This window comes from Chlorocebus sabaeus, chromosome 17 (assembly GCF_047675955.1).
Source record: "Chlorocebus sabaeus isolate Y175 chromosome 17, mChlSab1.0.hap1, whole genome shotgun sequence".
Lineage (NCBI taxonomy): Eukaryota > Metazoa > Chordata > Mammalia > Primates > Cercopithecidae > Chlorocebus > Chlorocebus sabaeus.
Genome location: NC_132920.1, coordinates 1,165,866 through 1,237,954, shown reverse-complemented (window position 1 = coordinate 1,237,954; position 72,089 = coordinate 1,165,866). Strand labels below are relative to the sequence as shown.

The following is a 72,089-nucleotide window of genomic DNA, read 5'->3' as shown; positions in this document are numbered from 1 at the left end:
GTTTATCAGGGGTTTCTGCTTTTGCTTCTTCCTCATTTTCTCTTGCTGCTGCCATGTAAGGAGTGCCTTTCACCTCCCACCATGATTCCGAGGCCTCCCAAGCCATGTGGAACTGTAAGTCTAATTAAACCTCTTTTTCTTTCCAGTCCCGGGCATGTCTTCATCAGCAGTGTGAAAACGGACTAATACAGTAATATATAAAAAGTTTGCTGCTATATTGCTCTATTCACTCTCCTCTCCTTTGTCCTGTTATTGTTATACAAATGACATCTTTGTATGTTGTATGCCCATCAGCAGAGATTTATGGCTCTTGCTTTATGGAGTGCATTTTAAATTAGGCAGGCAAAAAAAGAGACTTACAAACAAAACATGCAATTATACTCTCTTTTATAATTTTCTATGTTTTGAGCTTTACTAGTACTTTTATTTTTTCATGTGGATTTGAGTTACTATCTAGTATCCTTTAATTTTAGCCCAAATGGCTCCTTGCAATTTTTATTGTAGGGCAAGGTCTGCTAGCTATAGATTCTTTCAGTTTTTGTTTATCTTAATGCCTCCTTCATTTTTGAATAATAGTTTTGCTGGATGTAGAATTCTTGGTTGACAGTCTTTTCCATTCAGCATTTTGAATGTGTCATTCCATTGCCTTATGGCCTCCATTATTTTTGATGAGAAATCAGCTGTTAATGTTATTGAGGAGTTCATGTAAATGATGAGTTGCTCCTTTCTTGTTGTTTTTAAGATGCTCTCTTGGTCTTTGTCTTTTGACAGTTTGTTGGTAATATATCTTGGTCTCACTTTCTTTGTGTTTATCCTCCTTGGAGTTTGCTGAGTTTTCTTGGATGTGTACATGAATGTTTTGCATCAAATTTGTAGCTATTTTGGTCATTATTTCATCAAATATGCTTTTTATCTCTTTCTCTCCTCTCCATTTTGTACTCCCATTATGCACGTGTTTATATGCCTCATTACGTCCTAGAGGTTTCTGAGAATCTGTTCATTTTTTTTTTTTTTTTGTCATTCTTTCTCTTTTCTGTTCCTCATACTGGATCTCCACTATTAACATGTATTTCACAATCTTGATTTCTAATTTGGCTGAAATCTGCTGTTGAGCTCCTCCAGTGAATCTTCATTTCAGTTTTCATAATTTTTGTATTCCAGAACTGTTATTTGCTGTTTTTTAAAAAAATAATTTATATCTTTTATTGATATTCTATATTTGGTAAGATATCATTTTCAGACTTTCCTTTTTAAGATACGGCTGCCTTTAGTTTTTTGGAGATATTTAAAATCGCTGATTTAAGTCTTTCTGTGGTAAGTATAAAGTCTAGGCTTCCTCAAGTATAGTTTCTTTTGATTGCTTTTTTCCCTGTGTTTAGGCCATAACTTATTGTTTCTTTATATGTATCATAGTTTTCTTCTTAAGAACTGGACATTTTAAATAACGTAATGTGGCAGCTCTATAAATCAACTTTTCTCCCCCACTTCACTCAGGGCTTGTGGTTGTTTGTTTGTTTGTTTAGTGGCTTTTCAGAACTAACTGTGTCAAGGCCAGATTCTTTGTCACATGTGGCTGCTGAAATCTCTGCTCAGTTAGTTTGGAGATCAGCTAATGATTGGATAGCAAATCCCTTAACTATCTGGAACCAATAAGTTTTCTAGTCTCTGCCAAGGGGCTTGTGTGTATTGGGGCATGCCTTTATTAGTCAGTGGTATGGTTTTCGTGTCCACTTTTGCCACCACTTGCTGCTTGCACAGAGCCTCAAGATCAGCCAGGGACAGGAATTTGAGAACTTCTCAGGTCTTTTCTGAGAATGCTCACAGCCCTGGACATGCACATAGCCGTACGCATGCATGTGGCCTTCTAGAGTCCCAGGAATATGTCAGCCTTCTGTGGATATTTCATTACTCAGCTTTTACTTTTTGTTTTTTTTTAAATTAGCCTGTTTTTTGTTCCACCTGTTATCACTGCTTCAGGCAGTCATGATGTGAAACAATTGCTACTGATCTGCTTTCTTTTCTTTTCTCTTTTTTTTTTTTTTTTTTTTGAGAAGGTGTCTGGCTCTGTCACCCAGGCTGGAGTGCAGTGGGGCGATCTCGGCTCACTGCAAGCTCTGCCTCCCGGGTTCACGCCATTCTCCTGCCTTAGCCTCCCGAGTGCTGGGACTACAGGTGCCCGCCACCACGCCCGGCTAATTTTTCTATTTTTAGTAGAGACAGGGTTTCACCATGTTGGCCAGAATGATCTCGATCTCCTGACCTTGTGATCCACCTGCCTCGGCCTCCCAAAGTGCTGGGATTACAGGCGTGAGTCACCGCGCATGGCCTACTGATCTGTTTTCTACAAGTGCCTCCCGCTTCATCATAGAAAAGGCCATTTACATTGTTTGTATTTTATTTGAATCAGGTCAAATAAAGACAAGCCTTGGGAGTGGGATATTTCAAAGACCCACTTGACAAGTTGCATAATGACAGTTCTCTGGGAACAGGACTTTCAAGGAAGTTCAAACCCTTTCTTCCTTCTTCAGTGGTTTCAGACTTCTGGTTTTCACCGTGATTGCTGGCTATTGGTTTTTAAGGCTGCCAAGGAGCAAGGGCAGAGGAGATAGGAATAAGGCAATTAAAAATGTCATGAAACTCTCTGTTCTTGCCTAGATTCAGCTGTTTTACATGAGCAATGGATCCTTGGATTAATGCAAGGCTTGGTGAATTTCCAGAGGTCGGGAAAAGTTGATTATGACAGTTTTACCAATGTACTCGTTGCTTATATGAAGGGGAGAATTTTTGGAGGTCATTACTGCCATTCACAGTGCTATCTGCATTGTTTTCAACAGTGAAAACCTGATAACAAGAAGAACATTTATACCGTGGAATATGGTGAAACTACTCAGAAGAATGAGTTTTAGTTATGTCTCTTGACCTGGAGGAGTGTGGCAATGTTTTAAATGAGAAAATTTATAGAGAAAGAGAGAGAGTGAGCACATATATGTGGGTACCTATGTCTCTATCTGTCCATCTATCTTCAATTTTTCTAAAATTATGACAACTGAAAGCTCCTCTGTGTCTGTATTTTCCTTTGAGGATGGAGACAGGTGTATAAGGCGAATCCTGGGTGTCAAGTTGGTTGTGGTGAGATTTGGGGAATAAATGGGGAGAGGATGTGTGGAAAAGCATACAGCTTTCTCTTTATTATCTTTGCATAGTTTCAGAGATTGTGGTGAGCGTGTGTTACATTTGTTATTTTTGAAGGTGACGTCTTAAGAAATATTTATGGGGGACAAAACCATCCATTATTCTACAATCCTCAAGAATTTTACATTTAAAGTTTTCTCTTTTTTCTTTGCTTTCTACAGCCATATAAATATACTTTCATAGTCACAGCAGAGATACATTAGTATTGTTTTTCATGTGAACCAAACGACTTCATAGTTTAAAAAAGTAAATGTTGCACTGGCTCTCCATGTTTCCTAGGACTATTTTTTAGACTCAAGAGAGATGAGTTGTTCAGTGGATGCCAAAACACGCAGCTGTGCTTATGATAAAGCGGTGATGGCTGAAACAATTGGCAGGGCCTCCTACAGCCATTGCTTCCTGCCAAGCACAAGCCTTCAGGATGTGATGAAAGGGCAGGGAGAGCTTTGCAGGCAGGCTCACTGCTGTGTTGTGGAAGTCCTTTCAGATTCTTAAGAGACATTCTATTGTCCTGTGTATTCAGCCTCAAGTGGCCACTCTAAAATCTTTAGTCACCCAAGACTTTGAAGAGCTCTTTACTCTTGAGTGGAGACATAAGGAGAAGCCCAAAGCCCTGTACTATCTGACTCATGCTTTGCTGTTGCTATGTCGGTGTCCTTCCTGTGCCAAATGACCTGCAAATTCAGGGAGAGATCCTGGAGGGCCCTACAGGAGTTTTAGCACGGACACAGGGGGTTTCTGCTGCACCTGACTGGTGGTCTTTGGTCAACTTCTTGGAGACTCTCTGCATCCCCCGATTCCCTAGACAGTTAAATATGAGTGGTAACGCTTCCCAACCACATGGCTGTCTCTAGACCTTCATCCTTAGTGAGTGTGTGGGAGCGTGATACACACAGGGGTATCTGCTGTCTCCCAAGCTCCAGGGCAGATGTGTGGCCTGGCACTTTTGTTTAGGGGGTTCCGAGCTATTACTCTTGCATGTTGCTTTTCTTGTCACTCTTTCTTATCTCTTTTTCATGCAAGCTCACCTACCCTCTTCCTTTTGATTACAGCAAATGGTGCTATATTCAGGACAATGATGTTTTTATCATGTTGCCTGGAGCTCGTCCCTCATCTCTGATACTATCGTGATGTTGTGAGAAGGCACAGAGGCATTGTGGGCTGTGGGGCATGGTGGGCACAGTACTCTCACTGACAAGAAATGAGTGAAGACCACTCGTGTCCACGGGCCCACATGAGTGAAGATCCAGCCCTGCTGGGAGAATGTACGGGCAGCATCACCTATGTGTAGGCTGCAGGATAGGTGCAAATATACCTGGATGTGGTCTTAGGCCTGTGGTCACCCAGAGGACTGTGAGCAGGTCACTGCCGCTGACTGTCCTTTGGAAGAATTTGGTGGGTCCCTAAAGGCGTGGCCGGATTGGAAGCCCTTTGAGGGTGGAGTCTGTGATGTCTTCCCCATGCAGTCCTAGCAGAGGGGAGAGGGAAGCACCTTTATTGGTGGTTCCAGGTGCTGTCTCTCTCATGACAGCAATTACATTTATAAAGTGGGGAAAGGCAACTTCGTGACTCACACCTTACGAACTGGGCTGCCTCAGGTTTTTGGGGAACCTGTGGATGGGACAGTCACATGCTGCGACTTTTCTACAGCCATACCAATTTTAAATATCTTCCAGAAACACTTGTAACATTTAAACATTTATAATTAGGTGAGAAAACAATACATTTTCAAATCAGTTATTCTTAAGAGGAGTCATGTATTGAAAAATAACAACCGTTTTAGACCTTCGTGTGAACGAGTCAGTCTTAAAATCTCCCAGTTTCATTGGGAGAGCAGGTTTTGGTGTGACCAAAGGAAGGCCCCATTCTGGTGCTCAGACTTTAGGTGGGCAGAGATGCAAGAGTGAGACAAAGGAGTTAATTTGGAGGAGTGACGAGGGCAAGAAAGGGGGCATGGGGTTCAGAAGCACAGCTTTGCCCAGCTTATTTGTAAAGACGTGAAGCTTCACACATTCAAGTCAAGCTAAAGTTGGCAGATGCCCACCCAAAGCTCAGAGTGCGGAGAGCTCCCGCGGTGATAATGGTGGTGGTGATGATTTTGAAAGTTCACCACAAAGCCCTTCTGTCTTAGTGACTTCAGCATTTTACAATTCTTATTGTTTAAGTCCATGTTCTTCCTGCAGCTGAACGTGGTTTTGAATTTTCTTCAGTGTGTTTTAATTCTCTCTGTTGTTCAAAATCATCATCCATTTTGATGGATTTTGAAGCCATTCCTCTCAGGCAGTGGTTCTCAGAGTGTGAGATCTGGACCAGCCTCATTTGCATCACCCAGGAGCTTGTTTGAAATTCTTCACTCTAGACCTACTGAGTCAGAATTTCTGGGTGCGGCCCAGCAGTGTGTGTTTTTACAATCCCTCCTGGTGATGCGAATGGAGGCCAGATTTTGAGAACCACTGGTCTAGAGGCCAAAAGTAATAAGATGCAGGTAACAGACAAATGATGTATTTGTTATTCAGGATTTATGATCTCTGTCTCTCTCTATATATATCACTATCTGGATATGTCTATCTGTATCTATTTCTAGACATATACGTGTGTGTGTGTGTGTGTGTGTAGAACTGATAAAAGATAAGGATGTCTTGCATTAGGCAGTGGAAGTATAGCAGCGCTGGTCTTTCATAAGTTAATGGGCATGATGAGTTAACCTATATTCCTAGAAAAATCAGAACAGAACTCCATGAACATGAGTGAATACATGTGTTTAGAGAAGTGGGTTTCAGTACTGCTCCATCAGAGAAAAGACCTAAGTGAAACCAGATAATTATGCAGAGTAATCTGCCATCAGTAATAATATTTTGTGGTTTTTTTTGAGGTGAAGTCTTGCTCTGTCACCCAGGCTGAAGTGCAGTGGCACAATCTCGGCTCACTGCAACTTCTGCCTCCTGGGTTCCAGCGATTCTCCTGCCTCAGCCTCCTGAGTAGCTAGTATGACAGGTGCATGCCACCACGCCTGGCCAATTTTTGTATTTTTTAATAGAGACGGGGTTTCACCATATTGGCCAGGCTGGTCTCAAACTCCTGACCTGACGGTCCACCCACCTTGGCCTCCCAAATTGCTGGGATTACAGGCATGAGCCACCATGCCTGGCCAGTAATAATACTTTTTAAGAACACCTTGATTATAAGCTGCAGCTTTAGCAAATACTTGGCACCACACGGTGCTGATGATGTGTCTGGCATGTTTAACTTCCTGCTTCGAGCATTTTATGTGAAGAGTCCTTGAAGACATTTGGGGACTGGTTGAGTGGAAGGACAGAAGCGGGAAGTGGTTAGATGAGAAGCTGTGTGTGCGTACAACTGTGTGTGTTCATCCTTGCCTCGGAACACTAGGTAGATGTGCTGTGTTATTTACAAGCTATGGGTGGGGAGCATTGATTGCAGCCTTTATATTCCAGAGAGGCTTCCACTTTGGACCCTTCTGTGGGTCAAGGGAAGAAGGCAGTGATAAGTGTGTCCTTCTACTTTTGTCAAACATGCTAAGTTGACAGCATTTGCTAAAATACTTAGCTACTCCTTTAAGGGGCATCTTGGCTTCATGTGATGATTGCCGATTAGTAATGACTCATCACTGGTGAGAAGTGAAGAGCACACCCTACAAAGACACAGTTGGATTACGTAAGTCTTGCCCTAGTTAGAATGTCCTGCTAGTGAGTGCAGGGAGCTGGGGTGAAAGACTGGCAGATGTGCCATGGATGGTTTCCAGCAGTCCTTTCTTAGTTACTCAGAACATCAGAGGGGTTTGTACACTCAGTTCCTCCAGAGCCATCCACTTACTTGCACTCTTAGGTAAATAGCTCTTGGTTATGGCAAGCCTGGCTAATTCACTAAGTCTTTCAGGTACTTAGTGACAGATGCTGTGTGATTTGTGGGACACCACAGGGAGGAAGCTGGAAGGCTTGTGGTCCAGCGGTCCCTACAGGTTTCACAGCAATGGGCTTCATGCCATCCCTGCCCTGAAAAGCTGCTGGAGGCAGCACAGTGTGATGGTTTACACATAGGCATTGGGTTCATAGCAGAGTGGCTGCAAAATTGTATCTGAATGTGCAAGGCCTCAGCGAAGTTATTTACCTTCTTATGTACCAGTTTCCTTATGTGTAAAAGGCCACAGTAGCACCAGGACTACCAGGTCCAGGTTATCCAATTATTACTGGAGATTATCTATCTATCTATCTATCTATCTATCTGGAGATATATTAAAGGAGATATGTGAAAAAACTGAACACTGAGCTTAACAAATAGCGAGCCCTCAATAAACATCAGTTGTTTTTATTGGACACAAGCCTGGTGGACAGGGCGGAGATGAATTTGCAAAACTCTATCAGTACTGTTAAAAACAACAGGAACAATACCTTGGATAGACAGTTTTATTCTTTTCATGTGCCAAAGACCGAGCATTTGGGTTCCTAAGAATAAGTGGCTTTCCTAAATTTTGAGAAAATTTCACTTACAGTGATGTAAATAAGAGAATTAAGCCCTAAATACAGGATCTCCATTTAAAGATTGACACATGTGTATGAAAAAAAAAGCACTATCTGGCTCTTAACTACCCTTTCTGTTTGAAAGGGATGTGGGGGTCGTTGGCAAGCCCCTTACACTCTTTTAAACTGAGAAGTTGAGAAATGCAGATGATTTAAAAATGCTGAGTTAAAAATGTGTGAAAAAGCTCTCTGGTTCTGGCCCTCAGTCCTTCTCCCCAGAGGTAACTATATTGTCAGTTTTTGTCAAATATCTACTTATCCTCTTACTAATTTTTGAAATTTTATTTGTGGTAAGATACACATCACATAAAAGTGGCCATATTAACTTTTAATTTTTTTTTTCTATTTTTAAGAGACAGAGTCTTATTCTGTCACCCAGGCCGGAGTGGAATGGAGTGATCATGGTTCACTGCAGTCTCGACCTCCTGGGCTTCAGTGATCCTTCTACCTTACCCTTCCTTGTAGCTGGAACTACAGGCATGTGCCACCACGCCCAGCTATTTTTATTTTTATTTTTTGGTAGAGATGGGGTCTTACTATGTTGTTCAGGCTGGTCTTGAACTCCTGGATTCCAGCAATCCTCCCCTTTCAGCCTCCCAAAGTGCTGAGATTACAGGCATATGCCATGACTCCCAGCTCCACATTAATCATTTTTTTAAATGGTACAGTTCACTAGTGGGTACATTCACAGTGTTTTGCAACCGTCATGACCATCTATCTTCAGAGCCTTTTCATCTTTGCAAAAGCGAAACTCTGTACCCGTTAAACAGTTCCTAACTTCCTCCGCTCCCAGTCCCTGACAGTACTCATTCTACTTTCTGTTGCTATCAATTTGCCTATTCTAGGTGCCTCATATAAGTGGAATTATACAGTATTGGTGCTTTTGTGACTGGCTAATTTCAGTTAACATAATGTTTTCAAGGTTTATCCATGTTGGAGCATATGCTAGAATTTCCTTCCTTTTTCAGGCTGAATAATATTCCATTGTGTGTGTAGACCAGATTTTGTTTGTCTATCCATCTTTCAGTGGAAGTTACACAAGTGTCCACTGAAAGATGAATAGACAAATTTGTGCGAATGGGTCAGTCTTAAAATTTTAGAATCGATTTGTCTATATCCACAAAAAACTTGCAATGATACTGTCTGGGATTGCATTGAACCTATAGCTCAAGTTTGGAAGAACTAACACCTTCACAATATTGAGTCTACCTATCCATGTACGTGGAATCTCTCTCCACTTATTTAGATCCATTTTGATTTCTTTTATCAGAGTTTTATAGCTTTCCACATATGGATCCTGTACATATTTTGTTGGATTTATACCTGAGTGTTTCATTTTTGGGGATGCTAATGTAAATGGCATATGGTGTTTTCAGTGTCAAATTCCAATAGTTTCTTATTGGTATGTAGGAAAGCAATTGATTTTTGTGTATTAATCTTGCATCCTGAAACCTTGCTATAATTGTTTATTAATTGCAGGAGTATTTTGTCAGTTTTTTGGGACTTTCTGCATAGACAATTATGCCATCTGTGAACAAAGACAGTTTTATTTCCTCTCACTCAATCTGCATACTTTTTATTTCCTTTTCTTGTCTTATTGCATTGGCTAGGACTTCCAGTATGATGCTGAATAAGGATGGTAAGAGTGGAAATTCTTGCCTTTTTCCTGATATTAGTGGGAAAACAACTAGTTTTCACGATTAAGCATGACTATAGCTATAGATTTTTCTGTGTGTGTGAATTTTTTGATCAAGTTGAGGAATTTTTCCTCTATTTTTAGTTTGCTAAGAGTTTAAATCATGAATGGTTGTTGGATTTTGTCAAATGCTTTTTCTTCAGTTATTGATTTAATCATATGATTTTGGGCTTTCATTTGTCTTTCTGTTACTGATTTCTAGTTTAATTCCATTGTGGTCCGAGAGCAGATTTTGTATGATTTCTATTCTTTTTAATTTGTTATGGTGTGTTTTACAGCCAAGGATGTGGTCCATCTTGGTGAACTCTCTATGTGAAATTGAGAGAATATGTTCTCTGTTGTTGCTGGATGAAGTATTCTATAAATGTCAATTCTATCTAGTTGATTGATGGTGCTATTCAGTTCAACTATATCCTTGCTGATTCTCTGCCTGCTGGATCTTCCAACTCCTGATAGAGGGGTGTTGACATCTGCAACTATGATAATGGATTTACCTATTTATTCTTGCAGATCTATCACTTTTGGTCTCATGTATTTTGACACTATGTAGTTAGTGCATACACATTAAGGATTGTTATGTCTTCTTAGAGAACTGACCCATTTATCATTCTGAAATGGCCCACTTTATCCCTGATAATTTTCCTTGTCTGGAAGTCTGCTTTTACTGAAATTAACATAGCTATGCCAGTTTTCTTTTGATTAGTGTTAGTGTGGTATGTCTTTCTCCATCCCTTCACTTTTAATCCATCTGTGTCTTTTTATTTAAAGTGGGTTTCTTATAGATGATATGTAGTTGGGTCCTGACAGCCTCTCTCTTTTAATTGGCTCATTTAGACCATTCACATTTAAAATGATTACTGACATAGCTGGATTAATACCCACCATATTTGTTACTGTTTTATATCTGTTGCCCTTGTTTATTCTTTCTTCTTTTTTCTTTTTCTTTTTTGGCTTTCACTCTTTTTATGTCTTCTCTGATTTTAACTGATCATTTTATATAGTTCTATTCTTTCCTATCCTCTTAGCATGTCACTTATACTTTTAAAAAACAACTTTTTTTAGTGGTTGCCCTGAGTTTATGAAATATAGGTATAATTATTCCAAGGCATTCTTGAGTAACACTATACCACTTCATGGGTAGTGCAAGTACCTTAGAGTATTCTCAATTCTCCTCTCCCCTTTCGTATAAAATTGCTGTCATTCATTTCACTTTTCCATAAACTGTAATCACAGAATGCCTTTTTGCTATTATTTTTTGAGCAAACTGTTATCTTTTAAATCAGTTAAGAATAATAAAAATTAACCCAGGTGCAGTGACTCACGCCTGTAATCCCAGCACTTTGAGAGGCTGAGGCAGGAGAATCACTTGAGCTCAGGAGTTTGAGATCAGACTGGGCAACACAGTAAGACCCCATGTTTACAAAAAGTAAACAAAATTAGACACTCATGGTGGTATGTACCTGTAGTTCCAACTACCAAGGAGTCCGAGGTGGGAGGATTGCTTGAGCCTGCACCTGTAGTCCCTGTATGCACCTGTAGTCTCAGCTACCAAAAAGTCTGAGGTGGGAGGATTGCTTGAGCCTGGGAGTTTGCAGTGAGCCTTGAGATCATGTCACTGTCTGTGCTTCAGCATGGGTAACAAAGTGAGACCTAAGAAAAGTTCAAAAAACTAGCCTTCACTTAATTGTTCTCTAATGTGCTTCCTTTCTTTCTTCCTTTTTTTTTTTTCTTTTTTTTTTTTTTTTTTGAGATGGAGTCTTACTCTGTCACCCAGGCTGAAGTGCAGTGGCACGATCTTGGCTCACTGCAAGCTCTGCCACCCAGTTTCAAGCAATTCTCCTGCCTCAGCCTCCCGAGTAGCTGGGATTACAGGTGCCTGCCACTGAGCCCAGCTAATTTTTGTATTTTTAGTAGGGATGGGGTTTCACCATCTTGGCCAGGCCAGTTTTGAACTCCTGACCTTGTGATCCACCTGCCTCGGCCTCCCAAAGTGCTGGCATTACAGGCATGAGCCACTGCGCCCAGCTCTTCTTCCTTTCTTAATGACTTTCTGCCCTGTATCATTTTCCTTTTCTCTGAAGAACTTCTTTTTAACATTTCTCATAAGGCAAGCTTAGTGGAGATAAATTAATCTTTATTTTTCTGAGAAAGTAAGTCTTTATGTTCTTTTACTTTCGAAGAACAATTTTGCAGGGTAAAGAATTCTAGTGTGTTGTTATTGTTATTTTTCTGTCAACACTAAATATTTCACTTCACCCTCCTTGCTTGCACAGTTTCTGAAGAGAAGTCCTACATAATTCTTATCCTTGCTCCTCTGTTGAAAAAGTGTTTCTGTCTTTCTCCTTTCAATATTTTTCTCTTTGTTTATGATTTTCTTCTGCTTAAACAGGATATAACTAATTGTAGAGTTTTTGGTATTTACTTTGCATGGTGTTCTCTGAGCTTCTTGGCTGTATAGTTTTGTGTCTGTCATTAAATTTGAAGCATTACCAGTCATTCTTGTTTCAAATGTTTCTTCTGTTGCTTTCTCTCTTTTGTCTCTTTCTCGTATTCCCATTATGTGTATGTTACAGCTTTTGTAGTTGTCCTACAGCTCTTGGGTATTCTGTTCTATCTTTTAATTTTCTTTTTGATCTTTGCATTTCAGTTTTAGAAGTTTCTACTGACATATCTTCAAGTTCGCTGATTTTTTTCCTTGACCATGTAGTTTATTGATGAGCTCATCAAAGGCATTCATTTCAGTTGTAGTATCTTTGATTTCCAGCATTTTCTTTGGAATCTTAGAGTTTCCATCTCTATGCTTACATTGAATATTGCCTACTTTTTTCATTAGCACCCTTAGCATATTAATTATAGTTATTTTAAATTCCTTGTCTGATAATTCCAGTATCTTTGCAATATCCAAGTCTGGTTCTGTTATTCACTCTGTTTCTTCTGTGTTTTTAGAGTTTTAATATACCTCATAATCTCTTGTTAACAGCCAGGCATGATGTGCCGGGTTAAGGGCCTTGGTACTGGTTCCTGAAGCTGTTTTCTTTCTTGGGCCTCTGCTCTAGTACAATGTGAATCTCTGTATTTGCCTATCTGTCTCTCTATTTTGGGGGGCAGCAGTTTTCCCTGGGACTGCAGTTCTCTGATGGATCTAAGAAGAGTTGTTGATTTTCAGTTTGTTCAACTCTTTTCTTGTTGTGAGGATGGAAGTGATCGCTTCCAAACTGCCTACATAGTGGGGTGGAAACTGGAAATCACCTACCTGTTTCTGTTATTGAAGTCGTAAAAACATGAATAAACCAAATTTGTGGCCAGCGTATGCCTTTACTATCTGAATTTATACTTGGAACATTCTCTTGAATTTGTGTGTCATTTGCTGGTACGGGGATCTTATAAGAATAGAGGATGTGGCATTGTGAAGCAATGCACAGAAATGAATGGCTTACAAAGAATGACTTGAAGACATGCTAACAGATTGCAAAGAAACAATTTAAACCTAGAGATGAGATCTCCCTTGGCTTGCTTCTTGTTTTGAGGAAGAAGGAAAGACAAGAAAGGACCTTTATTATATAAATATCAAATATACTTTTTTGGAAGTACGATGCTCAAATTTGAACATTCTACACACGAGAAAGTCTTGACTACTACGTGGTAAAAAATAGGGCAGTCACTTCTTTAGTACTGGCACTACATATTGGTTAAATAAAGTATAACATTATATTTGTTAAGCTAGGAAACCAGTTTTAAATTTATTCATAATTCAGATTTAATTTTTTGACTAGGTAATAGTTGCACATGGTGCCAGATTCAAAAGGGACAGAGGCAGTGATGGCATGTCCCCTTGGCACTGCTGTCCCCATCACCACACCCCTGGAGTCAGCCAGGCCACCTGCTTGTGTGTGCTCAGGGCTGCTCTCTGCATATAACACACACCTGAGTGCCTGTAATATAGTGGGTGCTTCCCCCTGAGCAACGGTACTATGCTGAAATGCCATTCTGCATCTCACTTTTTAAATTTTTTTACTTAAAAATACATCCTGAAGTACTAAGGGAGGCAAAGTGATGCTAAAGAGCACACACTGTGTGTGGCTTCAGCAAGTGTGGATAGAAGGGGGACTTTTCAATCGCTCATCTGCAGACCATGTAGAGTGGTGCCAAAGTAGTGTGACCTCTAAGACCCCCAGCAACCTCATGCAAAATGTGAACCCCATCCTTCTGTCCAGTGACTACAAAACATGAACAAAATACCACCCAAAGTCCATACCACACCATCCAAGGGAAAGATCTTACCCGTGTCACACTGTGATGCAACAACAGTGACCTTGAATTTGGAAAGAATTCCTGGGCTGGTTTTGATATCACCCTTGGCCTTGGAGGAAAATGCGCAGCTGAGGTGGGGATTGTGCCAGCTGGGCCGAATACTTAGGTGGTAGCTACTAAAAATTACCCTCAGAGAGAAGGGACGGCCTGCATCCTGACCTAAGCAGGGTGACCAAAGAAGAGTGAGTGACTCACAGCTGCGGAAATCCCTTCAGTCAGCAGAGTTTGTTGGGGCAAAATCAGCTGACATTGGTATCAGCTCAGCCACGGACTCTTCTGAATGAATCACAGAGGAGGATCCTGCAAAATCCAGTATTCCCTGAGATCCCGGAGAGCCTTTTGGGCATGGACTCAGAACTGTTGGGACTGTTACAAGTTCCCTGGCCTCCAGAACATGAGGGAGGGCTACAAGAAGTGAGGTTGGAGTGAAGGGTATGGACGGCATGAGGCAGGCTGGGTTAAATTCATTCCCCACAGCAGCATTTCAGTATTAGGGTGTATAGCATGATGATCTGACGTACATATATGCTGTAAAATGATTACCATGATCCAATTAGTTAACCCACCCATCACCTCATATAGTTAGCATTTTTGTTTCTTTTGTGGTGAGAACTGTGAAGATGGACTCTCTTATCAGCTTTCAAGTGCACAGTTCACTATTGTTAACTGTAGTCACCACACTGTACAATAGATCTGCAGAACTTGTAACTGCAAGTTTGTCCCCTCTGGCTACCATCTCCCCAGTCTCTCCACCTCACTGTCCCTGGTAGCCAACATTCTGCTCTCTGCTTCTATGCGTTAGACCTTCAATATCAGTGAGATCATACGGTATTTGTCCTTCTCTGTCCAGATGATTTCCCTAAGTATAATGTCTTCCAGGTTCATCCTCATTGTCGCAAATGACAGGATTTTCTTCTTCTTAAAGGCTGAATAGTGTTACATGGTGTATGTGTATGTAACACATTTTCTCTATCCATTGATCGTTGATGGACGCTTAGGTTGATTCCATATCTTGGCTATTGTGAATAGTGCTGCAATAAGCATGGGAGTGCAGCTGTCTCTTCAACATACTGATTTCAGTTCTTTTGGTTAGGGGGATTGCTGGATCATGTGATACTTCTATTTTTAATTTTTGGAGAAACCTCTATATTCTTTTTCATAATGGTCATGCCAGTTTTATTTGTTACTACACTCACCTCTATGAAGATGGAAAAAAAAAGACAAATAGATCACGTCGGCCAACTCACTAGGCTGTAAGCTTCATATCTTTCTACTTAGCACTGTAGCCCTCTATGTCCAGAATGATATCTGGATTAGCACAAACACTCAGTGGGTATACATTAAATGAATGAATGAATGAATCAACAGATGAGAGATGTGCCTTTAAGAACAAATACGTTTTAAAAGTGTTGCAAATTTGTTCGTCCAAGTAGTTCAAAACCACCAATAAAATTTGTATAAGTTCTGGAGACGGATGGTGTGGTGATAGCCGTGCTCCATTGTCCATGGATTTCATGCCACTGAATTCATGCTTAAAAATAGTTAAAGTGGCAAATTTTATGTAATGTATTACTTGTTAAATGTTAACGTGCATAGGCATCATTTAGGAATCTTATTAACATGCAAATTCTGTTTCAGTAGGTCTGAGATGGGTCCTGCCACTCCGCACTTCTAACAAACCTTCAGCCAGTCCACACTAATGGCCAAGGATCACCCTGAGTAGCAAGGTTACAAATGAAATCTAAATAAAGCTGGATATTTGTTTTCTTTTTTGTTAAATCTCTGTCTCCCCTACCTATTTACCTCAGGGACTGCTCTGAACCAATGCACTAAGAATTTCCTCCTTCTTCTTCTTATTTTTTTGAGATGGGGTTTTACTCTGTTGCTCAGCCTGGAGTGCAGTAGTGCAATCACAGCTCACTGCAGCGGCGACCTCCCTGGGCTCGAGTGATCCTACCACTTCAGCTTCTTGAGTAGCTGGGACTACAGGCATGCATCATCATGCAAATATTTTGTGTTTCATATTTTTTGTAGAGATGGGGTTTCACCATGTTGCCCAGGCTGGTCTTGAACTCCTGGGCTCAAGAGATCCTCCCACCTCGGCCTCCCACAGTGTTGAGATTACAGGCCTGAGTCACCACGCCTGGCTCCTCCTTCTTATTTGAAGGCTATATTCGCTCCTCATTTATTTCACCAGTCCCCTATTTATTGATGGACAGTTAGGTGCACTCTCATCTTTGCTCTTACAAACCAGGCTGGAGTGAATAAACTTGATCACATGCATTTGCATGTATCTATGAAAAGATGTGAGCTCAAGTGCAGAATGCATACGAGCACACTTTTGTACTGGAAACTATGATTATTTTAATTAGTGATGACAGCAAAGATCACACTTTTTTGACAGGCGGGTTTTATTTTTGACACAGACTGAGCTGGCAGTCATCCGAGACCCTGTCATTTCTGCATGTGCTATTATTTAGCCACATTATCTTTCCCATCTTGTTCTTGTGCAATTGTTTTTCTGAAATCTAAGTGTGGGATTGATTTACATAGCCTGTTAAATTCCATCTTGCTGGCTTCGGACTATCGTTCTCACCTGTCAAGATAATTTTGATTGTTGACTTTGCCATCTAATATTTTCCCCCACCCGCCTGGGTTTATGCTATCTTCACATTCAGCAGTCATGTTATTGCCATCCATTGATTCATTTGGTTACGATTTATTGAGTGCACTTTGACGTGCCAGGCATCTTTTTTTTTTTCTGAGATGGAGCCTTGCTCTGTCGCCCAGGCCGGAGTGCAGTGGTGCTATCTTGGCTCACTGCAATCTCTGTCTCCCGGGTTCAAGCGATTCTCCTGCCTCAGCCTCTCAGGTAGCTGGGATTACAGGCACGTGCCACCAGGCCCGGCTAATGTTTGTATTTTTAGTAGAGATGAGGTTTCACCATGTTGGCCAGGCTGGTCTCGAACTCCTGACCTCTGGTGATCCACCCGCCTCGGCCTCCCAAAGTGCTGGGATTATAGATGTGAGCCACGGCGCCCGGCCGCCAGGCACCATTCTAAGATCTGGGCATACATTGGTGAACAAAACAGGAAGAAATGCCTCTTTTCCTGGAGCTTTCATTCAAGTGTGACAGACAGACATGAAACAAAGATAGGTATGTATGGTAAATTCAGTAATGCCAAGTGCCGAGGAGAAAAATAAAGCAGGGGAGAGAGATAAAAGGGGAGAGGACTTTTTTTTTTTTTTTTTTTTCCAATTTTAGATAGGGTGACTAGAGAAAACCTCAAAGGAAATGGTAACATTTGAGCTGAGATCTGAAGATGTTTCTGTCCAGTTCATTGGAAAATATGGTGGAAAAGAATTCTGTGGTGTCAGTAAAGATGTCCCTATAGGTTGATGTTAATCCATTAACTGGCACCTTTGGGTTACAACTGATTAATCCACAGAATTTCTCTGTAACTTAATTATCTAGCCTACATGTCTCTATACAGTTCTTGAAGATATTCTCAGATGTATTAGAACTAGATAGTCAGAGTCTGTGGTGTTTCCCTGATGTAGTCTAGTGAAACTCTCACACAGGGAAATGAGATTCATGTGAAAAGACTGTTTTTCTCTTGTCAACTTGGAGTGGCTACTAGTGGTTACTGAGTGCCACACCTTGAGCAGAGCCGGCTGCTGTGGGCAGAGTCGGGAAAGATGACCGTGGGCCATTTTCCATCTTTCTTGACCTCTTCTATAAAGTCCAGGCATAAAGACCCAATCCTCTTACTAATGCTGTGGGAAATTAAGTCTTTTCCCTAGTACACTTTGGCAAATGTAATTCTGAATAACAAACCACTCCTTTAGTTCACTCATTTCAGCCCAAACTGAAGGTGTGACTCTTCACTGACATCCCTCCGCTCTTGGGTGCAGCTGTCTCTTAGGGGTTGAGACTGTGTGCGCCCAGTGCTGGCAGGTAGCACTCTCCAGATGTCTTGCTGTTATCTTCACACTTACCTGCAGGCTGCAGTGTTGCCATGATTATCACCCAGCCCATGCACCAGGTTGGGTTTTCCAAGTGTACAAACAGGTTGGGTGGAGGTTTCAGATAGACACTGAATTCACAGGGCAGACAAAGGAAGCATGGGAGGTTAGCTCTGAGTTCCAAGAATAAAGTAAAGCCAAGTGCCTTCATGAGGCCCCCACAATGTTTGTAATAACGTTCACCGCTGGGCTTTCTGGCCTCAGTTTCTTCATCTACAGAATCCATGGGCTAGCCACGTTTATACTGAAGGCTAATTCTTTACCCTGAAGATTCAGGTTCTAGGTATATGCTTCATTAAAAGTATCTAGGGCTTCAGAAGTTTAGAACTCTGATTTCACAAATTTATGATAAAAAATAAAATGTGTGAACATGAGGGCAGCAATCTTGGTAACAAGGAGAAGCCTGGGCTAGGGCTGGAAACCTGGTAGGCACAGAGGCCCTCCAGGAGGTCCCTTCTCATTGCTCAGCCCGGGCTGGGGCAGTCAGAGCGTGCTGGCCTGGTAGAGTTTATACAGCAACAAAAACAACAAGAAACGCAGCAGCAGGGACAGAAAATCGCCAGAAGTCTGCCTTCTGCAACTGACTCTCGGTCCACCTCTCTCCACATCTTGGTCTTCCCTTCCCAACCCCATTCACATCCTTCCAGGGGAGAATGTGCAAGAAATTTCTACTTTCCTGCAAGCAAGGAATACAGTAGTGCCACCTTGGTCAGAATGGCCCTTTGTTCTGCTGTTTAATGACTAATTATGATGCTATGAGAGGCGTATGCAACTCTGGCAGAGCCGGGCCCTCCTGCCCCAGCCGAGCCGAGCGGCTGGAAGTGTGTAATCTTCAGAAAGCTGTGACTGCGACCTGGGGTTGCGTAAGAAATAATTACAGATCCAGCCAGGGCTTGCTTCTTGCCACAGGCTCCAGGCTTTTACCCCCAGTAGCTTTACATGCTTGTTAATTTTTAAACTGTCGAGTAGTAGCAGAATATTTTGTAAGCTTCAGTAATGGTTGCAGAGTTCAGTGCGGGGCAAGGAGAGAGGAAAGGGAGGGCAGGGGAAGGAGGTGAAGGAGGGGATCCCATTTGCTTCCAGAACAGTTTTGTGTTTCTGCAAGCCTTGGCCCTGTGGTAGGTCTAAACCTTCCTCCTTTACCATAGAAAAGGAGTTTAAAAACATACAAGCCCTGCTAAAGTCTCTCAATTTTTAAAAACCAGTTCTTTTTTTAAAAAAAAAAAAAATCCTTTGCAATACTCATTAGCTTATAAAAGAGACCTCATGTATGATTTTCATCTTAAAAGTAAATAAAAAAAAATTCATGGAGCTTCTGGTCAGCTACCAGAATCTTAAGGGGAAGAAAGAAAGATTTTTATCTGTGAAAACTCCTGTGTGCACCAGTGACAAAGCCTGATGCTCCAATCCACTCAGACGGCCGAAGCTTCCAGTCTGAATCCGTGGCCTTTAGAAACGCAGCCTCTTGACCTCCAAGCTTATGTCTCCTCTGCAAAATCAGGGCGAGTCCTCCACTTGTCTGTGTACTTTTGTGGCGCCTATCGCTGTGGGATCTGGGCTCAGAGACAAAAACATCAGGCAAAATACAAATTTGTGTATTATGGAAGGAAATGCCGTCTGGCTCCCTGGAGTCACCCTTGGCTTACATGCAGTGAGGACTTTATCCCAGGGTGGTTTGCATAGCCTAAGAAAAAGTGTGGACGAAGCCAACCCTAGAGTACTTCCTTGTTTTCATTTATAAAAGAAGCAACAAGTTAGTGTTTGTGAAGTTGGGTAAAATTGCTTAAGTTTTAAAGTGTGCTGCTAGCTGTCTCCATTGAAACAGGTGACGGCCTTCTACTCAAAAGAATGAAGAGGTTTTCTTTCTCTTCCTTTCCTTTCTTCTTCCCTCCTCTCTCCTTTACGCCTTTATGCTTTCCTTCCCTCCCTTGTTTTCTCCCCCTTTTTCCCTTTTGTGTTCTTCCCCTTTTAGTAAACTATGTTTGTTTTAATAGTAAAGTAGTGCGTGTTAATGATAAAAATGACTTCTGCCAAGTAGGATAATATTGTGTAAGGTAAAAGATAAAATGCTTTTCCAAAGATAAAAGACCTCTCCAGCTTTACTGGATGCACAGAGGTAACTGCAATTTAAGTCTTTCTTAAAATCTTTCTGAAAATTTCCTCTGCATGTGCAAACGTTCACACAGACGGATATATGTATCTATTTAACCTTCACTGTAAACAGGGCCACACTGGATGTATTGTCCGTGGCACACTTCTCCTCACTCAGCAGTGTATCTCAGAACCTTTCCACAAGAGCATAAGGATCCACCCGTGCTTAATAGTCCATTGTGTGGTTTGTATCATAATGAATTTAACCAGTTTCCTAAATTGATATTAGCAAGTTTTTTTCCCCCCCATTTGGGGAGATTACAAACAATACAGCAGCATGTGCCCTGGTACACTTGCCCTTTTTGCACAGACGAGAGAACACACCCTTAGGCTGAATTCCTAGCAATGAAATTGCTGGGTCAAAGGGTATGTAAATTTTACATTTTAATAGATATTGCCAAATTGCCCTGCAAAAAAGTTATACCAATTTACAACCCTATCAACATTATATGAACTGCCTATTTCCTTAAAACCTCACCAACTCCATGTGCTATGAAACTGTTAAATCTCTGCCAATAGGCAATAAACGGCAAATAATTATTGTTGTAATTCATGTTTCAAGTATGGAAGACAACATTTTTTCACATGTTTGTGGACTATTTGCATTGTTTTCTGGAATGTGACCTTGACTACTGTTTATTTTTATTGTTTTTTTTTTTTTTTTTAGTTTTAAAACTTGACTTTAAAAACTCTATCATTACTTTTATTTGTCATTTAGGCCACAGATATGTTTCTCATTTGTCTTTTGCTTAAACAAATAGAAGTTTACATTATTTAAAGACTCAAACGTACCCACCTTTTCTTACAAAGCATTTGGGGTTTGTGCCATGCACAGATGAGCCCTGCTTATACAAAAAAGACTTATGACTCTTCCGTGCTTTCTCCCAGAGTTCTTACGGGCTCACTTTACACACAGAAATCTTCGCTGTTTTAGACGTGTGTTCTGGTAAATGGTGTGAGGTGGGGACTGGGTTTGAGAAGATTTTGTTCACTCCACATGGTTTTGCAAATCAACCTGCTGCTCCAGTGACAAGCTGTGGAGGGAAGGTTTGGTGGCTCCTTGGAATTTAAGAGGATCTGGGCAGGCTTTTTTGCAAGATCCAGCAGAAGTTTACTGTCTTCTTGGATAGAATATTCTGCTATTGGGCCAGGTGTGGTGGTTCACGCCTGTAATCCCAGCACTTTGGGAGGCTTAGGCAGGAAGATCACGAGGTCAGGAGTTCAAGACCAGCCTGGTCAACATGGTGAAACTCCGTCTCTACTAAAAATACAAAAATTAGCTGGGCGCAGTGGCATGCACCTGTAGTCCCAGCTACTCAGGAGGTTGAGACAGGAAAATCACTTGAACCCAGGAGGCAGAGGTTGTAGTGAGCCAAGATTGCACCACTGTACTCCAGCCTGGGCGACAGAGCAAGACTGTGTCTCAAAAAAAAAAAAAAAAAAAAAAAAAAAAAAAAAAAAAAAAAAAAAAAAAAAAATTCTGCTCTTATTCTGGCTGACCTTTGAAGGAGGTCTCCAGAGTACAGGGAAAGATAGCAAGAAGATGGTGAGAGAAAAATGGAAAATTGTGGGTTTATGAAGGAAAGGGAGAAACACAAACTTAAAATGGGATTAATCACTTATGTGCATAAACCTTAGAGCTAATAGGTCCTATTTCTATTTTGACAATATAAACGTGGAAGACAGAGAATCACTGAGCTGAAAAAAAAAAAAATTGAGCAGATGAATTATCTTTATCTTTTTCCATCTAGTTATGCTTGAAAAGAAAATAAGGAGATTAAAAACTTTTTTGTTAGTCTCATTTAAATAACAATTTTGCAGTGTATTTTTTTGGTTTAACAGATGACTTTTTTTTTTTTTTTGAGATGGAGTTTTGCTCTTGTTGCCCAGGCTGGAGTGCAGTGGCGCGATCTCAGCTCACTGAAACCTCTGCTTCCCAGATTCAAGCGATTCTCCTGTCTCAGCCTCCTGAGTAGCTGGGACTGCAGGCACATGCCACCATGCCTGGCTAATTTTTGTATTTTTAGTAGAGACGGTGTTTCATCATATTGGTCAGCCTGGTTTTGAACTCCTGGCCTCAGGCAATCCGCCCGCCTTGGCATCCCAAAGTGCTCGAATTACAGGTGTGAGCCACCATACCTGGCCAACAGATGAAAATTCTTATGGGAGATTCAAGACATCTCATTCAGTAAACAGCCTAGGTTTTTAGTGTTCCTCCTATAGTTTCTAAATGTGGAGGGTGTTTTCCCTTTAAAGACCAAGTAAGTTAATTGCACTAATCAGTAATATCAGAGGTTTATATTTCTTGGCATGAATGATAGAATATGCATGTTGGCAAAGACCTATATGACTTCGATTTGCAACATAAATAGTATAATCCTGTAGATCAAATTCCAGGTAATTTAGATAAAAGTTGCTGAAGGTATCTTTCCTCCAAGTGTCTGCCTCATGGTAAACTGTGTAATTTGTGTAACAATTATAGGTTGATTGATGAGGATTTGACTTCCTCATTAAAGGTTAAGGTGCACATTTACTATTATTAATGCTGATTACCATTTGTTGAGTATCCACTCTGTACCATATACTAAATATTTCCCATACTCAACAAATAGGTTTGGGTGTGCAGTATATATACATATATATAGATAGATAGATATAGATATATAGACATAGATATATATAAATTAGAATTTCATCCTAATGTCCTATAAGGCCTGCAAGCCCAAGTCCACTGAATTTATTCTACAGATGAAGAAACAGAGGCTCAAATAGACGAATTACCTAGTGTGGGATTATACAACTATTGAGTGCACAGTTGAGGCCTAATTTAAGACCGTTTGACCTCAAACTCTGTCCTTTCCATGATTTCATACTGTCTGTCCCTTGCCCCAAAGATAGGCCCAGACGCGATGAGTAGCTGGACAATTTCCAGTGGAAGTTTAATTTCACATCAGCTTAAGGAATCCAAATCAACCACATGTTCTCCTCCGGCCACCCCCTCCATCAGCTCTGCAGTCTACTTGTTGCTCTGGAAGCCACCTGTCTGAGGGTCCCAGGAGCCTCCATCCCTGCCCCTTACTGGTCTTCCAACTTGTATTCCAACTCTCCCAGGGCAGTCCCTAGAGAGCCCTGGGCAGGGTGGGCAGCCTCTCCCGACCTGGGCACCTTCAGCTCAGGCTGAAACGAAGGGACCGGGGGACCAGGGGACAGGGAACAAGAGGCCTGGCCAAGGCTCTCAGACCCCCACCCTCCTGCCGAGTGTGACTGACGGGCCCATCCTCCTGGTCGGGCCCTGCCTTCTGGATTGTGACCACCCCCTGCTCTAGCCCCGCAGCCCCTGCTCTCTCCTGACTCTTCCCAGCAACATTTAAGAAGGTTCAAGCATTTTTTCTTATAAAGGCAGGGTAAGCTTCTCTATGCCTTCTGTTTGTTTCCAGCTCTCCCCAGTCTATCTTCTCCCTTCGTAGTCAATGTTCTGAGGGGAATGTTTATCTTTGTCACAGTCCCTGCTCCCGTCCCCCAGTCACACCCCGTTTCCTCAGCCCATCCCTGCCTATCCCAGCCCCTCACTTCTCTGCAGTGATGCACCCCAGGGTTACTGTTGGTCCGGCTGCTGCATCAGACCTTATTATCCCCGACTTCCCTGCTGCAATGGACATATAATACACCTCCTCTCTTCTTAACACACGTATTTTGCCTTCGTGATTCCACCTTCCCCAATTCTCTTCTTCACCAATTCTTTTACTCATATTTCAACACACCTGTCACCTCCTCGGCTCTCTTGCCCTCTCCCTCTCCTCAGGAGCACTTTTCGCAACACCCCAGGAACTGCACCATTCCCCTGTCTCACTCCTCCACATAAACAGAGTTTCACATATGCTTAATTTTTGCACACTTCTTTCACCTGAATTCCAAAGAGGACCCTTATGCCCCTAAATTAAGAACACACTCCCCTGGATGCTATTGTCTATTCCCAGGGCTGTAAAAATTATCTCCATGCTGACATTTCCTATCTACATCTCCAGCCCAAATGATTCCTGAACTCCAGACAAGTGTATGCACCTGCTTCCCTGTCAGCCACCCTTAGATGTCTTATCAGTGACTCAAACTGAGCGTGTCCAAAACCCAACTCTGCACTGTGGTCTAGGCCAAGGATAGAGCCTATGGTGTGTTTTTTGGGTAAGTTAGAAAAATGCACACTTTCCTCAAAATACCTTCTTTTCATTGGTGAAAAATTATTATCATTGATATACAAAGTTTTTATGACTGTGACATGAATGGCATCCCCTTTATGTGTGCATTGCATGAAGAGCCTGAATGGCTGCATGCATGCACACACGCACACAGTGCAAAGCCAGCTCCTCCTTAGTTCCCTGGCTACCCAGATGGCTTCACTGCCCATCCAGGGTCCTCCTCCTGACCTCCGGCTCCTGCGGTCTCCCAGCCTGCAGGGATCCTGCCCACTCTCCATCCCCACCATGGCACACTGATTCAGTGCTTTTGCCTCACTTGGATGGTGGCAACAGCCTCTAGCATTGCTGCTGGTTGTGTCCCCTCCATTCTGTTCTTCCCAGAGCAACCATAATCATCTTTGTAGAGGATGATGTCAGTCTCTTGCTAAAGGCATTTTGGCTACTCCCCGCTATGCAGAGTGAGGTCCTCGTGGTCTGGCTCATGTCTACCTCACTCCCTGACATCCTTTGCTACATGCCATTGGTCCTCCAGTGCGTGTATGTGGACGATTTGCCCTTCCCTGAGTAGGCTTGTTTCCCCTGGCTCCATGCTGGTGCACATGCTGCTCCTTCCATCCGAAGGCTTCTTTCCACTCCCTGGCACTTTACCTGCAGCTTATTCATCATTCAGGTTTCAGTGTGAGACCACTGCTTCCAGGAAGCTTCTCTCAATCCTGGCAGCCTGAGAGCAATACACCTCATAAGTGCCCACATGGTATCTGGGACTCACCTCCGTGTTTACAGGGAGAGTCGAAGTGCAGGGACCACATTGTGCCTTTGCTTTTTCTCTAGTGCTGTGGTGCCTGGCAGGTACTGAGGTGCCCACAAAACTTTGCAACTGCACTAAGGTCCATGGAAGAATTTCATCTTACCCTTGGATTGCCTACTCATATAATTCATCCAGAATCTCTTTATTGTATTGAAAGCATACGAGAAACCAAAAGCCATAGATAGAAAAGTTTAACACCCATTATTGAAATACATAAGGAATTCAACAACTCAATAACAAGAAAACAACCCAATTTAAAAATGGGCAAAAGACCCCCTCTTTTCCTTTCTCCGCCATCGTGGTGTGTTCTTGCTTCCACTTCTCGCCATGTCTTCTCACAAGACTTTCAGGATTAAGCGATTCCTGGCCAAGAAACAAAAGCAAAATCGTCCCATTCCCCAGTGGATTTGGATGAAAACTGGAAATAAAATAAGGTACAACTCCAAAAGGAGACATTGGAGAAGAACCAAGATGGGTCTATAAGGAATTGCACATGAGATGGCACATATATTTGTGCTGTCTGAAGGTCACAATCACATTACCATATCAAACTGAAAATGTCACCACTCTCTGGAGAGTTCGACGTATTTTCCTCTCTGAATCTATTATGAATGCGTTGGTTGGCTGGGTTCAGTAATAAATATGTGAGGCCTTTCATTTAAAAAAAAAAAAAAAGGGCAAAAGACTTGAATAGACATTTCTAAGGAGACTTACAAATGGCCAACAAGTGTGTGAAAAAATGCTCAACATCATTAATCATCAGGGAAATGCAAATTAAAACTGCAAGAAGATATCATCTCACACCTGTTAGAATGACTACTATCAAAACCACAAAACATAAATGCTGATGAGGATATGGAGGAAAACAACCCTTGTACACTGTTGGTAGGAATGCAAATTAGTACAACCATTATGGAAAACAGTATAGAAGCTCCTCAAAAAATTAGAAACAGAACTATCATAGGATCCAGCAATGCCATCACTGGGCGTATATACAAAGAAAATGAAATCAGTATGTTGAAGAGACGTCTGCACCCCCATGTTCATTGCAGCACCATTCACAATAGCCCAGACGTGGAATCAACCGAAGTGTTCATCAGTGGATGAATGGAGAAAGAAAAGGTGGTATAAATACACAATGGAATACTGTTCGGCCATAAAGAGAAGGGAATCCTGTCATTTGCAACAATGTGGGTGAACTTGGAGAGCATTTGGCAGCGTGAAATAAGCCAGACACAGAGAAAATACTGCCTGATTTCACTTCTATGTGGAATCTAAAAAAGTTGAGCTCATAGAAATAGAGACTAGATGGTGGTTAACAAAGACTGTGTGTGGGGGTGTTGGAGAGATCTGGGTCAAAGGGTGCAAAGTTTCAGTTAGGAGAAATACATACTGGAGATCTGTTATACAGCATGATGACTATAGTAAATAATAATGCATTGTGTGCTGAAAAATTGCCAACAGAGGAGATCTTAAATGTTGTCCCCAAAAACAAACAGTAAGTATGTGTTGATGGGTATGCTGATTAGCTTGATTTAATCACCCATAATGCATGCTCACCAAATCATCACTTTGTCTACAACCATATATAAAATAAAGAACTACTCAGTCTTTAACCTGAGCCTGGTGCTGTACAAACCCTCAAATATGGGAGACCTGCCCTTCCATGATCCCGGCTTCATTTATTGTGGCATTAAAAAGTTCCTTTCATAAAGGAGACTATTAATCTCTCTCTATCTCACTCTATCTTCCTCTATATCCCAGAATTAATTCTAGGTGTAACTTTAGCTGATAGAAATGCAGAGTCTTCAGGATGAACCACACAACTTTATTCTGCTCTTAGAGTTCAGGTTTATCCACTGTTCATTTCCATCTCTAAATAATAACAGCTAAATTTAACTAGTGCTAACTATGTGTCAGGCACTGTTCCAAGAACTTTGCATATAATCACTCATTTAACCTTTACAAGAATGCTGTGAGGTCATTACTACTATTATCCCCATTTTATGGGAGAGGAAACTGAGGTACAGAGAGGTTGCCTGCTCAAGGTTACAACAGATGACACGTGGCAGAGCTGGGATTCAAACGTGGGCAGGCTGGCCTCAGAGTCCACGCTCTTAATCACTGAACTACATAGTCTGTCGACTCTGGAATCTTTAACTTTAGAAGTCAGCTCTAGACACGAGAGCTATTACTGGATTGAAGATCCCATGGTAGGATCCCTGGGACCACCCTTGTCCCCAGGCAAAGGCCAGTGACTCAACACCTGAGCCTCTAAACCATGGGGATCCCCTTCTCAGCCTCTGTGGTGTGCTGGAGCAGGCTCCTACTAGCTCACGGCACAGCAACCAAGGGTTGCATGTGCAGGAATGTCCCATCCAGTGTTTAGCTGCTGATGGTTTGAGGTGGGCCATTGTGGGTACATTTTCACCCTGGAATTTAGCAAATGCTACAAGTCAGAGGCCATCTCCTAGATCACTGTCCCTACTGCAGGATCCCAGTCTTGACTGAAAGGGCCTGGTGTGGATGCAGAGAGCCTGCAGGGCTGAACTGCAGTGGGGGTGAGTATTAAATGCTTTCAGCTGCCCTATCTGCTAGAAGGTTCTCTCTGAAGGCATGGGAAGTGCTCAGCTCAATGCATGACAGCTGAGACATGCCCCCACCAACCCGGGGACCTCTTAACCAGTCACCCCCTTGTCTCTCTGGTCTCTGCTGGAATCATTCCCAGGCAGGTGTATCACACCATTCCCAGAGTTTCCTCATGGCCTTCAGCACTAGTCACTCTCAGCAGTAGCTGGCTGGACAGCTCGCCCTGTATCTGCTGCTTTCTGTTCACCAGCTCACCTCCCTCCTCCCCTACTGGTATTTATGGCACCTACCAAATTAACTTGTGTTCCAACTCTTTTACTGAGAGAGGGGTTGAGCGGATGGGTCCCCCCCACCGCCGCATGCCATGGCAGGGAGTTCTCTGGCAGCCGAGGGTGCAGCCCAGCTTGATCTCCACTTCAGGGCCAGGAAGCTTGGCTGCCATAAAATCACGTTTGCTGCATGAATTTCATTTGCTTGTGGTGAGAACATTTAAGATCTCCTCCCTTAGCAATTTTGCTATGACCCTGCTGGTTACAAGGGTCACGGATTGTTTCATTCATACCCACTCCCACCTCTGCTAGTGAGGTGGGAGGCTGAGGCAGGGGAACGGCATGAACCCGGGAGGTGGAGGTTGCAGTGAGCCGAGATCGTGCCACTGCACTCCAGCCTGGGCAACAGAGTAGGACTCTGTCTCCAAAAAAAAAAAAAAAAAAAAAAGAGATAAAATGATGCTAAGAATGGCAGCAGGGTTTTCTTTTTACAGACTGCTGTTTGTCTTCTCCCCGTGCCGGGGCTGCCCCTGCGCCTCTTGCTCCTTATTTTGAAGACTTGATACTGTGGCTTTGCTGCCCCACTGCTGGCTTTCATGGTGCATGACCCAGCCTGCCCACCATGCCTTCCTTGCCTCTCTGAAGATAACTGCATGGCAGGCCAGGGGAGAACCCTTTTCTCCAGGGAAGATGTAAAGTTTAAAAGGGTTCCCCTTAAGGAAAGGAGTGACGTGCACCCGTTATCATCATCCTGACACAGCTGGAGGGCTTGGGCTGTCGGCATCTGTGTAGGCATCCCCCGAGCCACCTCCAGGAGAACAGCATGAACACTGCTGAAGGTGCAAGACTCAAGGCTTCTCTAGTAGGACACGTCCGGAAGCTGTCTGTTTGAACCAGTCTGCTCCCTGGGTCTGGCAGGGAACAGAGAATGGAGCTGATATGTTCGAGGACATGGATCCTGTTTATCCTTTAGATTCCATCTGACTTAGAGCTAAAGTCTGGCTTTGGCTACTGGGCAGGCTTAGCACTAACAAAGTGTTTTTCTTCTCCAGTAGGGCAGAGAGAGGAAGTGAGGGGAGGGAGTGAGGAGCCTGGACCTCAGCAGTCCTACCTGTTTGCTCTGCATCACTCCCGTTCCCCTGGAGCCTGGGTTCTGAATATAGATTGCATATTTTATTAAGCCTGTGTTTGGTTTATCACTTTGGTAAAAAGCTGTAGGCAGCAGCAAACTGATCTGTTAAAGGAATTTAAAAGCGCATTTATTTAAGTACAGATGGTCCCCGACTTATGATGATCCAACTTACAATTTTTCAACTTTGCAATGGGTTTATTGGGTTGTGACCCCACTATAAGTTTTGGAGTGTCTACACACTGGCATTGATTCACATCCTGGGACAAAGGAAGAGGGACCCCCAGAAGGGAAAACTGATCGTGACCTATGGGTGGCAGAACTTAACATCACATTTGCTGTATGGATTGAATGTACTGCTGGTCACCACAAGTGTCACGGATTGTTTCATTCACACCCAACACCTCTGCTAGTTAGGTGCAGAAAATACAGGCTAAGATTGACAACAGGGGCTTCTTTTTGCAGACTGCCATTTGTGTTGTCTGCAGACAGCTGTGTTCAGTACACACACTGAGTCCTCCAAGGCTCACAAGCTGGTCCACTTGGACCTTGCAATTAACAGAGGTGTGAGGAAGGGGACATTGTGTTTGTCATGGATTAATATTCCCTGTGTCTCTCCGCCCAGTCCCCCTTCCCCCATTTTTTTCCTTTTTGTAGAACTTATGCCCTGTTTTTATTATGTAACAACAGAATGACTCAAAGGGCGATATTTCAGGCAGGAGAGTGAGCTGGGGTGGGGGTTTGGGATTCGTGAGGCAAACAGAAAAGTGTGTGGAGAGAGATCTTATCGAGAGAATTTGGGCTCCCTTCATGAATCACTCTGTGCAAACAGCCGCCACTGGACCTGCATGTGGGCTGGGTCTCGACTCTATTGAATCAACTGTGACTAAAAGATATGGTAGTTTTAATTTCCTGTGACTCATGAAAGAGCCTTACTGGGCAAGATTTCTTCTCGGCCCCAATCTTTTAGCTGAAACACTTCAACTTTGCTCATGGAAGAGGGGACTCGGGCTGCCAGACATCTCTTTTCAGTCACACCTCATCGTGAGGTTGCATTTTAGATAACATGGGCTCAGACTCATCTTTGCTGGATCCAAATTGGCTGACTTAGCCTACTGATTTCAACCCCCTGAATGAGCTCAACAAATATTTCTAAAGTAGGTGCTGAAGTCACACAAGAGTGGAGAAGGTGCTTGTCGAAGTCTTTACCTTTCTCAACTCCAGGGAGAGGAACTACCTGGGCTTGAGGGTTTGTTTCAGCAAGAATCTAGAATAAGCCACATCATTTTGCACTTAACGATGATGAGGTCTTTTATTGCATTTATAAATGTCCCCAGAGGCTATTACTCAAAAGGGCTCAGCTAATAAATAGGAGAACTAATAATTACTTTTTTCAGATTGCTGACTGTGTGTAACTGCCGCAAGGGGTCAAAAGTGCCTGGTTTGCACAACATATCCCCGGCATTCTTACACATGTGGTTATGGAATCAGGGTGCAGGGAGGGGTCATGGAGCAGAGGGAAGTGCATGTGCTCGATCTGTTTCACATTGGAGCTGCTTTCTGAAACGCGGCCCAGGGAAGGTGAGTGTGTCGGATAGTTTGGGTGGGGCCACAGAGTCCTGTGTGCATCCAATCTCGGTCCCCCTCTGGGGACTTTTCCTTGCAGGGTGCTCATCCAGGCCTTAAAAGTTGGCAGCATCCCCCAGGAACTACCCTGTGAATAAATCCAGGCTTCCGGAAGCACATGATTCTACAGAAATGCCACATTCTCTTCCATGTGTGCTGTGGACTCTGAGTCCCACTTTGCTTCCTCAGCCTATGTACCTGCTGAAGAAGACAGTATAACTGACTGTGGGGAGGGTTCATGCTGGCACGGTTCCCCTTTTAGATGCTGGCGCTTGACGCAGGCCCATATTGAAGCGCAGCAGGCACCAGGGCCATAGACTCTCGGCTTTGCCCAGAGTGGGAAGGGGCTGCTACATACTGTGCCTGATTTAAGAGGTACTGGGAAGTTTAGCTTTGCTCTGAAAACACAGCCCCCTAACTGGCCCTAGTTAGTGGAAATGCTGCAAATAAAGCTGTATCTCCTTTAACGTAAACTGTTATTGGGAAGGTGCCCTGCTTTGGGCAACTCAGCAAGTGTTACCCTTCACTCTATGAGAATGGGTTTGTGGAGTCAGGGCTGTTGAGGCATAATTCACATACAGCAAAAACTTCCACTTTCTAGGCACTGAGTTTGGCCAGTGTGTGCAGTCCTGAAGCCACATCAGGATGTAGAGTGTTTCCCTCACCCCAAGGTCCCCTGTGCCCTTTAGAGCTGTGCCTACATAGCCCTCAGCAACCGCGGATCTGATTTCTGTTCCTTCTGCCTTTTTCAGCGTGTCATGTACATGAAACCTAAGGAGGTAACCTTTTACCCAGCCTGAGACTTCAGAGGGTATTCATACTGGGGACCAGCAGCCCGTGGTGTTTATCCCCCAGAGATGGGGAGAGAGCTACTGCCTGCAGAGTGGCTGCTGCTGCTTTGCATGGCCCCTGGCTTCTGCATCCCTCCATCCCCCAGCTGGGCACAGAGGTTGCCAAAAGGGCCAGTAGAAGGAGAAGCGTTCATGGAGGACAGGGGCAAGAGCGGGCTGACCATGCTGGCTTCCTCACCTTGTGTCTGGCCGACTGCACAGGCATGGGGAGGTAACCAACAACAGAAGCAGATCTAGACGAACGAGCAAAGGAAGACTCGACTGAAAGGGTTTCCCCAGCATGGAGAGATGCTGAGGGAGCTCCAGGGCCCACAGCGGAAGCTGGTGGACCATTTCACTAGGACCCCTGGAGCAAATCAGTCTGACTTGTGTTTGGCCCCTGAATCCCCCTGCTCAAGGCTCAGAGTCCTGGAGAATTGAGGGCAACCCCCACACCGCATGCCATGGATGGTGGCTTCCCCAGAGGGAGTCAGGGTGCTGGGACTACAGTACACCTCCTACAAATGTTGACTTCCCCAGGAGAGTACCAGCTCCCCTAAGTAAGGGAGGGTCTATTTGTGGGGATGATAGTGTCACCCCTTATTATTCATACGTTCCCTGGGCCTGAGAACTTACCTGGGATACACTTTGTTAAATAGTAATATTTATTCTTATTTGAGTTGTTTTTCTCAGGGTTTTTCTCTAGTTGCCATATTTATCTTCCTTCAGTGTTTCCACATTTAGATGTAGTATTCTCATGTTATATTTGTACGAACACATATACATGTGTTCCCATGACTTGAGGCCCTTGGTGCTAATTACATTGTTATTTTTATGTTCTATTTTCCTTTATTAATTTTTTTAGAGGCAGGATTTTTTTCTCCGTCACGCAGGCTGGAGTGCAGTGGCACCACCATAGCTCACTGCACCTTGAACTCCTAGGCTCAAACGATCCTCCCACCTCAGCCTCTCAAGTAGCTAGGACTACAGGCACAAGCCACCATGCCTGGCTACTCTTTTGTTGTTCTTGTTATTTTTTTGTAGAGAAGGCATCTCACTCTGTTGCCCAGGCTGGTCTCGAACTGCTGGTCTTAAATGATCTTCCTACCTTGGCCTCCCAAAGTGCTGGGAGCACCCAGGCGATTGCATTTTTAGGTTATATCAACTCTGCTACCCTGAGAATTGCTTTTGGACTTTGTTCTTAAATAAACAAAGGACTGAGCTGATCCTGTCAACCCAGAGCAGTGGCCTGGAGCCACTGTGGGACCCAGCCACGAATGTCTTGCTTATGATGAAATCGCTTGAAAATAGCTCAGCTTCTGTCTCCTGCCTGTGAAGTAAGCTTGCTCCTCTAATTCTCAAAGCTGGGATTTTGTGAGAAACTTAAGTTGTCAGGAGCACAGTGGGGGAAAGACAATTGGAAATACATGCTACAACCCATTAGGATGACGCATTGTGTATGTCCATTGTACCCCAAGGCATCCAATATATTAAAGTGTCTGTAAGTACTTTAATCATGTTGAAGAATGGCATACTGAAACTTGTCCTTGAGATTCACACTTGATCTCAAGTTGATTGAGTTTAGGGAAAAGAAAAAAAAAACACATTAGCATGTTGTTTTTGACATTATATGAGGGTTTTCATTGATGTGAACTGTAGGGAGGTGTGCGAGACATATTCCAGCCCAACCCTTGTCCTTAGGAGGCTTGCAGGGATGACCTGCTTCCCTAAGGTCACCCAGCTGTGAGACACAGCTGGAATTTAGACTAGGGTCTCTTTAGTGTCTTCATTCTGAGTTCTTTCTTGAATGGGCAACTTCTGTGATTTTGAGCATGACCAGACGTTTAACAGCAGTGGGCAGAGCCAGCCAAAGTTTGCAAAACTTTTCTACTTCTTCCTTAATGGCTAGAAATTGGTGATCAGAAATAACAAATACATGTCAAAGATGTTTAATTGTATAGCATTTTGGGTTTCAAACAGATATGATAAAAAGGTTCAATTATGGCAAGCCTTCAAAGTTAAACTGTTCCTGAAAACAGTGACAAAGAGGGTCCAGGAATGGTAAGGGAAATGTGGTATTATGTTAATGTTTATGTTTGGCTGCAGTTCACCAAAAACGAAGGTTGATACAATTCTCTTTTCCAGGCTGTGTAGAAGTTGGCAAATGACAGGAACAACATTTGCTTCTAATCACCCATCCATCTTAATAATGTCGAACAGATACAGTGCAGAAACTATTGCACAACCACCAGCATTTCATGACATCAGAATCCTTGCCAATTTGAAAGAGGTCCTTGAATCCGGGGAGAGTTACATCTTTATGTTTTTGATCATGATCCTCTTGGAAGATACTTATTAGGGCCATTTGTTGATGACAACATTAAGAATTAACAAATTATCTTCTTAAAGTATAACAAAAATTGAATCATTTCATTAGAGAACTATAAAGTCTGTTATTTAAGAGGAGACTATTGTGCTGTTTAAAAGCAGGAAAGAATTATTGAAGGACTCTTCCTGGTCTCCTTTCTAGAACTGAGGCAACTCAACTATTGTAGTCAAAAGAATTAAAAAAAAAATTAGTAAAGAGAAAAGCAGAATCTTTGTACATTGGTTGCCAACCAAGTCTCCTAATACCTAGGAAGTTATCAGTCATGTGAATGCATTGAATTTGCATTTTTTAAGCTAAAAAAGGAAAGTGAATTATTCTAAGAAGTTCTCCTTTCTTGTCAATATGGGGAAAAGGCCATTTTTGTTGTTTGGGGCCTGTTGTAGGAAAACAGGAGGGTTGTTTGATGAGAAGTCCCCACTTGTAAGTGTGTTTCACCAGAGAGCAGGAACTGCTGGGTCATCCCTGTTTCACTGCAGACCCCTTTCTTTCTTTCTTTCTTTCTTTCTTTTTCTTTCTTTCTTTCTTTCTTTCTTTCTTTCTTTCTTTCTTTCTTTCTTTCTTTCTTTCTTTCTTTCTTTCTTTCTCTTTCTTTCTCTTTCTTTCTTTCTTTCTTTCTTTCCTTTCTTTTCTTCCTTTCTTTCTTCCTTTCTTTCTTCCTTTCTTTCTTTTCTTTCCCTCCCTTCCTTCCTTCCTTCCTTCCTTCCTTCCTTCCTTCCTTCCTTCCTTCCTTCCTTCCTTTCTTTCTTTCTTTCTTTCTCTCTCTCTCTCTCTCTCTCTCTCTCTCTCTCTCTCTCTCTCTCTCTCTCTCTCTCTTCTTTCTTTCTTTCTTTCTTTCTTTCTTTCTTTCTTTCTTTCTTTCTTTCTTTTTCTCTCTCTCTCTCTCCTTTCCCCTTCCCCTTCGCCTTCCCCTTCCTCTTCCCCTTCCCCTTCCCTTCCTTTTCCTTCCCTTCCCTTAGAGTTTCACTCTTGTTGCCCAGGCTGGAGTGCAATGGCACAATCAGCTCACCGCAACCTCTGCCTCCCGGGTTCAAGTGATTCTCCTGCCTCAGCCTCCTGAATAGCTGGGATTACAGGCATGGGCCACCATGCCTGGCTAATTTTGTATTTTTAGTAGCGACAGGGTTTCTCCATGTTGGTCAGGCTGGTCTCAAACTTCTTACCTCAGGTGGTCTGCCCGCCTTGGCCTCCCGAAATGCTAGGATTACAGGCGTGAGCCACCGTGTCCGGCCTCTGCAGACCCCTTTCTAAGCATAATTCTGCTTGTAGCCCTTGCGGGGGTTTGTGTCTGGCACATACCCCAGAGAGCAAGCAGTGCCACCGTCCCGGTCAGGGGCTGCATCACCTGATCCATGGAAGCTCAAGGGTCTGGATGCCCACATGCACGTCTCCCAGGGCGATGTAGTCTCCTCTAGCAAAAGCTAGTCCTGAGTGAAGTGGGAGGTACAACAGACAAATTCTTATAGCAGCAGAAACCATTTATCCGCATGGGGAATCTGCGGACCCTTGTAATAAAAGTGAATTGAGACGATTATCTGAATAGTTCAACTAAGTTCAGGGCATAGTATGATTGGGTCTGCACCTTCCGCATGGCTGTGTTACAGTTGGAAGAATTCTGAGCTGGGAGTTGAAACCTCTGGGTTTCAGACCCACGTCCGCCACTAAGGAATATGTAAAGACACACTGTGGGACCCCATTTTCTCCGGTGCAAGATTAGGGCTTCTTACTGAGCTTGAAAGTATGTGCGTTGATCCAGGACAGTCGATGAGTTTAGCTTTGTATTTTGTGTGTGAAAACACATTCCCCGAGGCAGAAAAAATACCAACTTTGTGAAACTGTGCAACAGTGGAACCAGAGTGGGCACAGATGCTTCTCCTTTGGGATGCTTCAGAATCAGCGGGCCACACCCTGGGCATCCCCTAGGAGAACGCATCTTTATCTGCTGAGGTGGGACTTTCCAATTTTTTTTTTCTTTTTTGAGAATTTATGTGGGGTCAAGGATCTGAGGCACAATTCTAGAAGGGACCTAGTTAGGTTCTTTATCCATAGCTAAAGGGCTTGGAGTCCATCCCAGGATGGTTGGAGCTTTTCACCACCCGGGCTCACTCGCAGGCAGCGGGGGCGCAGGGTGACCAGGGCCCGTTGGCCACGCAGCCCCGTGCTTCCCGCCCTGGCGGCGACCGTGTTCTAAGCAGAGAGGGGGCTGCTGACTGAGGAAACTGATGGCAACGAGTGCGTCGCTTCCCAGGGATGTTTTCAGCCCCCAGATGCAGCCGACTTGGTCCCCGTCTGCAGAGCGGGCCTGGCCGGGGGACCAGAAAGGCCCCAGGCGCTGGCGCAGAGACCAGGCTGGACCGGGACGGCGGCGCTGTGCGCTTCTCCCCACCCCACTGCCCGCCGCGGCCTGGAGGGGTTTTCAGCGGGGTGGGAGGGAGCTGCGACGGGGCGGGTCGGCGGCGGCTGTGGGGGCCAACACGGGTTTCTTTGAAAAGGCGCCCACCGAGCCCCGGCCCCACAGCTGCGGCTCCAGGCGGGACTGACAGGTGTCACAGGACGTTTCCCAAACAGACAGACCCCGGCCCACACCCCGCATCCCGCAGCCCCCGCGTCGGTCGAGGGTCACTCGGGTGCCCCTCAGCCTGGTGTTTGCGCAGCTGGGGCCGGGTGCCTTTGCCCGGGATGGGCGCTCTGGGGCGGGGGGAGGAGAGAGGAGCGGGCGGGGGAGGGTGGGCGGGGGAGAGCGGGCGGGGGAAGGGTAGACTGCAGGAGGGGCCGGGAGGAAGAGGGTGGGCGGGGGGAGGGGCACAGCCCTGCCCTTGGCAGAGGGGGCGCGGCCAGGCCTGGGGGCCTGGGCACTGTGAGCCCCGAGCCCTCCTCCCGTGCCTGCGAGGAATGCAGTTTTTTGCGCAGTTGCTGGAAGGAGCTGTTGGGCTCGAGAGGTGCCACGGCCACCGCGACGCTGCTGCCTGAGGCCAGGATCCTGCAGCCGGACCGAGCAGCCCCTCCGAGGGCCGGCATGCCTGCCGCGACGTGCGGTTCCGCGGAATTCCAGCTTGGCCTGAACTAAAAGCAGCTGTGCAGCTTTCTGTGTTCATTGAGAAAACGGGAGCTGTGCCGTAGCCTTTCCTTCTGGGCTGCCTCCGGCCCAGCACCGATAAACCGAAACTCCCCAGGGCTGGGTGTGTGAAGGAGGGGCAAGGAGGGGACGACAGCCCAGGACCCTCCAATCCCCCCGCCCCGCCCGCCCAGTGTGATTGTCCTGCTCGTGGGATACTGAGCTTGGAATTGGTCATGAAATAGGGGTGCAAAACTCATGCGACTCTGACAATTTTTTTAGAAACCCTTACAGTCCCTGGGGAAACAAAGAAGGGGACCAGAAGCTAGGAGGGGACAGCATTCTACCAGACTCCAGGGTGTTCATTAGCAAGGAAGGATTTTCTTTTTTTTCTTTTAAGGGGAGGGCGGAACAGCTGCGATTTTTGGAACACTACCTTTGTCTTTCACTTTGCTGTTTGTGTGTTAACACGAATAAATCAGAAGCGACTTTAAATCTCCCTTTGCAGGACTGTCTTCACGTATCAGTGCAGAAAACAGTGGTTTTACAAAAAAGATATTAAAGTAGGCTGCACTTTTCCTCTGTGGGTGAGGCACACTGTGGGAGAGACATGGTCCCCTGGAACCAGAGGTGGGAAGGACAGAGCTGGCTGACTCCCTGCTCTCCCGCATTCTCTCCTCCATGTGTTTTGAAGAGGAAAGCAACATGTTGAGGTCTCATCATTTCTACCCACGGCACCCATCGCCCCCTGCCCCTAGTTGCTGGTCTGTTTCAGGTTTATTTTGGGGTCTGATTATTGGCCCTGTGGGTGCAAAGGTCTACCTCTTGCCATAATTCAACCCTATTATTATCACTCTTTATGACTACTAAGTAGATGTAATCCAAATCAGTCGACTCCTCATCTGTTAACCGGACTTAGGGAAGATTGTTTCTCTCCCATTCCTGCCAAAAGAGAGCATCCTGAAATAAACACCACCCTCCTTCCCCACCTCATTATATGTAGAGCTCAAATCATCCTCCTGTCATGGGTAAGATGGCACCTACCCAAGAATGGCAGCCATGGCAATGAGGCCTGTTTCTAGTCTCTGCATTTCCCACAGTTTGTATTACTCTCTAGACTTTTGCAATCCATGCACTGTTAAAACTGTATTGCCTGGGAACCTACTGAAGAACAGGTGTTCACCACTGATGAAAATCCTCCCTTACATTTGTAATATGGGAAACTGTCTCTCCCTCTCTCCAGGTGGGATTTTCTCTTCAGACTACAATTGAAACAGGCAGGACACTGCCACCGCTTCAAGTGAAATCTTTACAAGTGAAATCTTTACAGGGAAGAGTGAAAAAAATACTACCCATTGGTTCACACCCAACTGAACTTACACATTCCTAAAAAGGTGGATGGTTTTGACAAAAACACTGTGACATTTAAATTGCTCTTGAAATTGCCCTGAAGGAACCTTTGATGTGTTAAGATAGTTTTATGACAAAATTAAGTTTCCAACTTTTTGAGTCCCAAATCAGAACCAATTTACCTGAAAATATCTATTTGACTCTAGGCTTGTTAAGAGCTCAACTTGCCTGCTGAAGGATTCCTGGGGGAGAGAGGGACACTTCCCTCTCATTTGTTCTGGAAATGCTTAGGTGACTAATTAGAGCAGTAATTGGTCTTCAAGTTTTAAAAAGCCCATGAATGGAAGTTCTATCTGGAAATTTGTTTAGCACTGTATCTCATAAGGAAATGTGCAAGCCCATTCTATAATACCTTTATCGAATTATTCAGGAAAATACTTTGATCTCCAAAGGAAGTTTCTTGAGACTGAAACCTGAGTCCATTTTTTGGGGGGGAGGGGGGACAGACATAAAAATCTCTCCACTTCCAACCCATCACCACAATGTGTTAAGTCAGTTGTGAGTTTTATTAAAAAATAAGCACTATGCTTGGGTTTCATAAAATTTATACATGAATATGTACAGAGACACAAATAAAATAATATTAAAAATAAAAATCACACTTGCTTTCAAGTGGCAGTGGTCCTGGCACCCCACATACATAATCAACTTTTTCTTTAAAGAAATTGCTTGGCCCAAGGAGACCACAGTTAGAGAACCACTAATAAAGCTGTAGCCCGTTGCCTGCAACATTTTCAATTCAGGTTTCAAAAATATATAAATAATTTAATTACAAAACCCAACGTTTTTTTTTTCTCTTTTGGCACAGTGAAGCATCGGTCAATAGCAAGAAATGACTGAAGAGTCTCTGACTTGTCTCTCACACTCAGTCATATCTGGAGACGCCACATACGTACACGGATGAGGGCTCAGAAACCCCAAACAGTAGTCATATCATTTATAGTGTGGAAAGGTTCCCTGATGTACTTAGAGGGGAAGGGAGGGACATAAATCAATGGAAGGTGCGACAAAAACAGTAGGATTAAGAGGAAACCTGGGCGTTAAAGAAAGACAAAAAAGTCCTTATGAAGGGAAGGAGGGACAGGCTTCGCAAAGAAACTGACACAAGAATTGCTTTGGTCCTCTGTAAAGTTATAAAAGACAAAGGAAAATATCCTGGACTAAGTTCAGATACTCCTGTCAAAATGCTTTAGCTTTAAGGCACGTTTGATGGAGATTTTTAAAATTCATTTTCCTCTGGATTGAAAGTGCAAAGTCGCGGGCCCGCGTTCCCGCCTCCCCGACGGCGCGCACTCGGCGTTCCCGAGCCCCGCGGCGCGGCTCAGGCTAGGAGCGTCTCCACCGGGTACGGCAGGTGCGGGCCCGGGCGGCGGACCGAGGCCGCCTGCAGGGCCGCGGGCAGCCGCAGGGGGCAGTACAGGTGCGCGCCGCCGGCCGCCGGGCCTCGGAGTGGCTTGGCGGGGGCGGCGGCCGAGAGGGGCGCGAGCAGGAGGGGCGGCGTGGCCGGCGGCACCTCGGCCCCGCGCGCGCTCAGCATCGCCGGGTCGCCCGCGCCGTACGCGCACAGCGGCAGCAGGGCCCTGCCGGGCGCCGCGGGGAGGAGCGCGGGGAACGCGGGCAGCGGCGGGCAGGGCGCAGCGCCCCACTGAAGCGGTGTCCCGGGGGCCGTGTCCCTGAGGCGGCGGCTGCGGAAGGGCTTGCTGAGGATGCTGTCGATGGCGAAGGAGCTGGAGAACTTGCGCGCGGGGCTGGCGCGCTCCTCCCGGCGGGCGGGCGAGCGCGTGCGGGGCGAGGCCGGCGCGGCGGGCGCGGGCGGCGGGGCGGCGGGGAGGCCCGGGGTCTCCTCGGGCCGCAGGCCGGGCGCGGGGGCCGGCGCGCGGTGGCTGAGGCGCTTGCGGCGGCGGCGGAAGACCCCGTCGGCGAAGGTGTACTCGCTGTTGGGGTTGAGCATCCAGTAGTTGTCCTTGCCCCAGGGCCGCGAGGGGTCGCGCAGCACCTTGACGAAGCAGTCGTTGAGCGAGAGGTTGTGGCGCACGGAGTTGCGCCATCCCGTGTAGCTGCCGCGGAAAAAGGGGAACTTGCCCATGAGGTACTCGTTGATCTCCGCCAGCGTCAAACGCCCGCCCGCCGAGTCGCGGATGGCCATGGCGATGAGCGCGATGTAGGAGTAGGGGGGGCTTGGGCCGCCGCGTGTACGGCTTGCTGCGTGCGCCCTCGCCGCTCCCCGCGCCGCCCGCGCCTGGCCCCGCCGCCCCGGCCTCCGCGCTCTCCGCGCCCTCCGCCACCACCGCTGCAGCCGCTGCTGCCGGGACCTCCTCCGCGCCTGGCCCGCCGCCCGCGCTCTGTTCGCCGTCCCCCGGCGGATCTCTGGCGCCGCCGCCCGCGGCCGGGCTGTTGGCCGCGCAGTCCCCATCGGAGCCCAGGGAGTCGTCTCCCGCCGCCGACAGCGGGGACGGCGCGTCGCTGCCGCCCGCACCCTCCAGGTCACTGCCCGGCTTGTCCCCGTGGGCCGCGCGAGGGGTGAACACCTCCAACTTCATGCCCGCGCACCCAGTCCCTCCCCGGCGTCGTACCCTCTTCTTTCGCGCAGTCTAGGGAAGCTGGTGCCAGGGAAGGGGATGGCGATCCGGGGCCGGGGATCTTCGCCTTTTTCTCCCAGGAGCTCTACCCTGGTCTTCCCAGACAGTCACTTTTCCGGAGTCCTCTTCCGCTGGGCTCTTTCTTTGGAGGGGCTGTGAGTGTTGGATGGACTAAGGGGCGGAGAGGGAGGAGTTGGGTGGGTGTCGCCTTCGGTTCAAGGTTGAGACTTTGGGGTGAGTGTGTGCAGGGGCCGCGGTTCCACCCTCGGGTGCCCGGGCGCGCCGGGCTTAGAAGGCTTTCCTGCCGGAGAGAAGCAGCGTGCGCATCTGCTGCTGGTTGAAGAGCCCAGGAGGGTCCCAGGTCCCGTGCGGGCGTCTTCGGGGCACGGAAATGGTGCCGGACGATGTGCGTGCCACCGTGGGGGAGGGTCCGGCGCCTTCAGCCTTGAGCACCCGCGGAGGCGAGTCCCCGAGGCCGCTGCGCCCGCAGCCGCCTTCCCGCCCCCAGCCTCGGGGGCAGCATCTCCCCGCTGGCCTGCCGAGGCTGCGTCTCGCCTCCACCTTCAGGCCGGCCCAATATAACCCTGCGGCGGCTCCGCGGGGGCGGGGCCTGGGCGCGGACTGCAAGGGGTGGGGGAACGAGGTGGCCGAGGTGGCGGCGGCTCCCCAGCTCCCCACCGGGCGCGCACCAGGCGGAGGCCACACTGCAGCGCGGCGGCAAAGTCGCTGGCGCAGGTTGTTTGTTTTGGGTTTGCTGGCCCCGCCTTCCTCCTCCCGCCAATGGGGAGCGCGCGCGCCGCTGTGGGTTTGCGCGTGTCTGTGAGTGTGCGGTGTGTGCGCGCGCGGGGCCGCCCCGCCCGCCGGCTCCTCTGCTGAGGTGTGGACCCCAGCCCCGGGCAGCCCACGAGGGCTCCCTGCGCCCTGGAGTTCGGCGATGCAATTTAGGCGAGTGCGCCTGGTTGGGGGGGACACGCCACGGTTCCCCCAGGGGGACACCTGAAGGGGCTGGGTCCAGGGGAGCAGGGACTTTGCTCGGGCCTAAGCTGCATGCGGCCTATGTGCTTCTGTAGTAGTGAAAATCGTGCTAATTACGAAAGCAAACCCCTGTCGTCACTGCAGAGGTGCTGAACAGAAAGTGCACAGGACACTTTGCAGTGACCTCTTTCGGGAGCCTTGTGCTGTGCCCCTTCATATCAGCTCCTTTCAAGGACCATCATCTTGTCTTTTCCTCTTGTTTTAATGAATACACTCTTGGGCTTGAAATTGTATGCGCCTTTTTGGATGACCTTGACTCTTGCTCACTAAATGGGCTCTGACTTTCACTTTTGTCTTACTTTACCTTTTTCTTTACCTGGCTGGTGGCTCCTGGGGGAGGACAGCAGCGTCCTCCTCTTGCCCTGGGGCGGCTGTGTCTGGCGCAGGGTGCCGGGCTCTGCCTGCACTTGTGTCCCTGCGGAAGCCTCAGACGCCGCCGAGCTCAGCCGCTTGGTTCCCGGGATCTGACAGTCAACAGGAACGACGGGGAGGGCGCGTTCCCGTGGGCGGGGGCAAGAACACAACCGGGTCACGGCCATTTCTTTCCAAGATTCCATTGGGACTTGTGCTGTGACCTCACTGGCACCAGTGTCGGACCATCTCGAAAGGGGGGACCGTTCCCCACCCCAGGGCGCCCGGGGCGTGATCCCCGCGCGGCGTCATTAGTCCAGGGAGCGGGCGCCCCGGCCCCGGGAAGGTGCACTTCCAGCCCGCTGCCCTGCCACGCCGAGTTTCCTCCTTTTTCCTGCCTTTGTTGCACAAAAAGCGACGGAGCCGCGAGTAGGTGGGAGCTCACCTTTGATGTTTATTTTATTACTTTCCACCATTTGTGTTGAAAACGTACACAATCCTCTCTTATCTTTATTCAGGGAGTTTTGAAGGCATTCACAATGGGGCGGGCAACATGACAGCTTCATCCACAGCTCTGTTATTTTTGTACTTGGGGAAGGATCGCGTTCCGAGATTTGACTGTATTAAATATGTGCTTCGGGAGCCACTTGGGGAATGGCTTCTTTTTGGGAGATGAGCCTTTCTGGAGAGGTCTGCTCAGCTCTAGCCTTGGAGTTGATGGTTCCCTAGACCTGGAGAGGGAAGTGGGATGGGGCTATATATATATATATATATCTCCAGGTAAAGAGGCTTGGATTTGGCCAGGGATAAAAGGCATTCGTAATGAATGTTGTTCTCTCTTGAACTCTGGGGTTGGGCAGGGCAGGAGGGCACATGACTATTTGATGGGGAAGGTAAACCCAAGGAGAGTTGAGGTGGGACCTGTGGAGGTCCCTACAAAGTCCAAGGGAGGCCTCTTTGAGACTCCAGGGCCAAGGCGTCCTGCCACCAAGGAATGTTGGTCACCACCAGGGACGGTGTCTCCCCCCACCTCCATGTCCCACTTTCCCCCTTTCTTACCCAACCTCCTCCCCTCCCCAGCTGCAGGGGACCCTCTCCTTACCGTGATTTCATTTGGGGAAAGGACCTGCCCCACTTATTATGCCTACCCTGTGGGCTGCTGTCTGCAAGTTTGGAGCCTAAAAAGGTTGGAGGCAAGGGAGTGAGGTGGAGGTGGGTGAATTCTTAGCTGGAAACTTCTTTCTGTTTTTAGAGTGACTTAGGGAATGGGCAGGTGAGAGATTACTTGCAGCCACCTAAGTGGACTTTTAGAAGGAAGACGGCATGGCAGGCCGTGGACCACCTGGATAGGATTAAAACAAAACAAAACAAAAACAAACAAAAAAACCCTACCTCAGCTAGAATGGAAGCTCCACGAGAGCAGGGTTTTCTTTCTTTTTTTCTTCATGGCTGTATTCCCCTGTCCTTGCCACATGAATGTGCCATTTGCTGAAGATAAAATGATTGTCTTCTGTTAAAACCACAAATAAAACTGCTTTTTCCGTTTGTGGTTGATGTCAGTATCAGTTTTAGCTGTTGTTTTACAGCCGGGAAATCATTCACCTTTTGCAGCTATCAGAGAAACCGGGAAGTATGGAGAAGGGCATGTCTGTCCACAGCACCCTCGAGGCCCAGTACAGATGCTGCAAAAGTCACGTGCATTTTTTTAAAGTTTCCCAGAAGTGCTTGGATATTTCTGCCCCTTAATTCCCATTCCTCGGGGAGTACATTGATGGGTTAATAAAAAATGCCTGCAGGTGGAGCTTGACCAAACACTTGCAGGTAAGAAACACCTCTTAGCTCATTTCCCCCCTTGCCCTTTAATTTCCGTGGAGATAAGTGAATAAACTATGGCAAAGGATAAGTTCATACTTCCATGATCTCATGACGTCCCTGAAGTGGTGATTTTAGGCAAAGGAAGATAGTGCATGTATCTCCGGGTGCCAAGAACGAACTTATTTAACTGTGGAAACGATCTGCAAATTTAATGCTTTCCATAATTTGATAGTGCTTCACTGACCTAGTTCTTAAACACTAATCTTGGGAGGAAAATAATTTAATTCCTAAAATACCTAAGGTGACTCCCTGTGGAAAAATTGATGACATGCCCTATGCATTAGAAGATCGCGCAGGCTCCCAGCCCTAAGGGACTGCAGAACCATCTGGATCACATCCACCCAGCAACCTGGAAACAGCGTTGACTTTCTTGTCATGTTAACCTCTGGATCTGAAGAGAGGGTAGACTTCAGATTGCCTTCCCATGAGGACCTGGGACTCTGAATAAAACTACAGTATAATGCTGTGAAGAATTGAAGAGCCTTAGGCATAGAGACCAGGCTAATGTTGAGAGTCCCAGGGCAAAATGCACAGCTTTGAATCCTTGCAGAGTCTCCCTTGGGGCATGGAGAGGGCCTTGACTCGGGCCTCCAGGTCAGGTGGCAGTGAAGGGCCTCTACAGCCATAAAGCCCAGCTCCCTCTTTACCTTTCCTCTTAGTGAAAATACATGGGAAGAAAAGGAGTGCTTTGTCGAACTCTGTTCTAGTCCATTTCATGGTCTGTTTGATTCTTTCGGTAGATGCTGAACACTGGAAAAATCCTGCAGAGATTGAAGGTGGGTGTGGGAGTAGACAGAGAAAACTTAGGCATTTTTACATATCTATATTTTTACTTCTTTCCAAAAATGTTTTAATAGGGTCAGGCTCCTTTGTTTGTACATTTTCCATGTTTGTTTGAACAGTCTCCATTTGGTTTCCTGAGCAATGGGCATGGTTTAATCCAAGAGTCCCAGGATTTGGCTGGGCATTACTGACCAGATACAAAACCAAGGGCTGTGCCTGAAGTTTTCTTTTGAGAGCTCAGGGATTATAAGCAGCGAGAAAGCCATTGGGTACCCATTGAATTTAGTAGTATTGGGTGGTGGGTCTTGGGGAGTGGAGAGAGGCCGGGAGGTAGGCCTGATAATGGTGGAAAAGAGAAAAAAGAAAAATAAAAGGAAGAGCAAAGATGTGCAGATACAAAGCGAGATTATCTACAGTACGACAAAAGTTAGAGGTCACTGAGAATGCTGCCTGATTCTGCCACTCAGAGACAAAATCCTGCACGCTCCAGCACCGTGTGTGAACATTCCCACGTAGGAAGGAAAGCCCCAGGGCTGATTTGTTACAAGGCGACAGCTTAGATAGTGAGATCATGGAGTCCGTTCTTCAGAACTGGCTAGATCTTAGGAACCCTCATTGTCTAGTTTTAGTCCAGTTTTTCTATTACCTGAAGTTCTTTAAATTTTGAGTTTTACAAGCAGAACAAGGAGATTTAACTTCTGTTTGCAATGAGTGATCCAGTCCTCTCTTTTTAACTTTGAGGCTGTAACCATCCACAATAAAAGAAATCAGACCTTTCCTGGTGTGTATCAAAGAAGGAGACTGTCTTTCTATGAAGAGAACTGACTCACATCCTTGGGGGAGCTCCATCACCATGCTGTCATACAAATCCGGGCAAAAGAGGGGCAAGTGCCAAATGAGATCCAGTTTGGTTACACGAATATTAAGATGTAAAAACAAAACAGAGTCTTTGCACAGCTTCCTATGGAGCTGGGGAAGGGTCTATGTCCCTTGTCTTGGCCAGTAGTCCCTCCAACCTGGATCCAAGTCTAGGTTTATGCATTTGGAGTGGATATGGGTGGGGGGGCGGTGAACTCTCCCATTTAACTCCAGAGAAGGCATTGCCACTCTAGCTAGGTGTGGGCTTTGGAGACAGATAACCTTGGGTTTGTATCTCTGCTCTACCAGGAAAGTTAGCAGACCTCATCTTTTTTTAATCTAGAAAAATAGCAGTTGTATGGATTTTAAAAACAAACTACTAGGTTCTAGGCCCTTATTAAATGTTATTTATGTCTCTCATTCCGTTTCATACTTGGAAACTTATTTTCGAGGGGTATACTATCTTTGTAAGCCCAGATAGGCAAATTCTTCAGCATTAATCACCGACGTAAACTTTCTGGGTAAAAACTGGAAAAGTGAAAAATAGTTCCTGGAGGAATGAGAAATTTCTTGGGGTTGGTCATTTAATCCTAGTCTGTGGCCAATACCTAGTCGGTATCCCGGAAATAAAAAGAAAAGTCAGAACCCTTTGCTTCAATTGTGAGCGAGCCCCTTATTCAAAATTTGAGCGGGAGTTTAGTGCACAGTTACTCAGAGTAAAACCCATGCTAGAAAATCATGAAGGAACAATGTGAGGAAAATTATCTATCTATCTATCTATCTATCTATCTATCTATCTATCTATCTATCTATCTGTCTGTCTGTCTATCTATCTATCTATCTATCTATCTATCTCTCTATCTGCCTATCTATCTCTCTATCTGCCTATCTATCTATCTATCTATCTACCTACCTATCTATCTGCCTATCTATCTATCTATATCTATCTATCTATCTATCTATCTATCTATCTATCTGTCTATCTATCTATCTATTCATTCATCCATCTATATAGTTTTTATTAGGCAAGATTTCAAGTATGTATAAAAGTAAAGAGAATGGCCTAATAAGTAGTATTCATTGAGAATAGTGTTCACTGATCCTGGGGTTGTTTATTGTTTCTAGGACATTTTTTGATTTGTGTCTCTATGCTGAATATCAATCACATCAATGTCATTACTTATTTGCTTTATCATTCCTGTGTGTGTGTGTGTGTGTGTGCACGTGTGTATCTCAATCTTTCTATTCTTATTTCAGAATCTCAATTCCTGTTTTATTACTAACAATGTGATAACTGAAAACAGTTTGAATTTTACTTGTGGGCTTTGTTTCAGTCAAATTACCAAATTTTAAAGTAACTTGAGATAATTGTTCTCTAGCGATTAAGTCATCAACTTGATATTCAGTGTCTTAGTCCACTTTTTGCTGCTGTAACAGAATACCTAAGACTGAGTAATTGATTAAAAAAAAGACATTTATTTCTTACAGTTCTGGAGACTGGGAAGTCCAGGTACATGACATTAACATCTGGCAACAGTCATTCCATGATGGAAGGGTAGAAGGTGGAAGTGAGCACAAGGAGGGAGGGAAGAAGGGAGCTAAAATGATCAGGAACCCCATTCTCACAATAACAGCATTAATTCATTCATCAAGGCAGAGCCCTCATGATCTACTTCTTAAAGACCCCACCTCTTAACAGTATTTACAGTGGCAATTAAGTTTTCAAGACGAAAACTTTGGGAGCACATTTAAACTGTAGCCTTTAGTTAGCATCATCTGGTCCATTTCATATTTTATTTCCTTCATTTGTTTAATGAGTAAGTAATATTGACTTTTTTTTTTTTTCTTAAGAGACAGGATCTCTCTATGTTGCCCAGGCTGGCCTCAAACTTCTATGTTCAGGCTATCCTTCTACCTCAGCCTCTTGAGTAGCTGGGATAACAGGTATGTGCCTGGCTTGAATATTGACCTGGTTTTAAAGTCAAAGTTATAACCTGAAGCATATTCAGGGAAATTTAGTTTTTATCCATATTTTTCCACCTTGTTCCTTCCTCCACCCTATAAGTAACCATTTGATAAAACTTTTAAAATTACCCTTTATATTAGTTTGCTAGGGCTGCCAAACAGAATATCACAGACTGGGTAGCTTAACCAACTGAAATTTATTTTCTTGCAGTTCTGGAGGCTGAAAGCCCAAGATCAATGTGTTGGCAGGGCTGGATTCATCTGGGATCTCTCTCCTTGGCTGACTGTCCTCACACAGTCTTGCCTCTGTGCATGTGCACCTCTGGTGTCTCTCTATGTATCCACATTTCCTTTCCTTATAAGGCCAGCAGTCAGATTGGATTGAGGCCCACCCTAAAGACCCCTCATTTTAATTTCATTACTTCTTTAAAGACCTTATCTCCAATCCAGTACAGCACTGAGGTAGTGGGGGTTAGGACTTCAACATATACATTTTGAGAGGACACAACTCAGCCCATAACATGTTTCTATTTAAAATAACTAAGCCAACATAGATGTATTTTTATATGCCTCCCTGTAGGTAGTGTTAAAATTTTATATACAGTTAGTTCTATCTGCTTTATCTTCTTAACTTTTCAAAAAATCCTGGAATTCACTCCATGGTAATATATAGAGATACTCTTATTTGGAAGATAATATTTTGACTGTTAATTGAGCACAGAATTTTCTGACATTGAAGGAAATGTATTGATTTTTTCATTTGGCTTTATGACCTTCAAAGATGGTAGGAGAGATATATGAACCATAAAATGGACAGCTGTGTATGGTTGGAATGCCTTTGAGGTCCTCGTGTGTACTGTCCGCTGTATGGCTGGAATGCCTTTGAGGTCCTCGTGTGTACTGTCCTCTGACTTCATGACCTTTCTTGTTACGTGGCCTATTTCCCCATGTAAACCAGAGACCAGAACATACATAAGAACAGCGTGGCCCAGAGACATGCAGTGCATACGTGAGGTAGGACAGTATTCTGACCTTTTCAGAGGTCAGTGATGCTCTCTGGGCATCGATATCACAATATGAAGACCTTGGCAGGTGAAAATGGAAGCTGTGTAGTGGGTGGTACATGTTGCATGGTACGCAGAAGGTCTTTATAAAATGGTATGCCCAGTTGTTCATGAGAACAGTTGGTAGCTTTATTTATTTTTTAAAAATTATATATTTTTTATTTTTGTAGATTTGGGGATACACATGCAGTTTTGTTACATGGATGTATTTCGTAGTAGTACAGTCTGGGATTTTAGTGTAACCATCACTCAAATAGTGAACATTGTACCTATTAGGTAATTTTTCAGCCCTCACCTACTTCCCTCCCACCTTTCTGAGTCTCCATTATCTATTAATTTCATATGTCTGTATGTACACATTAGTTAGCTCCCACTCGTGAACGAGAACATGTGTTATTTGACTTTCTGCTTCTGAGTTATTTTACTTAAGATAATGGCCTCCAGTTCCATTCATGTTGCTGCAAAAGATATGATTTCATTCGTTTTTATGGCTAAGTAGTATTCTATGGTATGTGTATACCACACTTTCTTTATCCAATCATACATTGATGGACAGTTACACTCTTTATCCAGTCAGGTATAATTGTCTGTCAATGTATAATTGGATAAAGAAAATGTGGTATACACATACCATGATATGTATATACCACATATACATATAGGTTAGTTCTGTATCTTTCCTATTGTGAATAGTGCTGTGATAAACGTATGAGTGCAGATATCTTTTTATATAATAATTTATTTTCTTTTGGGTAGATACCGAGTAGTGAGGTTGCTGGATGAAATAATTTGATTTTTAGTTCTTTGAACAATCTCCTCACTGTTTTCCATAGAAGTTGTATCAATTCACATTTCTACCAACAGTATATAAGCATTCCCTTTCTTCCACATCCTCACCATTTGTTATTTTCTGGCTTTTTAATAATAGCCATCCTGATTACTATAAGATGATCTCTCATTGTGGTTTTAATTCATATTATCTCTGATGACTAGTGATGCTGAGCACTTTTAAAATATGCTTATTGGCTATTTGTAAGTCTTCTTTTGAAAACTGTACGTTCGTGTCCTTTGTCCACTTTTTAATGAGGTTGTTTTTTACTTGTTGAATTGTTTGAGTTCTTTATGGGTTCTAGATATTAGTCCTTTGTTGGATTCATAGGTAGCCAATCTTTTCTCCCATTCTGTAGGTGGTCTACTCACTCTGTTGATTATGTCTTCTGTGCAGAAGGTTTTTAGGTTTAATTAAGTCCTATTTGTCTATTTTTGTTTTCGTTACATTTGCTTTTGAAGTATTAGTCGTGAATTCTTTGCCTAAGCCAATATTCTGAAGAGTTTTTTGGCCAGGTGTAGTGGCTCTTGCCTGTAATCCCAACAGTTTGGGAGGCTGAGGTGGGAGGATTGCTTGAGCCCAGGAGTTCAAGAGTAGCCTAGGCAGCATAGTGATACCTGTCTCTACAAAAAATTTTTAAAAATTAGCCAGGCATGGTGATGTGCACCTGTAGTTCTAGCTGCTTAAGAGGCTGAGACAAGATAATCGCTTGAGCCCAGGGAATTGAGGTTGCAGTGAACCATGTTTGTGTCACTGCACTTCAGCCTGGGTGTGAGAGAGAAGCCCCATCTCTTTAAAGAAAAAGAGTTTTTCTTAGGTTTTCTTCTATAGTTCTTATAGGTTCAGATCTTACATGTAAGTCTTTAATCCATGTTGAGTTGATTTTTGGATATGGTGAGAGATACAGGTCCTATACTTATGCATATGGCTATCCCAGTTTTCCAGCACCCAGCATCATTTATTGAATAGGTGCCCTTTCCCCAGTGTATGTTCTTGTTGCCTTTGTGGAAGATCAGTTGGCTCTAGGTATGTGGCTTCATTTCTGGGTTTTTAATTCCATTCCATTGATATATATATATCTATATCTATATATATCTATATATATCTATATATATATATATATATATATATATCTCTATCTATCTATCTATATATATATATATATCTGTTTTTAAGCCAGTACCATACTGTTTTGGTCACTATAGCCTTGTAGTGTAATTTGAAGTTAGATAATGTGATGCCTCTAGATTTGTTCTTTTTGCTTAGGATTGCTTTGGTTATTTGGGCTCTTTGGTCTCATATGAATTTTAGGATAGTTTTTCTAATTTTGTGAAAAATGGTGTTGATATTTTGATAGAATTTGCATTGAATCTATAGATTGCATTGGGCAGTATGGTCTTCTTAACAATATTGATCCTTGCAGTCCATGTGCATGGGATGTTTTTCATTTGTTTGTGTCATCTGCAATTTATTTTATCAATGTTTTATAATTTTCTTGGTAGAGACCTTTTATCTCCTTCATTAAATGTATTCCTCAGTATTCAACTTCATTTTTATTTTTGTAGCTATTGTAAATGGCATTGAGTCCTTGATTTGGCTCTCAGCTTGGTCATTATTGGTGTATAGAAATGCTACTGATTTTTGTATGTTGATTTTGTATCTTGAAACTTGACTGAATTCTTTTATCAAATCTAGTGGTAGTTGGAGGAGTCTTTATAGGGTTTTCTAAGTGTAAGATAATATCATCAGCAAACAGAGATAATTTGACTTCCTCCCTTCCAATTTGGATGCCTTTTATTTCTTCCTAGTGCCTGATTTTCTGGGTAGAACTTCCAATGCTATGTTGAATAGAAGGGGTGAAAATGGGCATCCTTGTCTCTTTTAATTCTTAGGGGAAATACTTTCAACTTCTCCCTATTCAATATGATGTCGGCCATGGGTTTGTCATATATGGCTTTTGTTGTTTTGTTGTTCTATGCCTAGTTTGTTGAGGGTTTTTATCATGAAGGGATTCCGAATTTTATCAAATGCTCTTCTGCCTCTACTGAGATGATAATATCGTTTTTGTTTCTAATTCTGTTTATGTGGTGAATCATATTCATTGATTTGAATATATTGAACCATCCTTGCATCCCTGAAATAAATCCAACTTGATCATACTGCATGCTGTGGTTTTAGATGATCTGACCATACATCTCAGTTGCTCAGAACGATGTCTACATGTCTCCTCTGTACCGTTATTAAGATGGTCTCTTTCCTCTTTTAAAAGCATCCTGGGACAACAAATTCTATAGGCACTCTAGTTTTAGAGGTCCAATAAATAAAAAGTAAACTTATGGTCTCTGCATTAAAAATATTAGGGCATGGCTTTCTAAGTATGGCTTGAAATCTGAGTTCTACACTACTCCTAATTAGTTCTTTGGCAAAGTCTGATGCTAAGCCCAAATCTACCTGTTCTAGGGTCTCCTTTATCCCTTTCTTAAATGATCCTGTGAGCCTTGGACTTTAGGGTTCAAATTTAGCCTGGAAGACTTGTGATTGTCTTTCAAGAAGTTGTCAGCTACTTTGTAATTAACTCAACCTTCAAGAATGGAGGTTGTATTATTACCTAAAGTAGACTATACACCAGTCTGTTGGTACACTGTGACTACCTGGAAAGGGTTGACAGAATTACGTAAGGCTACATCACTAAATGGGCATAATTTTAACACTGAGTATAATGCTGAAAATCCATGCTGGCAAGGCAGACTGAATTAGCATTATATTTGCTTGCAAATATAAAAATATAATACTGACAATATTTTGCTCTAATTCTGCCTTCTGAGCTTAGTGAAATTCCTATAACTTCTTTGCCAAGTTATTTCCAAGCTATAGGAATGCAGACATCTATCTATATTACTATTACTTTCATATACAAATAGAATTGCATCTCAAGCTTACATCCTTAACTTTCAAAGTCCTTTACATGTAAGTTTTTTTTTTTTTTTTTTTTTTTTTAAACATTGCCTTTACCATTCACTTACAGTCTGTGGGGCCAACTTTGTTGTCAGGCCAGATTATAATCAAGCTATTCTTTGTTGAACCAATATGCCCTCTCAGGGAATGATCGTAATCAATCTATAGTTTTACCATTTAAAAATTCCCTATCAGGCAGTTTGAATTATGTTTTCTTCTCCTTTATTTTTGTTTAAGCTCTATTGTTTTTTGAGCTAGAATTTTCTTTGAGCTGGAAAATTATCCTAATCTTGGTTAATAAGTATTAGACTAGTGCTAATGATACTACATTAATATAAAAGAATGTGCAAAATATGATATGCAGTTGGACTTAATGAAGAATAATGGGGTATTTAAGAGTGTTCAAAAATTCACAATTTCCACAAAGCTTCTATCTAATTCTTTAATCTTGGTAAAATTAAACTGAGTAGTGATAGTGAAGCAATAAGGAAAAATATGAGGATGTTATAATTCCTTTCATGGAAAATGTTTCAGATCCAGAATCAAATCCTGACATTTAGATTTGACCTTAGGCAGTACCTTCTTTACTGGGCTAGAAAAAGGTTAAATGAGATAATGATTGTGAACTGCGTTGTTGCAGGTTGGGTTCTGCCAGTTCTGATGGCCTATTTCCAGATTTTTATCTTAGAGACAAAGAAACCTCTATCTTATCTAAATCTCTGTTACTGTGGAATTTAATTATGTTGCAACCTAAGCCCAACTCATAAATGGTCTCATCTACTCTTATCATATAATTTTTTTCTGTTACTTGGCATTTCATAGATTGTGAGTTAAATCATGAGTTCTGTGAAGGTAGAGATCATTCTTTATGCTTGCATATGTCCGGTAGTATCTGTCACTTTAAAAAGTTACTCAGTTTACATTTTTAATTGAATAATTTACCACATAAATCATGTGTTTAAAGCATGTAAAAGACTTTTTTATGTTGGAAAGTTTCAAGTTGTTATAAAAGTAGATAAAATAGTGTAATGGGTTCCTGTGTACTCAATATCCAGCTTCAACAATTATCAACTGATGGCCAACATTGCTTTATCTTCCCTTTCCCCTGCTGCCTACATTTTTAAAAGACCAATATCGGACATCATATAATTTTATCTGTAAATTTTTTGCTATGAACTTCTCACAATAAGAATCCTTAAAAACAAACATAATGACAATAACATATTCATACCTATAAAATTAACAGTAATTTTTTAATGTCATCAGATACTCAGTGCATGTTCAAATTGTCACTTATCCCAAAAATGTTAGATGGTTTAAAAATCAATTTTATTAAGGTATGTTTTACATACAATAAGATCTACCTATTTTAACAGTACATTGAAATGAACTTTGACAAGGGCATACACTCCTATAACTACCATCATAATCAAAGAGAATATTTTGATTCTACGAAAAGCTGTCTCATCTTCCTGTAGACAATTCCACCTCCCCACCCCTTTCTTAGCCCCAGGCAACAGTGAATCTGCTCTTTGTTGCATTATATATCACAAATATACATGTATGTGTGTGCGTGTATTCATATACATATGTAATATACTATATTATTTTATATTTTTATATATAGCCACTTAAAAGTTTTCCTGCTTACAAATAATTTTTAGCAATTTGATTATGGTGTTATTTGTGTTTATCTATCTTGGATATCACTGAGCTTCTTGGATCTGTGTGTTTATTGTTTGTATCAGAAATGGCAAATTTTCAGTCACAATTTCATCAAAAAATTTTTGTTTTTGCCACCTCCTCTCTGTCTTCTTGGGCTCCAGGTGCGTGTATGTTTGACTGATGGATGTCATGCCACAGGTTGCTGAGTTTCTGTTTTTGTTTTTGTCTTTTTTCCTCTCTGCTCATTAGCTGAATGTTTTCTACTATAGTGTCTTTGTGTTCATTGATCTTTCTTTTGTACCATTTGATCAACTGTTATGATTATACAGTGAATTTTTCCCTGCAGAATTTGTATTTTTCTTTTCTAGAATTTCCATTTTAGACCGGGCATGGTGGCTCACACCTCTAATCCCAGCACTTTGGGAGGCTGAGGTGGGCAGATCACGAGGTCAGGAGTTTGAGACCAGCCTGACCAACATGGTGAAACCCCATCTCTACTAAAAATACAAAAATTAGCCAGGTGTGGTGGCACATGCCTGTAATCCTAGCTACTCAGGAGGCTGAGGCAGAAGAATCGCTTGAACCTGGGAGGCAGAGGTTGCAGTGATCGAGATTGCACCACTACACTCCAGCCTGGGCGACAGAGTGAGACTTCATCCCAAAAAAAAAAAAAAAAAAAAAAAAAAAGAATTTCCATTTTAGTCTTTTTAATATTTTTCATTTGTCTCTTCAGTATATTCATGTTTTCTTTTAAAAAGTTAAATATATTCATAATAGCTTTTAAAAAATTATTTTCTGCTGTTCCCAGAATCTCTGTTAAATCTGTTTCTTTTGACTGATTTTTCCTTTTGCTATGGGTCATAATTTGGTGACTTTTTGCATGTCTAGTAAGTTTTTATTGGATACAGGACATCATGAGTTTCTATTGTTGAGTATTTAGATACAGTTGTCTTCCTTAAAAAAGTTTGAAATTTGTTTTGGCAGACAGGTAAGTTATATGTTTACTGATTAATCTTTGCTAGACTTGCTTTAAAGCCTTTTTAGAGCAATTCTAGAATAGTCTGTTCTTTGGGGCTAAGTTAGCTCTAATACTGAGGTATGATCCTTGTGAAATCTCTACGCATTGCTCTGAGTATTCAAGAGGGTGTGTCTGCTCTGGCTGGTTAGAATTTGCATGCCTCTCAGCCTTGTGCAAGTCTGGGAATGGTTTTGATTATAGTTTTCAGTTCTTTGTCTAGCCTTGTGGATCTCCCCGCTCTGAATGTACAGATTAATATTCAGCCAATGACTCAAGGGGCCACCTGTGTAGATCTCTGTAAGTCTTTCTTCGAACAATTCACTTGTCTCTGCACTTGGCTCTACCATTTCCAGCTGGATCAGCCTCTCCAAACCCTAATCTGTTTCTCTTCAACTCAGGGAAATTGTGATGCTTTTCCTGGCCTCCCCAGTCCCTTTCATGCGGTTTAAAAGTTGCTCTCAGGCAGAAATCCAGGACAATTGTAAAACTCAGCTCCTTTGCTTTCTGTTCTCAGGATCACAGTCTTACATTGTTTGATATCCTGTGTCTGAAAAAGATGTTTTTAAACATTTTTGTATAATTATCTTTTTGTTTTGGAGGGAAGAAAATTCTATACCAGTGTCTTCTTCATGGGCAAGAATCAAAGTCACACATTTCAAAAGCCATTTATGCATTTTGAATCAGGACTCAAATAAAGTATGCATGTTTATATTAGTCAGTGTGTCTTTCTACCTTTATTTACTAAGTAATTAAGTCAATCCTTTACCTTTCACTCTCTCTCTTTTTATTTCCATCCTCTTTTGTTGAATAAAACCTGAAATGTTTGTACAGTTTCCAACATTCTGGATTTTACTGATTGCATTCCCATGATGTCTTTTAACATATTCCTCCACATACAGTTCCTGTTAATTGGTAATTGCATTTAGAACCTTGATCATATTCAGATCAGATTTTTTAAATAAAACTACATTAAAGCTATTGTTTGCTTTTCCATCATGAAAGGAGCCCATATTGTCTCTCTTTTTGTAATCTTAGCAGCTACTGATGCTCCATAACTGGATCAATGCATGCTTTTAATTTGCTAGTTTATCAGACACTGGGCTTTAGCTAGGTTCACTTTCTAGACCGTGCAAATGGCACTGTTATTTCCAGCTATGCACTTGTTTTCAAAATATCAATTACAATGATACATTGGAGCTCAAATACAAAGATTTTTTTTTAACTTGCTCAAAAAAAAGTTGGCCAATTTTTACCAATTGGCAGGAGGCCAGCTTCAATTATATTAATCCATATGTGACTTTCAAGGTTATGCTCCAGCTAAAGTTGGGCTCAAGTGGTACTGCCATGAGAGAAGGCACCCTTGGATCGCCTTCAGTTAAACAAGAATGGCTTTGCATATTAGTCATAAGACAGGGATGCTTTTGTAGTGCTTAAGGGTATGTACAAGTTGTTTGTAGTCTAAATTTACTTAAGTATTTCCTTTCATGCTAGTTTATGGGGCTGATTTAGGAACACAGGATTTTCCAAGCAAATGTGAGTGTCTGTCCCAGCTCTCGTACTAGTAAGCATGGGATTATTTATTCCTACAAAGCACTTTCTCTAATGCCCTTTCACATCTTTTTCCTTAGGATGTTTCTTTGATATCATCAGCCTAATTTTGTAAGACGTAGAAACTTGGGCTCAGAAGATTCAGGGCTTGGAGAAGGTCATTTAGCTGGGTTCCCTGCTTCAGTCTCCGGATGGCGCTAGGTTCCCTGCTTCAGTCTCCTGATGGTGTCACACCTGTGTCCCATGCCCTGAAACACGGTGGGAAAGGTCTTTTCGGTCTCCCCACTCACCACACCTGTGCAGAAGAACCAACCTGTATGTTGGCATGTCTTCACTGGGCCGCTCAATAAGTCGTGTGTATAAGCATACTCCTGTAAGTGGTTCTGAGCTGTGCGGGCAGTCTGTCTGGTTCCTCATACTAAGCTACAGGTACCCCTTGTCCTTCTGGAATGCTCCCAAGATCTTTTGTCTATTTGGTAAAGCACAATGTTGGTTTCTCAAGCTCTGTGTTGTTTGTTTTTGGAGTATTGTGGTATTAGTATTCCTTCCTCCACGCACTTCAGGTACATCTTAGAGGGCAATCTTTTCCTCTCCAAGTTAAAATATTTGTTTAGTGTGGGATTTTTCATTTCAACTTTCTGGAAACTGTGTTTTAAAAGCTACTTCAGCCATCTAAGCTCAGGTGTGGTGACAACCTCTCAGAATTGATGTGGCTAGGCCTTGGCATACTGCCACACGAGACCTGATTTTCTTTGCTTCTTTGTCTCACTCTCTTAAGGGAAGTAAGACTCGAGTTTATTTTCACCATCATGAAGAAGTACGGTAGCCGTCCAGCCCCGATTGTGAGAATAGCCTTACTCCAAATTCTCTGACTAATGACACGAACTAATGAGATGCTCTGGAATTCTGTACAACTCAGTGTTCTGTCTGGGTCTTCCCACCTGTCTGCCTCCCTGGAGGAGAAATGGTATAGAAACATCTTTTGTGAGATGCCATGTCCCGTTTGTTGATTCTAAAACGATGGTCGTTAAATGTTACTGCATGAAATGGTTGGTCTTGGCTGGGGTTTCCCTGAGATACAGCCTGAGAGGGGCTGCTGCAGCTGCAGGTAGTTTATGTGGGAACCACAGGGAGCAGAAGTCAGGACCAGGGGGAGGAAGGTGGGGAGGGAAGCCAGGAGCCCTAGGAAATGGATTTAGGAGCTGTCTGTTTTTCCCTAGAGGGGTGAAGACTTTTCCATGATTTCATCTCCCATTTGGCAAGGGGGGTCCATTGGGTATTAAGCCTCTTTACTTCCGGATTTCTCCTGTGTGAGCACCTAGAGGTCCTGGCAGACATCAGAGAGGACTGGGGTCGAGGTGCTGAGCAGCTGCATCTACAAAGAGCTGGTCACGGCAGAGGCTGGAGTGAGAGGTGGGCTGAGGTTACAACCAGATGAGGAAGATTAGGGTGAGAAGTAGGCTCAGGCTAGAATGAGGTGGTCTCAGGCCAGAGTGAGGTGGGCTCAGGCTAGAATGAGGTGGGCTAAGGCTAGAATGAGGTGGGCTGAGGCTAGAGTGAGGTGGGCTGAGGCTAGAGTGAGGTGGGCTCAGGTTAGAGTGAGGTGGGCTGAGGCTAGAGTGAGGTGGGCTCAGGCTAGAGTGAGGTGGGCTGAGGCTAGAGTGAGGTGGGCTGAGGCTAGAGTGAGGTGGGCTGAGAGGCTAGAGTGAGGTGGGCTCAGGCTGAGGCTAGAGTGAGGTGGGCTGAGGCTAGAGTGAGGTGGGCTGAGGCTAGAATGAGGTGGGCTCAGGCTGAGGCTAGAGTGAGGTGGGCTCAGGCTAGAGTGAGGTGGGCTCAGGCTACAGTGAGGTGGGCTGAGGCTAGAGTGAGGTGGGCTCAGGCTAGAGTGAGGTGGGCTAAGTGAAGCGTGGTAGTTCCCACAAAGAGGTTAGATATTTCATTCGGGGAAGGGGAGACAAATGTCAGCATACATATGTTTAATTGAAAGCATCTCACATTTTTACAGATTTCAATTTATATGGATAGCTGAGTAAAGAAGAGAGTGTTGGCATTAATAGCACTGCTTAGCAGCTCCCTCCCTGGCATTCCATTTCCATGTGTTAAGGGTTTAGTGTGGATCTGGCCGTGGCACTGGAAGCAGTGTGGGATCCCATAGGGAACGCAGAATTCAACAATAACGGTTTGAGGGCTGCAGGGTTTACCCTGGCGCTGATGCAATTCCAGCAAATTGTAGGTTCTTTTCGATGTTGTCTTTATCTTTTACTATTTTTAAAGGTCATTTAAGGATTGTATGTAAGCAATGAAATACTATTCAGCCATAAAAAAGAATAAAACCAGCTGAATACAGGTTAACTTGTACAAATTCCTGTGATACAGTATCACATTTTCTCCATCCATTCATCCATTGAGGAATATCTAGGTTGATTCCAAATCTTGGCTATTGTGAGTAATGCTGCAATGAATACGAGAGTGCAGATAGCTCTTTGACATGCTGATTTCCTTTCCTTTGCATAGATACCCAGTAGTGGGATTGTTGGATCATATTTTAAATTTTTATTAAAATTTAAAAATTGTTCTATTTTTAATTTTTTGAGGAATCTCCATACCATTTTCCATAAGGGCTGTGCTAATTTACATTCCCACTGATGGTGTATGAGAGTCCTTTTTTCTCTGCATCCTTCTCAGCATCTGTTACTTTTTGTCTCTCTGATAACAGCCATTCTAACTGGGGTGAGACAATATATGATTGTGGTTTTGATTTGCATTTCCCTGATTAATGATGTTGAGTATTTTGTCATATATCTGCTGGGTGTTTGTAAATCTTCTTCAGGGAAATATCTATTCAGGCCCTTTGCCCATTTTAAAATTGGATGATGACGATGATGATTATTTTTGCTGTTGAGTTGTATGAGTTCCTTATGTATTAAGAGTATTAATCCCTTGTCAGGCGCATAGTTTTCAAATACTTTCTTCCATTTTGTAGGTTGTCTCTTCACTGTGTTGATTGTTTCCTTTGTTGTATGGAAACTTTTTAGTTTGATGTAATCCCATTTGTGTGTCTTTCCTTTTGTTGCCTGTGCTTTTGAAGTCATTTCCAAAAAATCTTTTGCCTACTCCAGTGTCATGAAGAATTTTCCCTATGTTGTTTTTCTAGTAGTTTCATAGTTTCATGTCTTACATTTCAACTTTTAATCTATTTTGAGTTGACTTTTGTATATGGTGAGAGATAGATGTCTGGTTTCATTGTTCTGCATATAAAAGTCTAGTTTTTCCAGCACCTTTTATTGAAGAGACTGTCCTCTTCCCAGTGAGTGCTATTGACACCTTTGTTGAAAATCAGTTGACTGTAAATGCGGAGATTTAATTTTGGGCTACTTTGTTCTATTAGTGTATGAATCTGTTTTTATGCCAGTACCTTGCTGTTTTGGTTACTATAGCTTTGTGGTCTCTTAAAGTCTTCTATTTCTTTCTAGCTGCGTAATCTTCTCAAGCTACTTCATCTCCCAGTAGCTGTTTCCTCACTGGTGAAATAAGAATTGTAGCCAGGATTAAATTCAGTATGAATTTAATTTCCTGAAAAAATCTTCTTAGGACCATTGCTCAATAAATAATGAAGATTTTAGAGAATAAGAACGTGATTTATGGAAGCCATATGTTGTTGGGTGCTGAATCCTTGGCAGTTTTCTGTATTTTTCCTGTGGGGAGGCTCAACAAGTCGACGAACTGTGTGTGACATGCCCACACCAGAGGCTGCTTCCATGGTGTGTGTGGTGTGAGACTGGAGATGCTCAGTCTGGGTCAAATGTCTGATCTAGCCATTTTGCCATTTCACATCAGCAAAGGGTGTGTGTGTGTGAACAGTGAGGGCGATGGGTGCAGAGTTTTTTTGACACTAACCCTTTCTGGCAGGAACCTTCTCACCTCAGTTGACATGGCTCTTTCTCCTGTCTGTCTACCACTTTAGCTTCTAAAATTCTTAGCTCTGAGGTCTGACCATGGCAATGAGCTTTTTAACCAGGCACATGACACGTGTGTGAGACCCTCAGGGGGTCTGAGTTTGTCCTTGGATCAGGTCATCCTGCGAAGTCTCTGCCTTGTTTCTCCTGATGGAATCTGGCCTCACGCACTTGGCCCCTGAAGAGCAGCTCCTGCCCAGCATGTGTGGTGTGGGAGGGGATGATCATCCCACTCCTCTCCCTAGCATCAAATTGAGCTTCTGGGAAACTGTGACTTCAGCAGAATCCCTTAAAGAATGTCAGGGCCTCACCTCACGGTTAGGGTAGGGTGGAAGGAAAGTTATGCTGGCAGCAGGTTCTTGAGTTCCTACTGGGTGAACATGCTGTCTCAGCTGACAAGGGTAATTACTGTTCCCCAGGCCATTGTGATGGAGTTGGGGTTAGCAGACCTAGATGAAATGACTTGAGATGCTTAGAAAGGAATTTAGCAACAAGTGGAGAGTAACAGAGTGAAGATCAAGTGTCTACCAGGAAAGAACCCATCCAAGTCAGTTCCAAATCCCTTTGCAGAGACTTCCTGATTAGGTGACTTTTGAAAGGGTTTTGGAGAAACTTTCCTTCTATGGAAGTTCATGGAGCTCTGACTCCAGGCCACAGCCGACACATCCTGGTGCTACAGGATTACAAAACTCACCCTCAAGGAGAAAACTGTAGACCTGGATTTTTGGAAAAGAAGAAGAGGTAGGCTGGTGTGTTTCTCTATGACATGCAAATTGCAGCCTCGATTGCCTTTCTGTTCGTGAGCACTTCATATTTGCTGGGAATTGGGCAGCCAATGCCATCACCTCATTCACTCCTGACAACAACTCAGGTATACATGGGTGCCACAGCCAAGCAAGGGTGGGCAAGCTGCCCAGAGTTAAGAGCAGAGTAGGGGTCCTGGCCCAGGGTGGTCTGACCACGGAAGCCCTGCTCCTTGCACTGCATTTGTTTCCTGCCTTGTAAGAAATGACACATCCCCATGTAGGACATGAATGAGGATCTGTTAGGCAACCAGGCACCATTCAGAGCCCTTGGTCCATATTTTTCCCACACAGTTGTTTGGGAAAACCTAGCACAGTCCACTAGGTCAGTACTGTTATTGACCTGGCTGTCAAGGAACAATAGGCATAAATATAAAGCTAATGGTAAGCAAGGTCCCTCCTGGTGCAGTGTGCCTCTCAGTCAGCTGCGTGCTTAGCCAAGTTACCCAAGTTAGATCCTGCTTGGATGCCCAGAAAGGCTTGGTAAGGGTATGTGTGGAGTCTGAGTGAAGTGTGTATGTGAGTATATGTGTGTGCATGTATGTATGTGCATGTGTGCTTACATTTGCATCACATATGTATGTGTCTGTGTGCACATATGCATGTGTATACGTGTGCCTGTGTATATGCACATAAACAGTGTCTTTGAGGGCTTGACAATCTGTTGATGTTACAGAAGCTCTGCACCTGACTTCTGGTCACTTTTCTGTTACTGACCAGCCAGATAACTTTGAATAAGCCACTGAACTTATTTGGACACTAGTTCCGTCAACTGTTAGATATGAGGATGGGACTGGATTATCTCAAAGATCTTTTGAGTTCAGAAAGTCTATGATACCAGTAAGAATGTTCCAAAGACTTAATGACACTTCATTGAATGCAGCTTAAAATGGCTGCGAGCTGACCAGACTGTTGCATTCTCCAAGGCGAGCTGCCCTTCATACCTCATGCCCTTGAATAATGCAGCATAAATGTGTTTATTGTGCCAGCTCTTCTTGTAGTTTTATTCTAATCCCTCATCTCAGGCAACATTTGTTTTGGCTGCAGTTCGATACTTCCTCCTTCAGAGCTGTGCTTGGTTTTACCTCTAACTCTGTGGCCCTCAGGGGCTGGTTGTACTGATAGACTTTTACAAGTAAAAGGAGCTGTGGAGATGACCTCCAGCTGAGGCTGCAGGCAGTACCTTCTTACTGAAGCTAATTGATCCTCTTGGTGAGGAGGGCTGGGGGTCCCGGGCCCGTGAAGTCAAGAGTCCCCAGTGCGTTGGTCAATGTTGACTTAGATCTGGTTGAAATATCCGTATTTCTAAGTAGAATATTTTTGATCACAGAAACAAGGTAAATATTTTTGTCTTCCTTCAATGGAGGACTTTGGACCTCTCAGGTGGGTGCCCTCCACCCTGGGCCTGGCTGTAGGAGGCTGCCTGGGTGGGGTGCAGGCCCATGCCTGAAGTCCTGGCTCCAGAGGCACCACATGCCACTCGGTGAGGGTGAGAATCCATTCTGCAGCTTCTTTCAACCCCACATCAGTAAATGGAGACAATGGGAAGGGAGCTGTGCTACTTTGAAGGATTTGGGGGCAGACCAAGAAGAAAACACGTGAAAGTGCTTTGTAAGGATGAGTGCATGGTGGGGTGACGGGGGCGGGGTGGGGGGGTTGTTGGAGGCACATGCCGCCAGGCTGGAGATGCACTTTGGTCATTGGCCAGTTATGTGGCTTTGGGAACTGTTCAAATTTCTGGATCTTGGCTTCTTTTTTTGTTAAGTAGGTGATGATAGGGATCTCATTGGGCTGCTGTGAGGATGAGGTGTGTTTACAGTGCTTGGCAAAGAGTGGGGCTCCATGCGCATAGCTCCATTTCCTCTCAATCTACATTGCTCTACAAACAAAGGGTGCCATGACAATAAACCTCCCCAAGGCCAAAGGAGGGGCATGTTGGGGGTGGAGAGGGATGGCTGGGAACTCACCAGCCGGCATCAGCAAAGGAGGGGTTGTTTTGGTCTTTGTAGGAAATTAAGAGGATTGCCTTTCTCATCTCTACTTCCAATGAGTTCTGACGTTCTGGGGAATCTTCTCTGAATGAATCCTGGTATTGCTTCATTTATACTAGAACTCTATAGTATAACTGTATCCTGTATAATCCAAGCCAAAGATAGAGGCTTTGGGGACCACGAATTTTCAAGAATAGTCACTGAGGCAAGGAACTGTGGATCAGCAGTGAAGGGCTTTGGCGCCCACACAGAGGAGAAGGAGGCCAACTGGAGCGAGGAAATGTCTTGCTGTCCTGCTGTTTGTCTCTTGGGACAATCTTGGAGACACATCGGCTGCAGTGCCAATTTAATAGCAGGGCCGCTGAGTCCTAGCAATGTTTTCCATTTCTCCAATGAAAGCCCTAGAGGACTTTGGGCACATCTCTAAGGACACCGGTGGAGGCAGAGGCCCAGCTTCTAAACACTCAGAGTCACACAAGCATTGGCACTTGGTAAACATTTCCTTATATAATTTCAAAGCCATCCGTGACATGGCCATGTCATCCCCATTCTGCTAGTAGGAAAACCAAAGCCAGGGAATGGAAAAAACAACTTCCTTATGGCCACGCTGCCAGTCAGGGCCTGGTGGGACCCAAGCTGGGTCCCGATCCCCCATCTCCCCCTTGGCACCTGTCCTGCTTTAGGGAAGATGGTTTGTGGCCAAAACTTAATCTTTGCTTTGATAAAGGGTTAATTCAAATTTTGGAATGAAAAGAAGAGATTTTGAAGCCCTAAAACTGTACTGTGTGACAAAACTCCTGTTCTTGGGATATGGTGGCAGAAGTAAGGGAAAGTGTCAGAAAAAGTCCTGCAAGGTGAGAAAAACTGAGAAAGAGACCCCCTTCCTATGAGGCTTACAGAAGAGGAAATTACAGCTGTGCAACCCTGTCTGCTAGCTTCCTCTGTCACTTCTTCTCCCATTCCCACTGCCGTGTGCACTTTTATCCAACCCTCTTAATGTCCCTGGCTGCGCTACCAGCAAAATCTAACCCCATCTGCTTGCTTAAGCTTCTTGCGCTCACCTATACCCGAGGAGTACGACAGCAGGCTTCAGGGCTTATCGAAGTCATTACTCACATTGTTGCACTAATCATAAACAGAAGTGAAAGTTGTAAATTGGGTGAAAGTTGTAAATTGGGTTTAATTACATTTCATAGAGAAAAAGGTAGATTTAAAAATGACAATTAATATTCTTAATATCCAAATGTTTTTGGTAATTAATAAGAAAAGCATAAGCACTCCAATTTAAAAAATGAGCAAAGGTCATAAAGGCATAAAAGTCACCTATGGAAACATACCTAGAGGAAACACAGAATTAGTGAGTGTGTGTATGGAAATAAATGGAAGGATAAGGCCTTGCTACACAATGTGGGCTTTGGGGACGGATCTACCTGGACTGAGTTCTGGATTCACAACTTACTATCTCCACGACTCTCAGCAAATTAACCTCTCTAAGCCTTTGTTTTTATATGTAAAATAGAGATACTTATTTTCCCTGCCTCGAGGGGTTATTGTGAGGACTAAAGAAAATAATTCTGTAAAGGGCTTAGTAAAGTACCTGGTGCAGAGAAATTTTTCTTTTTTTTTTTTTTTTGAGACTGTCTTGCTCTGTCGCCCAGGCTGGAGTGCAGTGGCCGGATCTCAGCTCACTGCAAGCTCTGACTCCCGGGTTCATGCCATTCTCCTGCCTCAGCCTCCCGAGTAGCTGGGACTACAGGCGCCGCCACCACGCCTGGCTAGTTTTTTGTATTTTTTAGTAGAGACGGGGTTTCACCATATTAGCCAGGATGGTCTCGATCTCCTGACCTCGTGATCCGCCCGTCTCGGCCTCCCAAAGTGCTGGGATTACAGGCTTGAGCCACCGCGCCCGGTGGAGAAATTTTTCAATGCACATTAGCAGTTGTCACTGCTAGTAGTGTATTTGCATTGATAACAATTAATAATTTAACATCTCACTGAAATCAAAGAAATGCAATTAAAACAACAAGTACATGTTATTTGTTACTTATCAGATTGGAAAACAGGGGAAAAGACTGACAATGACCACCATTGGTTAGATGTGGAGAAACGGGTTCTCTTGTACAATTCTGGGACGGTGGGATCTGATGCCCCATTTCTGCAGGGCAATTTGGCAATATACATTAACATTTAATATGCTGATAGTTTTTGACTCAGTCATTCTTCTCTCAGAAATTTATTACTGGGAGATAACTGGACAAATGCACTATAGTGAATATATAAGAAGGTTTATCCTGGCATTTTTTTTTTATAGAAACAAAAATTCAGAAGCAACTTAAACATCTTTCAGTGAGATTGACTAATAAGTCCTGCTTCATTTTTATGACAGAATGCAACTACTCATAGCAGTGTTCTAGATTTTCATCCACCATCGTGGATAAAGTTCTCTGTCATGTAGATGGGTAAGAAAACGTGGAGTGGAAAATAACATCTATACTGTGCCCATGTATGTCGATCCATCTTCTAGTTTTAGTTAAGACACAAGTTTGGAAAAATGTGCTCTAAATTGCTTACACTGTCCTCTTCTTGGGATCCAATTTCATTATTTGATTTTTATATGAGTGTCTGTTATCTTTTTACTCAGAAAAAAAGGAAACGGAGAGTGTTTTGTTTTTTGGGGTTTTTTTGTTGTTGTTTTTTGTTTTTTGTCCTTTAGCAGCAAACCCTACACAAAGATCAACACGTTGATTTTGCTCATGTAAACTGACTTGGAGTTGTGTTCCAAGAACACATCATCACAGCTTGCTTTCTTTTCTTTTTTCCTTGTTTGTTACTCAGAAGTGTTTCTTCATTCTTTAGTCTATGATTCATGCAAGAAGACAGAACCAATGTTTTGCAAGACCTTTCCATGAAGTAGAAAGAACAGCAGTGTTCACTCCATAAGAGGCGTGCACTACAACTTGCCTTGCTTCATTGGCAATGAGGAAGTTGCATGGGTTTCCTACGGCTCTGCAGGGGTGGAGTGAGCCAGAAAGAACTGGTCAGCCCTAGACATTCAGGTGCTATCGAATACCAGCCCTAGGGCCAATGACACTTAAAAACAAAACAAACTTGAAACTTCCTTTGCTTGTGTTGCTTAAGAATCACTGCAGTAGGAGGATTCCTGAGGCATTACCTGGATAGTCTTATCTGGCTGGACACGCAGGAGAACTGGGAGACTGCTGAGGCTGCCATGTGGGGTGACTTGAGGGATCTTTGACAGTCTCTGTCTTAATCTGTTCTGTGTTGCTATAACAGAATACACAGAGTAAGTAATTTATAAAGAAAAGAAATTTACTTCTCACAGTTTTGGAGGCTGAGAAGTCCAAGATTGAGGGACTGGCATCTGACGAGGGCCTTCTTGCTGCTTCATTCCATGGCAAAATGGCAAAGAGAAGGTGAGAGAGAGCGAGAGGTTGAACTCGCAGCGTCTGACTCTTTTATAATAGGCATGCATCCATTCATGAGGGTGGAGCCGTTGTGATGCAAGTACCTCCCATTAGGCCCTACCTCCCACCACCATTGCATTGTGGGTTAAGTTTTCAACACATGATTTTTGGGGGACGCATTCAAACGATAGCACCCTGTGCACTGCCTGTACCTCCTGAACGACCCTATTATCCATCTCTTCTTTTCCTGGTTTGAACTTCCCACTATAAACAAAAATTCCAAAATGCCTTCCATAAGCCTGTAACGTGTACCACATTCAGCAAACACTGTTCCATTTGAGCTGCAACAAACCTTCAAGGTAGGCAAAGTGAGACTGATTATCCTCATTTTACCAATGAGAAGAAAGGCTCAAAGGGATGGTGGGACTTGACTGAGGACCCAGCACTTCCTGGACCTGAATCAAGGCCCTCTGTCCCACTGCTTTTGTTTTTGTTTACCCTGCAACTTCACAGCCCTTCAGAAGGCCCTGGACGTCATGTGCAAGCTCCACGAATGGCCTGAGATTCATCTTTCCAAGTTGTTTTCTGACGGAGAGGCAACATTTTAAATTGTGATCCCCCCACCCCACCACACACACTGAAACCAAAGTTTCAAGAAGTCATTACCACACAGTGACTCAGATACGTTCTAGCCTAGTCTGTCTATTCCATGCCAAAATAAAAGGAAGGAAATGCTGCATGTGACTCGGTAAGTTAATTTCAGGACACCTTGGGACTGCTTCCTGCTGCGTGTGGCATCAGCATACAGCGGGGGATACTTTGCATTCCCGTGTGCACCGTGGGTTAGACAGGCTACTTGGCTCTAAGTGGAGAATGGAACTCCAGTAGAAAGACTGAGACGCACTGCAGGTAACCTCTGCAGAAAGGAGAGAGTGCCCACAGGCAGGCTGAGGTGGGTAGGTGTGGAAGGAGCACTTCAAGAGCACTGGCCAAGAGACTTGCTTCATTTTTAGCCCTTCCTGTTTTTTGCCTGTGCTGAGGATTCACCACCAGTGTGGGGGGCCTGTGACTTAACAGGAAAGCTGACTTTGGCTCCTTCACATTTTTTGGTATTTGGGGTCTAAGTGTTTCTGCCAGCCTTTGAGGAGGAAATGCAGCTTCCCTGGCACACTGCCTGGTCAAGGGACATTGAAACTATTGCAATCAGCAGTTGAAGATCCACACTCAGGCCCTGTTCTTAAAATAAGTGGCTTCAGGGCTTCCAAGAGGCAGAAGGGGCTTCAACTGGCCCTGGGCAGGATCCAAGTGGAGCTTCATCCCTGCAGAGCAATGCCTGGCTCTCAGCAGGGGCCGTCTGGAGCAGGGCTTCTACCCTTTTCAGCTCATAGATTACTTTGGGATCTGATGAATACTGGGAGCCTTCTCCTTATAAGGACATACACATGCACGTGAGTGAGACAATTACATAACATTCCTTGGGTTTCACAGATGCTAAAGCCAATGACTTGCTTGAAGCCTGGAAGAGGGTGTTGACCTGGAGAATCCTAAAGGCCAAAATTTAGAGAAGATGGTGCCAGCAAATGAATTCGCAAAGTGAAATGCTTCCGTGCCAACTCACTTCTCCAGATGATTGAGTGCATCTGTCTGTTTGCTTTTGGCTTCACAAAATTGGCCCTCTTTAGTTCCATACTCTTTCCTAAATACCTTGCAGGTTTTCCTCTTCTCTCATGCCGTTTATAATATGCTGACACCTGATTAGAGGAAGGCAGGACTCAGCTGCACTTGCACTGTGGGAAGAGCCACTTACAGGAAGCCTACTTGGGGCTGGCTGGGTCTCACTGCCTCCTAGACGTAAGAGCTCCAGCTTTTCCCTCCTCTCTTGTTACAGCCACCACTTGTTCTAGATCTGCATCTGTTTCTGTAAAATGGGGGTGATAATACCTTCCCATAAAGTTATTGTGAGGATTAAATGTCCAGCACAATATTTGATACATAGCGGTGTTGAATAATATTTATTGTCGTTACTATCATTATTACTGGCTGCTACCTTCATTTTGAAATTCTATCCATGAGCTATGTTAATTAGCCTGCATTCAGTGTCAGGATATATTTCTTGATTTAGATTTTTAGAGCATGTGGCTAACCATGAGTGTTACATTTTCTCAGTACCTATATATTCATATTAAACTATAGGTCTGGGCTCAGAGTTCATCGATATTTATAGAGAAGGCTCTACCTGTTGAGCCCTGTGCTAGGCATCCCCAGAGAGGCTGGCCCACTTCAGGCCTTAGGCAGCCTCACACATGAGCGCTCCTAACCCATTGCTGCTATGAGAGCATTCAGAAAGAAAGCAGTGTAAGCAGAGTTCTTGACTCAACTGGTAGAGTTGAAATTAAACTCCATCTCTTCATGTTACTGGACTACCTTGATTTCTACTTTCAGAAAGACTACAGTTTGATATAAACATTGTAGTTTTGTTCATGTAAAACTTACAGTAATTCTGGGCTGTTTCAACACAGTTGTCAAACTGTTAACCTACAACTATATTTTCTCTTGCAGTGAGTGAATAAGGTACAATGATGGTTGTACAGACCATTACTATTGTTACATGTTAATTTACACTTAAGCAGATTTATAATTTCTGACTCTGATTTCCATTCCAGTATACAGCAAAAATCCATATTTTAAACTAAAAAAATGTGCTTTTCATAAAATCATAAAGAAACCCCCTTGGCTATTGTCTGGGGACTTGCAAGAAGGATCCTTTGTAATTTTCTTCCATGTCTTCTAAAGAATAGTTTGGAACACATAGTACCATAGTCCATTAATACCAAAGGGCATTTGCAAAACTATCAACTCCCGGTTTATATAAAGGACTGGCCATAGGCGTTATACGTGAGTTAAAAGGATAGCACACCATAGTCAGAGAAGGACAACTTGGGAATAGTTTGTGTAACATCCATGAGGGTAAGCGAGGGGTCTGTTTACCCCGTGCCTTCCCAGAATACGGCCTCTCTTCTCGTCTGCTTTGGGAACAGTCAACAGCAAAGAAAAAGTAGACAGATAGAGTCAGTGCATTGAATAAAAGAAGATTCTAGATCACTACAAGGGACTTGTCATTTGAGGCAAAGTGTCTGAGAGAGGAAGTTTCTATTGCCTCATTCGGGGGACTGGTCACTGATAAAACGTTCTGGATCTTTTGTGGGCCAGAAGATAAGTTGAGTTTTGGTTGATGTTTAATGATGCAGAACAAAAGTCATAAATAGACCATGAGAAATAAGAGCACAAATGATTGGGATTGGACAGTTTGCTTATTCAGCTGCAAAATGTGCTGTGTTCTATTCTTGTCATCCCCCCATGGTATAACAAAATGCAGTGTGACAAGGAATATAAATGTCCCCTAATGCATGGACAGCTTTTTCTGTTCTAAGAGAGTCAGCATGAGTCACTCAGCAGGTGAAAAATGTTTCATTTAGATAAAATGGGAGAAATAGCAATAGCTTCCACACACCGTCATTGCCTGTATCAGGTAGGAATAAGATTACTGCTAGAAAACCAGAATGAACAGTGGCTTAAACACAAGATGTTTGATGCAGCCCATAAAAGGTTGGAAAGTGGGCAGTCCAGCCTGCTATGGCTGTTCCCCAAAGACCCAGGCTCTGGCTGCTTGAGCTCCAGCCATCGCTTCCACACTCCATCCAGCAGTATGGAGGAAGGGGTAAGAAAGGGTCATCTCCCTTCTTTGTATGCAGTCGTTTCTGGGATTTGCATGTAGCACTTCTGCTTGAACCCCACTGGCCAGAATTTAGTCACATGGCCACACCCAGGCAGAAGGAGGCTAAGAAATGTAGTCTTTATACAGGATGGGGATGATGAAGACCTGGGGGTTCTGTCATGAAGGAATAGGGGAGAATTGACACTCCGGAGCCAGCCTCAGTTTCTGCCACACAGTTCCTGGGATTTGATTTGCCCCAGCCAGAAGCAGTGCCTGGAGGGCGTCATGTGAAACCCTGGGAGGGTAGATGTCAGGAGCCTGGACTCCACTGCACAGAGCCCAAACGCTACAATGGCTGCCCAGTTGGGTGGGTGCAGCCTTTGCTGCTCTGTGGCTCTGACCAAGGCCAAGAGTAAGAGTGATGAATCTGGTGAGAGAGAGGAAGAGACAGGACTCCAGGGAGACAACATTTGGTGAAGTGACCTACTGTGGTGGTTACCAAAGGCCTTAGATTACTCTGAACTTGGATCTGCTGTGTGGTACTGGCCAGTTACTGGAAGCTTCCATGTTCTCATCCACGAAACTGGAGGACTAATATCCAGCTAAGGGTTTTGGGCAGCAATGGGTGGGATAATATATATAATACATTATAGACATATATCTAATGTATATATAATCTAATTATAACTACATATTAGAATTGGATGGGCTGAAGTATATAATACATTATAGACATATATATAATCTAAGTTTAATTATATATTAGAACTGGGTGGGTTGATGTATATAATACATTATATGTTCATAATGTATATATAACAATTATAATTATGCAATATAATGCATATATGTATGTATATTATAATTATAATTATATAATTGAGCAGAGTGATGTATATGAAGCATTTAGCCCAGAGCTTGGCAAGATGTAGTTGTTCAAGAAACGTCCACTTTTACACCTGGTGACTTGGGAGCAAAGATGGGGCAGTGGGCTGGAAGCCTTCTGCAGAACGGCAGGCTTCTGCTGGTCGGCGGTGGGCGTGGGGGCCGTCACAGCAGCACCCATCATTGCCTGTTCTGTCTGCTGTGCAGCTCCAGGCACTCTTGATGGAAAGTCACACAGACACACTGCCGTTCTCTGTTTGCTGTTTCCCAGTCACTCCTCACCACCAGTCCTTCCTCAGTGAAAACAGCCCTCATGTCACAGCCCTCGAGGATTAGGGTTTTCAGTTTGTCCCTGATAACTAAAAGTGTGAGAGACAACAGGGAGATGGATATCAGCATCGTGAGGCCAATCACAGGAAACCGGTGACTTCCGAGGTGACGGTGGGCTGTGGCTGAGACAGAGGTAAGGAGGATAGTACAATAGTCAGGAAGTCTGCAGTCACATTGTCTTTACTGGCAATTTTAAATTCTCACCAGGCTCCAGGCAATTTTCTCAGCTGGCATGACGCTGGAGGTGAAT

At 43.8% G+C, this 72,089-nt stretch overlaps 2 protein-coding genes across 2 annotated transcripts; one reads left to right on the top strand and one right to left on the bottom strand.

The window, feature by feature from the left end:
* Window positions 1–24,993: 24,993 nt before the first annotated feature.
* LOC119626751 (large ribosomal subunit protein eL39-like) lies at window positions 24,994–26,557 on the top strand. The gene has a single exon (XM_073006189.1). It carries the CDS (start codon window positions 25,243–25,245, stop codon window positions 25,396–25,398), a length of 156 nt encoding a protein of 51 aa, XP_072862290.1. The 5' UTR covers window positions 24,994–25,242; the 3' UTR covers window positions 25,399–26,557.
* Window positions 26,558–38,740: 12,183 nt separating this feature from the next.
* On the bottom strand, window positions 38,741–41,478 carry FOXQ1 (forkhead box Q1). Its single transcript, XM_007973868.3, is given in 2 exon segments — window positions 38,741–40,385; window positions 40,387–41,478. Coding segments are annotated over 2 exon segments (1,218 nt in total). The 5' UTR covers window positions 40,750–41,478; the 3' UTR covers window positions 38,741–39,530.
* Between the last annotated feature and the right edge of the window lie 30,611 nt (window positions 41,479–72,089).

Excerpts from the sequence above, each read along its gene's own strand:
- LOC119626751 (XM_073006189.1), top strand. The coding sequence starts at position 25,243 with ATGTCTTCTCACAAGACTTTCAGGATTAAGCGATTCCTGGCCAAGAAA.